Genomic DNA, 72,089 nt, shown 5'->3' on the forward strand with positions numbered 1-72,089 from the left:
ACTGCTAAATATAAAATCCATGAAGAACTTGAGAAGGAGGAACTGTGACCTGAAGCTTTTGTCGGAATCATAGCTGCTGGCTATGATGCAGCACGTATGTCCTCCTTTAACGCTGTGTGGTCCAGTTTTTGCCCAGAGAGTGATAATATGTCCTCTGTTCCCAGCCCGTTCCAGAGATGCACAGCAAGGTCTGGTCACCTCCGTGAAGATACAGGCCTGAACCCCATTAGGCTGAGGCAGGCTGAAAGCTGTCCTCTGCATTTCTGGCAAGCTCTCTACCCCTCGGGCTGTTTTATCAGCCGTGACTAATCCCACGAGGCCACTGGGCTGCGGGAGGCCTGAGCTCCCCTGTGTGCGCTGCGGGGCGGCCCGGGAGAAGGAGAAGGAGAAGGGAAGGGAGCCCGCGCCTCCTCCTGCCGGGGTCACCCGCCCCCCCGCCTCCAGGTCCCCTTCAGGGCCTCCCCCGCCCGTCTGCGCGCCCCTCAGCGGGCGGCAACTGCCTCCGCGCCGCCACGGCGCATGCGCGCTGCCGGCGCGAGGTGCCTCTTTCAGGGACGCGGCCCCCGCCGCCGCAACGTGTTGCACGCTGCAGCTTCGCGTGTGTTGTACCCGTACCGGCTGCCTGCGGCCGCGCCGCTCCCCGCCGCCCTGCTGCGGCTGCTGCTGCCAGCTCAGCACGCTCCAGCTGTTCGCTTTAAAACCTTAAAGGACCTCTGCGTTCCCGCAGTTCATTCCGGTGCTGCTCTCGCCTCCTCCTCCTCCTCCCCACGGCTGCTGCTGCTGCTGCAAGCCCCTTCTTGAATTGCTCTGCACGTTACTGCTGCTTGGTGCAGGCGAGCATTTCCATGCAAGCACCAGCCACCCGCTGCAATAACATCATTCAACACTTCATTCGCCTCCCGCTCCGAATCCGGAGCGATTTTATTATTTGTGGAGGTGCAGGGACCTTTTTCCGGCAGGAAGGTCCAGTGTAAGTTTTATTCGCGTCTTCCGCTGTTATTTACAAGTCATCGGTTTTGCTCACCATCCCCTTGGAACCGAGGGAACCGAAGTCGCCAGGTAAATGCCCTCTTCCTTGCCTGCAGCACTTTTAAGAGAGGCAGCTCCAATCTGTCTTGTTGCATGGCTGCTTCACCGCTATTGTACAGCATGAATTGCAAAGCGGAGGCAGCGTTTAGTTGCATCGCTGTCACCGGGCAGTTCTTTCCGTTGCCCGCCTCTCGTGACATTTCTCTGCACGGCTCCGGGGAGAGGGAGGCTGCCGTGCACGGCACAGCTGCCGCTGCACCGCTGCGGGGCTGGCGGTTGCCCGGCTGCATCGTTATTCCGGCCCGGTTGCAGCGCTCTCCCCGGGGCCGGCGGGGCTGGCCGGGGGGATGCCCCCGCGGGGCTGTCGGCAGGGGAGCTGCGCGCAGGGCCCGGCGGGAGGCCGGGGGTAGCGGCAGGCCCCGCAGGGGCAGCGTCCCGCCGGCCCAAACATGGTGCCGCTGCGGCAGAGGAGGCCGGCCGCGGCCCCGCCGTTACCACTCTCGGTGTTGTCCCCGCAGGCCGGGCGGGCGCCGCCCGCAGCCAGCCCGCCGCAGCGCGCCGCCCGTCCCCGGGGAGGCCCGGCGGCGTGAGGCCGCCTGCCGCCGCCGCTTATGCAACACATCATCGATAACCACCCCGACATGGCCACCGCGCTGCTGGCGGGCGAGAAGCTGAAGGAGCTCATCCTGCCGGGGCAGCAGGATGACAAGGCGGGTGCGCTGGCGGCTCTGCTCCTCCAGCTGAAGCTGGAGCTGCCCTTCGACCGCGTGGTCACCATCGGCACCGTCCTCATCCCCATCCTCCTCGTCACCCTCGTCTTCACCAAGAACTTCGCCGGTAAGGGCGGTGGGATGCCCTCAGCGGGCGGGGCGGGGCGGGCGAGGCCGTCGGCGCTGGGGGGCAGCCGCCACCCCTGGCCCTCGCGCCTTGGCGGGCGGGGGCAGCGGCCTCGCGGCGGCGGCCGCTCCCTAAAGGCCGCCAGCGCTGAGGCGGCAGCTGCTGCCTCTCGCCTTGGCGGGTGGGGCGGGGACCCCCGCTGCCCTCGCGGTGAGCGGCGCCGGGTCGCTGGCCTGCAGGCAGCAACGGCGTGGGGAGGCGTCCGCTGCCCTGCAGCTAGTGTGGGTGACACGGGGTGCGGTTTTATGCTCCCTGAGGTGGATCCCGGGCAGGGCCTGGGCTGGACTCCGGCTGACTTCAAGCATTTGTCCTGACGTTAATTCAGGCATCTACAACGCGAGTGTTTTAACTGGCCTACTAGGGAGAGGCAGATGCTTTCATGGAGACTGATACAATGTGTGGAGAGACATGCACGCTGTGCTTTGCCATATTGTGATAGTGGAAGTCACTGGTATCTGCTTCTGTTAAGGGCCTACATACAGCCGGTAGCAGTTTAAAAAGCCTGGTCTGACTGCCCGTCACCGCCAGCACGGATTCCTTCCAGTCTAGGATGGTCAAGTTTTGAGGAGCCTTGAAAATTACTGACCCAGTAAACTGTTATGACACCTTTCAGGCCATTAGCACAAGTGTACACATGGTTTTACTTTCTGAAGTATAGGCTTGATGAGTGCAGCTGCCAGTGTGCATGACGGCTTTTAAAGTCCCTGGAAGCTCCATACTAAAGATCCACACGAAATTATTAGCGCTTTAATGTACAGGATTGACCTGGCAGTCCATAGCTTGTAAGGTTAGTGAGGATTGGCTATATTCAATCAGTCTAAACATACCAGAATCAGGTTCTTGCTTTGCACACTGCTTTGGGGTTGACTTCCAACACTTAATAGCCTTAATACTTGTTTTCATTATGAGAGAAAGTTAAATTACCTAGAAGAATAACTGCTTGCAAATGGAGTCTTGAGATTTTTCTTAATTATAGTTAAAACTTTTTCAATCTACCTCAGTTTTTAAACATACAGTTATATAGCTCATGATCTTCAGCCACAGTTAATGATAAGAGCCTCATTTTTTTGGATGGTCATCTGGAGGTATCTTAAAGAGACCATATTTTCAGGGCATGCTGAGCTTGCTAAACATCTGGAAACTGTCTCTTCATAGCGACGGAAAGGCAGGATTCAAGGTCACCTTTGGGGATCCTCTGTAGAATGCAAAAGTTTTGGGGTCCTTTCCTCTAATTGGTTTGTAGAGAAGTAAACTAATAAAAAGGCAATCCTACAGAAGCCCACAAGAGCACATAATTACCTATGTGCTTTCATACTGTTTGAGATGTACAGGTTTGAACCTCAGTAGGCCTGAAGACAACCTTGGGTGCAGGAAAGGTCATGCCACTTCATGTGTTTTCCTTTACATAGTGCGAGTATCCTACTAGAAGCCCTTTGATGACTCACTGCTTGTGCAGACGGCAGTAACTTGCTCCATAGGAACAAGTCCTCTGAGACTGCAGGTTGCGGAGGAAGCCTCAAGTCTGAGAGACTCAGATTTATACAGTGGAGGTCCCTCTGCAAGGCTAAACTGTGGTCCACACTAGTACGTGGAAGAGAGGGGGCCTACTGAATTTGCTTGCATCTGCCTGTATTTCTGCAATTGAGTTTATTTTATGGTGTGGAAGACTATTCTCTAGGCTGAGAGTTGTGTTCCAGATTTGTTTTTCAGCAGTACTAAAAGCAGTATCACCTGTGTCTACTTACGGACTGTGTATGCTGGTTTGACCCAGTAAGATATAGAGCAGTAACCTATTGTGTCCTGCCAGGGCAAAGCTTACAAGGCAACACAGAAAACACCCTTATGTCTTTGGAAAAACATGGATAACACTTTTCTCTCATATGACGCCATGTGTTTGTTCAGATGGTCTGCAGTTAGAAAAATAATATAAGAAAAAGGAAAAAAATGAAGATACAAGAGAATCTAATAGAAACACTGTAAGGGTTTGATGAAACTAAATAGATTCTTTTTTGGGATGGGGTCAAAGAGTTCAGGGTTAGTGGATTCAATTCTGCTTCCACAGAATTCAAGAGCAAAACTTATATTAATTTCAATGTGACCTGAATCAGATGTTACTCTGTTAACCAAACAATATTTACTCAGACTTCTTTACTAAGTCAAGCTTGTCCAGAGACATTGATCCTGGTAATAACAACAGTCCAGCTGGATACATGCTTACTACTGATTCTGCAGTTTGTGTTGTTTCACCCATGCACTGCCACTGATCTTGAAAAAAATCTAGCTTCGTTTGCTTGCTTTGGATACTGCTCCCTGTGTGCAATTTAAGTAATAGGTATGAAAGTGCAAACTTCACTGACAAAATTGAGTAAGGTTCTTGCTGCCCCTTGATTGTGAATGGCTTCGCAAACTTTGCTTTGGGCTCTCGCGTGCTTGTCTGATACTTGTCATTATTCCTCATTATGTTAATGATATCTAGTGTAAGCCATGGAAAGCTACCATCATGCCACTAAAATGAGAACAACCCCCTTTTCTGGGGTCTATACCATCTTATTTAATCAGTGTTGGTAAAGCTTTTGGAACAGCGGTGTGTGCATTCGAGACATGTAAGTGTAGTTATCAAAAAGCAGTGGTTTCTCACAAAACTTTTTGCTGAGGATTGGAAGAATCTGCATGAGAAGTGCGTAGAGGAGATAAGAGCCTCTTACCTCTCTGATCTACCTTTGAGTTTGTGTGTGTGGGATCAAGCATAGCGTAAAGCGTAGTCAAGACCAACTGTACAGTCTGTGCAACAAGCATAGCAAAAGCTGCTTGGCCAAGCAGCATGGGCGTCCTGCCCTGGGGGTGTGCAGAAGGCACCCTGTCGTCGTCGCAGGAAGCCGGGGCAGCACTAAGCCTTCTGGGGCCAGAGGCTGTGGTGAAGCATGTATGAAAGCAGAGTTCAGCCCCACAATACAGAACAAAGGAAAAGTGTGTTATTTGTTTAAAAGATGATAATTAACAACCATAAAAATCATGACGTCTGTAGTGTAATATATTGTATACTGTAGTTTGCCTGTGGGTGAACATAAAGTTATTTAGTTATTTAGTTAATTATGTTGTTTTAGTGCCATGGGCAAAGTCGTCTTTTAGGTTAATGCATTTGCTGTTCATGTAAGTGGTTTATTTGTCCTCGTATTGGAGTGTTCTGATCTTTACATCACTTTTGAGAAATTAAATCACAGATTTCTGGTTTAGTAGCATAAAAGGCAAGGCCTAATTGTTTAGCAGATGCTATGCTGATTTTTCTGAATAAATCACAATCCAGCTGAACTTAATGTGTTACAAAAGGCTTTAAATTAGGTATAGGGCTTTTCTCCTATTATGTGTATCATAGAATCATAGAATGGTTTGGGTTGGAAGGGACCTTTGAAGATCAACTAGTCCAACCCCCCTGCTGTGGGCAGGGACACCTTCCACTAGACCAGGTTGCTCAAAGCCCTGTCCAACCTGGCCTTGAACACTTCCAGCGTTGTGGCATCCACAGCTTCTCTGGGCAACCTGTTCCAGTGTCTCACCACCCTCATCAATAAAGAATTTCTTCCTTATGTCCAATCTAAATCTACCTTCTTTCTGTTGAAAACCATTGCCCCTTGTCCTGTCCCTACAGGCCCTGGTAAAAAGTCTGTCCTCATCTTTCTTATAAGCCCCCTTTATATATTGAAAGGCTGCAGTAAGGTCTCCCTGGAACCTTTTCTTCTCCAGGCTGAACAACCCCAACTCTCTCAGCCTTTCTTCATAGGAGAGGTGTTCCAGCCCTCTGATCATTTTCATGGCCCTGCTGTGGGCCCATTCTAACAGGTCCATGTCGGTCTTGTACTGGGAACCCCAGAGCTGGATGCAGTACTCCAGGTGGGGTCTCACGAGAGCAGAATAAAGGGGGAGAATCACCTCCCTCAACCTGTTGGCCATGCTTCTTGTTATGCAGCCCCAGATGCTTACAGTATCCTTACACTCTGACTCAATGTAAAAAAAAATGAGCTGTCATCCTTGGTTCACTTTTGCCCTGTAAACTTCACTACTAGATGGCAGTGCATTTTGGGTGAAATTGAGCTCTCTGCAGAGGGAAGGCGTAGGGCATACACATCACTAGGGTGTGCTTCTGAGAGTTAAATTCAGGCTGCGAAGGAATCAGTAAGAGTTTGACTATTGATTTCAGTGGGGACAGGACTTCACTCTGATGGCTGAAGTAAGATACAATTCTTGCACTGGCCCCTCTGCAAAAAAATGCATACAGCCTTTCTTTGCACTTCCCAAACTTTTTCATAAGAGAAAACAAAGTCACTCAGCTAACCTCTTACATTATCATTTCTGAGTCTCCCAATTCTGCTTTAATGTTTTTCAAGAAAACCAGTGTGATTCCAGAAAGGACACCGCTAGAAAGTTAATTAAAATAAATCCATGTGCCGTATTTATACTGAGCATAAGATCACCATAAAGTCATTTAGGAGCAATAGTCAGCTACCCCACACAAAGAAAGCTCATACAAGTACCCACAAGAAAAGAATTAATATTGTTTCCCTTTCTAAAACTCACCCATGGACAGACTTCACATAAAACCAGGACATCCTCTATTTAGGGGCCAGTGTATGTTGACCTTGAAGATAATAAGGAAGGGTCTGGAGGCGTGTTTCTCTTACCCAGTGGATGGATCTGTATTTAAATGGAATTGGTTTTCTGGAGTCACAGGGCTCTCAGCCCTGGTGAAGGTGCCTACAGAAGGCAGCATAGGCTGAAGGAAACCTCTCCCATAGCAATGTTTTGTTGAGAGTAGCAGTGTGCGCAGTTGGTAGTCCCAAGGGAACTTACTTCAGTTTGATCTGTTTTCATTTAGAAATTACCTTAAAGATAGAAATTAATTTTTTTATTTAAATATGAATACCGATGTGTTTGAATTTCTGTCAAAACAGTGACATGACCCCCATTATACCCTATATATTCTTAGGCATCTGCTGGGTCACTCATGCAAACGTATATGCAGTGCTTTGCAAAGGTCCATGCTTCTATTTGACTCGTTAGTCAAATTTCTCATATCTGAAGGTCCAGAAGCCTGACTTTCATTCCCTAGCAGCTTGAACAGTTAGTTATTCCTGTGCAAACTAGAGGTAAAATACAACCAGTATGAACAGAGAGTTCAGACTTGGTAGTACTGCGCTGTCCCAGTGCAGGAATGGGTGACTATACCAGGTACTGGCTGGTAGAGAGGCAAATTGTAAGCCTGTAAGTATAGGTTGTCACTTTTGTCCTTCCATTGTTAATGTGTTGGAGCCTGCTGGATTGTTCCCTTTCCCACAATAAAGGGCTTGAGGTTCTTGTTATTTATTTATTTATTTACCTAATTATTTTTAAAGAAAGTATTTAAAGTGTTCTCCTGTCAAAGCAGACTAGCATTACATTAATATTTAGTGAAAAAAATGGTAAAACAGCAAACTTTTAATTAAAAGTTAGTAAGTAAGGCTGTAAGATAGGTAGTTCTAGTCCAGCTACAGCCTGTGTCAATGTTTAGCAGTTGTTTTTAGTGGCGATGTTTCAGTATCTCCTATCAAGGCATGGTCAGTCTGGGGAGCTATGGATCTAGATGAAAAGGGATTGGTCCTTTAATACACCGCCTTTCCATTTTCACTTGTTTCTAAAATGCACAGACTGCAGAGTAGTAGTAGACTGCAACATTCATTATCAGTTTGAAGTGGGTCTGTTTGGTGTTCTATGTGTTTTTCATCCTTTCCTCTACCCTCCCTGTTTTTACCATGGAACTCGTACACACAAGCCACAAGTAGGATGCTGTCGGGTGCTTAATACTGGTCTTCACCAGCACGTGCTGTATTCTGTCCTCCGTGAACAGCAGCGATGCTACTGGCAGCGAGTGGCAGCCTTTTGTAGTGAAACATCTCATGGCATTTGCTGAACTTCCAAGACACTGTTCTACAGCCCAGTAGACTGAGAGATACTTGGCTATCATGATGTGTTGCTTAGTTTGTTTGTATTGTTTAATGTTTTTATTAAGTGGTTTCAATATTCCGGTTCAGTGTTGCGCTGTGTTCAGAAGCAACGCTATCAGTAATGTCTTTGGGAGGTTCTCTGTGTAAGGGACCAGAGAGCAGTAGGTCCCAAAGGAGAATACGTTGCTGTTTCTGTTATGTGTTATCATCACAATATTGAAATATTTTGGTTTCCAAACTTTCAAAAGACTTAGAACTGATGTGGTCAATTACAGGGATTGCTAAGTCACATCCCTCTTGTGTAGTGCCTCGTGCTTTATATTCACAGTGAATTACTCTTTCTGTATTGCAGTCATGTTTGCTTTTCCCTCAGAAGCTGTTAAATACCAATACTTTATTAAAATAAAGCAAAACAGTCATTCAGCTGATTTTTATACTTTAGTCAAAAGCCAAGCTTTGGCATTGATTTTCTTGCTGGGTTTGTAAAACAGTGCCTACAAAATACCAAAAAGTTGCTCATAAATACTGTATTTCTATGTCTCTTAGCAGTTACGTAGTTCAGCCCTCTACCACCCTTCTGCTAGAAAATTCTCATGAGGAAGTAATGGAAGGAGACAGTAAGTTAAATGACTGAAGGGTCAGTTCAAGTTTTTATGTTTTATTTTCTGATTTGTAATCATTTTGTGTAAGCAATGCTTACTTCACTGTGTAGTACAGTATATGCGTGAGTTCAATGTCTTTTTCTGCATTTCACCCTACAGTATGTTTGAAATAGTATATGTTGAAGATTTCTCTATTACAAGATGGAGTTTTATTTGTATTTCTGGTCAACTTTTCTAATTTGTATTTCTGTTTCAAGTTGTGGGCAGCATATTTACACATGCTTACTTACGTGACTTATCTGTTAGATGGATTTTCAGCTGCTTTTCCATTTTTTCTCTTTAACTGCACTTAAAGCCACAATACAGTAAGAAAGTGAAGATGACATTTTTCCAAGTGATTGTTGTTAGTGCTAAGAGTACAGGGCCAGAGTGTTTTATGTACATGACGACACTAGTGCAGAAATTGGTTCTGAGGTGGTATTAGCCATGATAAGAGCATTTAAGGAGTGTCTCAGTACTGCTTGTGTTTCAGTGCTTTCTTATCATGTATTTTTAAAAAGAACTGAAATAGTACAAGCAACCACAGGCTGGCTGCAGTTCAGCCACTGGCTGTTTGCGCTGCTGATAGAATTTTTCCCAAAGGGTAAGAGCAATTCACACACACACACAAACACGAGGTGTGCACAAGATGTGTGAGCTGGCTTTCCATGAGTTTTGGTCATTTAAAGATTTGCAGTTACACAGTTGAATGTTAAATAGAAAGGTAATCTTGAGGAAATGCATGAGCCTCATGTGTAATCATTCCACTGCAGTTCCTAGCAGTTACAGATATTTTTCTTTCATCATTTTCATTTCTCAGACTTCATTGACACATATACATCATCTTTTTTTCACATGAAATTTCATGACCCTGTTTGCACTATTAAACCCTTCATCTTCCCAAGTGTCCAGTATATGAAGAGGTCCAAACATGGATGAGATTTAGCTTAGTACATGCTTTCAGATAACTTCAGCAATTTGAACAGATGGTCAAAAATATTTTTGTTTAAGAGCTACTTAATTCATTCATCTTAGTCAAGAGGAAACCTTGTGAATAAATAAGTGCAAGGTCAAGACTGTTTTTCAAAGCTACTCTGAAGTATTTTGAAGCTTTTTTCTCCCTAAACTGGACAGAAATTATGCATCCATGATCTAGAAGAAATCTAAGCTTGTACTGTTTCTTAGAACTGCAAAACTCTTCAGGAAGAATCTGCATCATCACTGAGTTCCTTAGTTTTTGTCAGCATTAAAAATTACTGCAGTGGGCACCTTCAGTAGGTATACATGTTTAATTACAGAAGCTGAATAATCTTGCAGTAGGCTGGCATGATTCTTGTAGAGGTTTCCTTTGTTTCCCATGATACAGGATTTATTCTAAGAAAAACACTGAAATCAGTGCATATATTTCCATCATCAAGGATTTTGTCCCAGGCCTGTATTATACTCCTGCATTTGAACTGGGAAGTACAGCAGTTCATTGTAATAGCAATGTTTGGGGATTTGTTTGCTTTTCTTTACTGGCACCATGCCTGTTGTGCAGATTCCGTTACCAGAGTGGTGATGCAGCCAGGTGCTGAGATGCGTGGTGAGTTTTTTGCAGCTTAGAGTTCAGTGACTATTTCTGGAGCATTTTAGTTATATGCTGAAGTAATTATTTCAGCATTTTGAGGTTGAGGTGCCTTGTCTTCTGTGGGATCCATGAGTTGTTCAGGAGCACAGGAGACCTCCACATTGGAAACGGCAGAGCCCCTGGGAGCCGTGGGAGGCTGATTCTCCTGGCTCTGTTGTGATAGATCAGAACAGTTCTGATACTTTACAAAATCCAATTTCTCTGCACATGGAGGAACCAGTTTTCAAAAATGCAGTAGAGCGGCCATCTCTGCCTCCTAAATACTATGTTATTAAAAAAACATTACCTAATGAGCTAACTATTGGCATTTTTCTTCTTTTTCAACATGAAGTTTTCCGGGTGCTGTGTTTATGCCAGGAAGTACTTAATACAAGCCATCTTTTTCATTTCTAGTCATTAAATAACAATAATGTAATAGAACAAACCTGCTGTTTCCTGTTGCTTCCTGTGTTTGTATTTTGCACTTGACCCTTGACTTAAGGAGCCACCCTTGTCTATGAACCATCAGTTTCACTGGGTTTTCGTAATTCATTTCACTTCAGCATTTACATGTTCATGCAGTTTACTTCAGGTGTTGCTCTAGTCCACATTATCCTAGTGTCTGGGTGCTTTGTGTAGTTGCTTTGGGGTTCCATCTCTAGAGGGGAATTTTTGAATTGCCCAAAAATATTTTTTTGATCTTTGCAAAACATTAAAACACTTATTTTCACACATTACTTCTTCTCCTATGCAGAAGATCTGTACATCACCAAAATTCGACTCACCTCCTCATGTAAGCGCTAAATTTAGAAGTAAATATTATTCAGATATCCTTTGTAGGACTGTCTGCACGGCTGAATTTCATTAATATATTTTGATGACTACATTCTTTTAAATTCAGGTCTAACCTTCCCTCAAATCTTAACACAATGCAAAGCAACATTATAATACAAAAACATACCTCTATGTACAAATACAAGCATTGTAATTTCCTTCCAGGTGTTTTCTGTGTTCTCACAGAGCTCTTTTGAGCACAGGAAGAAATGCTCCTAGTCATGTTCAACAGTACAGTCACTATAAATAAGCTCTCTTTCCAATGGCATTACCACCATACTGCATGGCCATCACATGGTGGATGGTAGCTCGTTATTGAGGAAACATTCCTCTGTAGGAGCAGCCTAAGGGGTTCCATTTAGGTGTTTCTGCACCTTCTGCATAACAGTTGCCATTTCTGGAATAACCTCTCCAACAGACTTCAACATACCAACCAAGTAGGAGTAGGTATCTTTCTCTCCTCAACAACCTGGGCAGGCATTACAAGTCTTTAAGCCTCAGATTGCTGGTAAGTGAACTTCAGCATACCAGCTGATTTTAGAAGAGCCAGTGTTTACTACATACAGGGAATATAGTTCTGTAAGTTTATATATACATTAGGAAAATGCATTATTAATTTATTGAGTCTGCAGATCCACAATATATGCAGTTCAAGCAGCAGTCCTGCAAGGAAAAGACCCAGATTGTAAATAGGGGGACACCTGTAACATTGTAGTTACCCCTGTGGGTAACCCATTACCTATCAGCCTTTGACACAGCTTATGTACATCTTGCCCAATACAACTAATCCTTGTAGAGCATAGAGCAGTAAAACTTACTAGCAGCAGTGGTTTCCTGTCTCATTTCTTTAGGGACTTTCTTTTCAAGATTTTTTTCTTAAACAGGACAAGTGGTTTCAGAAAGTGGGCAAAAAAGGCTATACCTTACCTTGTTGATCATGGAGAAATTTGTACCTTAGGAAGACTTCCTGGGCATGGAACCTATATTCAGATTTGGAAAGAATATTCCCAAAGAAAGGTAAAGGTATTGTCTTTTTGTTTTGATAAAAGTAATAATTCTTAAAAATTAGCTTGCTAAGTTAAGGCTTAGTTTGATGAATGTTTTCTTATTCATATGAGTAAATTCAGTGAGTTAAATAGGACTGTATGACTACAGTTGATACACAAAACTAATTTCAGGAATCCATCCTCATGCTGTACTAATTTCTAACCTTTAAATACCCTTTAAATAAAGTAGTTGAAATAAACCAGTTAAATTAAGGGATTTTTTCCTTTGGCTGTGAATTAATTTGGATGTTAGCCAGCATTTGTTAAAATCATATTCAAAGTAGAGAGTTACATATTCCTTGTGGACTGTGTGACCAAGATGGAAAACCTGTATACTGTTTAGATAATATGATACTTCCGTAGACTACATTTTCAACCTCAGTAACATGAATGTTTTTTGTTCTTTTTTTTCCAGAGAGAAGAGGGTCCAGGACATTTCTTCTTTTCCCTTTAAAAAATACTGAAAAAATACTAAATAAATTATTTCTGTTTCTCAAAATAAACAGTTTGCTACCTGCTTTCTTGTGCATTCCTTTGTACTCAAGGTGAATGAGGCATGTATGTCTGATTGCTTATACGTATGTGACATAATATAGGGAAGAGCAGTACGATAAGGACTACCCTTGTCAAATACTGGCATTTATTGCTGAATTCAGGGAGCTTCTCATTTATCTTGGCTGTCAAAAACTTGTGTTCTGGCATCTGATGGGCAGGGAGATTCAGAGATCCTACCTAAACAATGAATTTCTTCTTAGAGTCAAGTAGAGGGGACCTTACAAGGAGTGCTTCAGAGAACTTGACTGGAATGCCTGCTTTTCTTCATAGGCAGGTTGGGCACCAGCAGGAGGATGATTTAGCAGTCCTCTTCAAGAGGGCAGAAAGCCAATTGCTAGGAAGCATTAGGCCCAGGGTGAGTCTGTAGTATACTTAACTCAGTAAGCATACTTATGAATATACTTACCTGATACTTAACTTGGGTCTCCAGAGTCAGTGTCTCCTCCCTATTGGCATTTCTTCTGTGAGCCTCTCTGACAGACTCGGGGCATGAGGGTTTTAGGCATTTGCCCAGGAGCTGGGTGATCCAGCCTGTTCAGCAGCACCTGAGCACCACTTCTGCTGCCTGTACCCAGTGTCATGGTGGTCAGGCTGAATGTTTACTTCTAGATCCTCGAAGAATTTTTTGCACAAGAGGCGTACTTACCTTTGTCTTGGTGTAGCAAGCACAAGAATTTGCATCTTTTTTCATTTTTGAATTATATTTTCTGAAAACTGGGTTCCTGTTTTTCTTTGGCTGCTGTTAGAAAATTGTGCTATTCCATCTACATTACTGAATTATTGCACTAGAATGCTGAAATCATGCAATTCAGTTGGAAGATAAATGAGGTGTGATTTCTTTTTCCTGAGTAAATTCTAAAAGCTGGAGATCACAGGAGACATACACAATTTATTATTAAGGTTTATATTTTGCTTTGGGTGAATATACTTTATTTCACTGGGAATACGGTAGGTGTGAAAGTCATTTGTCCTTTTATGTAGGGGCATATACTGTTTATTACTAATATTTTCCTTTCTTTTTAATATCTACCAAAAGTATTGTAACTGTGTTGTCCATAATCATTTAAATAACTTTTGCACATAATAGTATTTTTAAAGCTTGAAATTGACCCCCCTACAGTATCTGTTCTTCAAAGAGAGATGCACATGCCAAATTTTATGCACTCTGAGTAATCCCATTGGCTTCAAAGGAACTGCCCAATGCATGGAGTAACTTATGTCATTTTGGGACCAGGTCTAATTTTTTACAGTGTTGATTACTAAGAGACTGGCATTGTTATCTTTATTTTGAAGGGGCATGTGAATGTTTGCATCAGATGCAATTCACTCACTTTCCCTGTGTGTTCCTAGTGCAAGTGGCCATTGCATTCATTTATGGAAATGGCCATTTCTCAAAAGTGAAAAAAATTACTCCTGCATGAATCAGCCATTCTTGCTGGACATGACCTAAAGAAAAAAAAGTTCATCTTAAGGACAGTCAAGCATTGGAGCAGATTGCACAAAGGGTTTGTATAGTCTCTGTCTTCGGAGGTTTTCAGGCTGGACAAAGCCCTAATCAAGCTGGTCTGAACTCAGTCTTGACCCTACTTTGAGCGGGACATGGGACTTGGTAACTTCTGAGGTTCCTTCCAGCGTTTCCATGATTCTGCATTGGGCTATAACTTCAGGGAATGGTCTAGAACAGCAGTTACCAGATTTTTCCATTGGTAACTCCATTTCCAGATCTGGGATTCATTTTTTGCAGTGGGAAGTTTCACAGGGGTTCCAACCCCAAACCTCAGCACCTCAGCCCCTTGCTTGAGGAATTTCAGAACTTAGTGTTGTGTCTCCTGTGTGAAATTAGGCAGGAGATTTATTTATCTAACATTTTCTTGCCTAGTGCTTACAGCCTGACAAATGTTGTTTAATTCAGGGCATCTTGAGGAGGACAGTTGAACATATGCTGAAGTATACGAAGGATGGGGAACCATGGAAAGGAGGTGGCTGACATTGCATTGGGAACAGTAGGAGTGGGAGCCTGTGCCTGCAGGAAGCCCACAAGCATTTCTTGGAGCTTTTACTAACGGGCAGCAGACTCAGCAGCTCCTAGCTTCCATACTTTGCCTTCACTCTTCTTTCCATACTGTCTGTTTCGATTCTTTCTAAAAAGTTCTTTGAGCATAGCTCCTTCTTTCATCCCCCTCCCTACCTCAGCTATCTTCTCGCAACCATGTACTCTCTTTCATTCCCCTAAGTATGCCCTTTGTACCACAATACTTCCTGCAAGTCATTTTTCTCTGTTTAAGTAGTACTTACATTGATAGGATGAGATGGTACAGAATGGAGCACGTGAAAAAACTTAGATGTCAAGGGATTTTAATTCTTGAGTGGCATAGCCCAACTAATTATGTTACACAACTGACTAAGTAATTATGCGTTGATCTGCTTTGCATGTCCAAAAAATAGAGTGAGATGTCTCTCATAACTTATCCATGAGACTAGTTTTGTGGACTTCTAGAAGCTACTTATGTGCACAGTGAGCAGGATAAAATGCATTTATGTACAGCTATTGAAAACATCTGATGTAGTGCTCCTCTGATTGTCTAATAGTATTGAAAAAACGGAAGCTAAGCTTCCTAGTATGCATCTTTATACTCAAGTCAGCATAAGATGAAGTATAATATCCTTTATAATATATTAACATCAAGGACTTTTTTTGCAACGTAGTAATTATTTCTGCACAGCATTAGCACAGGGTTACTTAAGTCTCTTAAAAAATATTCAAAAGGAACATTTCCTGGGAATGTAGGTAAGTATTACTGAAGGCAGGATTTGTTCTTATGTATTCCTAGTGATTTTTTTCTGAAAGTGTGCTGAACTTCATATTCTGGCATGCAGTTGACACATTTGTGTAGATGGACCTAAGGGCAGACCTTCAGACTTCGAACTTACTGAGATTTTACTCCGAGCATCAGAACTAAAAATCTTGCAGTAAGCCCCTCACATTTAATACAGAAAAGTTAAGTTTAGTATTCTAGCCACCAATAAAGATGGCAGGTTAGTTATCTTACTTTTTTTTTTTGCCTTTGATATGGTTGCACACGTGTGCAAATCACAGATACATGTCCACCCTGAGCCACCTTTTCATTATTGTTTGGAACTAGCAAAAGATTATTTTGGAGGTTATGACCTTGCTGTCTGGGTTTTTTTTGGTAGGAGTTTCTATCTCCTGGGCTCATAAGAATGTAGCTATCAAGGAGAGTGGAGGGATAGATTGTATTTATGGGCTTAAGCCTAAACAACATTGAGAAGATGACCAATCTGCTCAGCCGTAATAATGTACCCTAAGGTTTTCAAAGATTTTTTTCTTACAGCATCTTACTCTATTGTCTTTTCCTACACAGCTGAGCAGTTATGCCATATGCAATTAAACTGCAGAGCCTTGGGAAAAAGCTGCATTTCATGGTGGCTGAAGTGGTTGTATGAAAAAGAAACTTCCTAAACTGCTGGAGGATTTTCAGGGTGAAATAAGAGTATCGGCAGACACTTTCTATATTTATGAATATAAAGTTAGAAGCAAATACATTTTTTTTATATTGCATGATCCAATGTCAGCGCTATGATTTTAACACTGTTACAGGCTTTTTTTAATGCTACTTACCTATCAGGAGAACATTGTAAAATAAAGTAATACATCTGCTGTGCCTCCTTGAAACTGTGCATTAAGTAGGGCCCTCGCAGCTAGAGTGAGCTGTATGTGTGAGAACAACTTGTTACTCCCCCTTCCTCATCAGATCTGCATGTTGAGGTCCAGCTATATGTTACTGCCATATTTCATAACAAACAAGATTAGTTATTGACATGGTGCTTTTCTTTTTCATTTATTCCTGATTGACAAAGATTGCAGTAGAAGAGAAACAAGTCCATACTCTACTATAATGGGATCAAACACCTTCATGGTGTTAAATGCCTGGTTAAATGCAAGGTAAAATGCTGGCATCGCCTCAGAAGGAGCATTCACAAAAGCTAACTCAAACCTAGTGGCGATCTTGCTTGGCAGCCTCTTGTGAACGAAGAGAGACTGGTTCCTCCAGGCAATAGCTAACTTAGTCTTTTGCTTAGAGTCTTCCTCTCTTCTCCATTGTCTGGACTGTTTTCTAGATGAATGAGCTGGTGCTATGCTTTGTGAGTCCAGTCCTGTGCTGAGAAGATTAAGCTAAATTCCCCCGTGGAGTAACTTTACCAAAATTAGCGGTATTCACTGATGGCTGAGTATGGCTCAAACATATTAGAAGATACCATCTGAATAAAATCGCATTGTAACCCCCTGCCTCCACTTCAATCAGTTGTAAGAAATCCCACTGGCTTCACTGAGGATAGGGTTTCATCTGAAGGGTCTTGGGATTTACATGGCATATAATGAAAGTCATGTCAATTTAACAAATATGCAAAGAAAATACTAGACAAGCATCAATAAAAACCAAAACATTGAATAAGAATGGGACACCATGCTCAGCTATCCCAATAAATTAGGGATCTCTCACAACTTGTCAGGCAATGGGAGCAGCTTAAAAAATGTTTTAACAGAGAAAAAGCAAACAAATTCCTGTAAAATGATGTTTGCTTTCTTTATTGAGCTGGGCAGCGCCATTTTTTAAGTAGTCTCTAATGAAGCTGTTCAGTCCAAACCAGAGTTGTGAAGCTCTTCAGACTTTTTCCACTGAGGCAGTGGCAATGGACAGAGTGCAGAGTTAGTTTGTAAGTGATCTGTCCAACATAAATGTAAATGTTAAGACATTTTGATTTGTGTCCTTCTTTTATTTATAAAATAAATATATGATTGATTGTTTGTTGTGTATGTACAATTTTGGCCGAAGTCACCTTAGCTTTCAGGTCTCGGAGAAGAGAACTGAGGAGGACTGTTGACAGTTTATTTGGCAGTAGCAACTGATACGCGAATCCAAAAGTAATCCTTATGGATGATTTGTATGTATACTTGTTGCTGTCTTCCCAAGTATTCATGGTGCTGATACCTAGGAGAAATGAACCCATTTATGTCACAGGAAGCTAGGTTTCTTTCATATTGGCAGGTTCTACTGAGCTTAGGGACATCCAATTCAAAATATTTCTGCTTATGAGAAATGCACCATGCTTCTTTGCCTTTTTTGTCCCCAGGGGAACATTTTCACAGAGGAATCTATTTTGTCTCCTGGGAAATCATACAGCAAATCTTTGATAGTAGGAGCTGTAATTTTTTATATGCATCGCTGCATGGGTAGGGTTGGGAGGGCATGTAATTACTGAAAACAAGAGAGTCAGTGAGCATTTTTCATGTAACACATGGCTGTAAATACACAAAAATAGTCTAAATGGGAAGCTGTGTAACATTAGAGTGCGTTAAGCTCTCCTCTGAGGTTGAAGTTAGATCATTTTAAAATAGTCTTCAAAAGTGATTTTAAAGAATTTGCATGGCTTTCTCATGTTACATGCTGTCTTGGGTAGCATCATTTATTCTAGCAACTCTGTTTAAATTGGTTGTATTTTTAGAAAAGAATTCTCACTGAATCACCTTTTAAAACAAAATTATTTTTGTGCAATCGTCAGCATGTAGATCTCTGTAGGTCACAGGAGAGGTTTACACCTCAACATTTTACCAAAGAACTAGTAAATGCTTTTGATTTGCTTGCATATGAGAAGTAGTTGGTCAAGTAAGGAGTCCTCTGTTAAGCCAAAAAGATTAGGGGGTTTTGCCTGCCTATTAATTTTTAATATTTTATTTATTGTTGTCAAACAACATCATATTTTATTATTTCTCTTCATGATTTATGTTATTACGAGAACAGTACCACCACGCTTTTCCAGTGAGCTGTTCTCGATCTGAATTGTAGACTGCGTTCAGAACTGGAGCAAGCTTGGTGTTCTTGGGCGATTCTCAATTCAAGAGAACATGCCTTCTTCCTATGGGTTTTTAGGAAATTTTTTAAAGGAAGTATTTTAGGAAGTTTTTTAAAGGTATACCAGAACACTGTAAAATATATTACCTTTGTTCTATCTGCCAAAACATGAAAGTATGGTCTTCCTCTTTGAAGAGGATGTTTTGATAATGGTCATTGTTCTTTGAGCAATTAATACTATTCTAGCTTTTACAAGTTTTTCTATCTTACTTTAATGTATTGCTAGAAAAATGTAATTGTATAAGAACATAACTTATCTACTGGGTCAAGACAGAAGTCCTTTTAGCCCAATGTCCTGTCTCTGATGATGGCAAAAAGCAAATGCTTAGACAAGCGCATGGTGTTACTCCCTTTGATAAACCATTCAACCCACCAGCAGCCTATTGCTTAACCATGTCCTGAGAGGAAAATTGCATCACTATCTGTGTATTTAATAATCCTTGCTATACTTTTTCTTCCATTGCTTTGTCTGATGGCTTTCTTGATCTACAGTATTTGTTTCTTCCATAATACTGTATGACAGCAAGTTCCACCATTTAATTGCACATTTTATAAAAAACAATGTTACAGTTTCAAATGTAGACTTAAATTTTCATAGTGATAAATACAGTTAACACACCAGATTCTGTCCTGGTCAGTCACACTTTAATTCAAGAGTGTTAGCTGGGACGGATACAGTTGACTAAATGCTTGTATGTCTTTACGTTTCAATTTTTTCTACCATATCCAATGAGTAGACTTTGTTAATAAGGATTAAAAACACTGCCTTCAGCTACATCTAACTTTTTTCTATTTAGAAGAATATTTAGCTGGGATGAATCTTAAATTTCACCTAAATTAGCCTTTCAGCATTTCCACACAACATCCTCAGCTACTGTATAGTGGATATCAGGTCTTTTAGCTTTACAGAGTTTAGGTCACAGTTGCTTAGGAGTTTTTCTCAGAGAGGTCATTAAACCAAAATACATATTTCTTGCTGACATTTCTAGCTCAGGTTCATTCTAAAACTTTCAGGTTTTGCTTGGGGGCTTGTGAAGATGTGTGCAGGTTGATCTGTCTAACAGACATGGAGGGCTTAACAGTCATGTAAAGATACAGTAAAATAAAATTGATATAATTTGAAATGTTTATTTTCCAGAGCTCCTTTTGTAGGTTAAATGCACAGCAGTGACTTTTCTCTCTGTTATACAGAGGAGCCAATATACTGTTATACACCACACAACTTCACCCGCGATCAAGCCTTGTATGCCAGAGGATATTGTTGGACAGAATTAAAAGATGCCTTGCCAGGAGTTGATGCCAGCCACTGGCCCTCCTTGTTTGAGCATAAGTTCCTACCTTATGCACTGCTGGCTTTTGCTGGGATAATGTACATTCCAGCTCTGGGCTGGGAATTTCTGGCCTCCACCCGACTGACTTCAGAGCTTAATTTTTTGCTTCAGGAGATCGATAACTGCTACCACCGTGCAGCTGAAGGGCGGGCACCAAAAATAGAGAAACAGATTCAGTCCAAAGGCCCGGGGATTACCGAGAGAGAGAAGAGAGAAATCATTGAGAATGCAGAGAAGGAAAAAAGCCCTGAACAGAACTTGTTTGAGAAATACCTGGAAAGAAGAGGACGAAGTAACTTTTTAGCTAAGCTTTACCTTGCGAGACATTTGTTCATCATCTTTTTAAGCATCATACCAATTACATACTTATCTACCTACTATGCTACACAGAAGCAAAATGAATTTACATGTGCACTAGGAGAGCCTCCAGACAAAACGAGCAGCTCCAAATTGCACATCAGAGTGAACTGTAAGCTGCCATCTGTCCAGCTCCAGCGGATTATTGCTGGTGTAGATATCGTTCTCCTCTGCTTCATGAACTTGATAATCCTCATCAACTTAATTCACCTCTTCATATTTCGCAAGTCCAACTTCATATTTGATAAACTGAACAAAGTTGGAATAAAGACCAAGAAACAGTGGCAAAAGTCCCAGTTTTGTGATATCAATATTTTGGCCATGTTTTGTAATGAAAATCGGGACCACATAAAATCATTGAACCGTCTGGATTTTATTACAAATGAAAGCGATCTGATGTATGATAATGTGGTACGCCAGCTGCTTGCAGCATTGGCCCAGTCCAATCATGATGCCACTCCAACCATGCGTGATTCAGGGATCCAAACAATAGACCCAAGCGTTGATCCAGCAGACATTGATGCTAATGAGCAGCTCATCATTAAGAGACCAAGGAAAAAGATGAAATGGATCCCAACTACCAATCCCCTTCCTCAGCCATTCAAGGAACAGTTAGCCATTATGAAGGTTGAAAACCATAAACCTGAAAAACCGAAGCCTGTGCGGAGAAAAACAGCAACAGACAGCCTTATAGCTCCTTTGTTAGAGTCCGCCGCAAAAACCTCACAGCAATCGTCCACTCATAAAACTGAGCCAAATGCCATCCCAAGCACAAGCAGTGAAAAAAAACACACACGACACTTTTCCTTGGATGTTCATCCATACATACTTAGTAGCAAAAAACCCAAGCCAGAGATTCAAGCCATCCCCTCGATGTCTACGTCAAAAAGCCAAGAGGGTGGATTTTTAAACCAGGAAGAGAATGTCGTAGTACACGTTACCTCCTCTCTCAAAGGTACAGTATGCCATAATGCCCATACCACCTCCACAGACCATAATTTGCTTAGCAATCTTCAGAAACTCAAAGCTTATCTGAACTGTTTGACCTACCTTGCTGGATTTTGTGATAGCTAATAATCTTAGGACTTGCAGGCCTCAGAAATAGGGGTTCTCTCTCCTTGTCATTTATATGGAGGATAAGCATTATCACAGATAGAGCGGTATGAAACAGCCTGCAGGCTGTTGTTGCAGGTAATTTTTCAAATGTAAGCAGATTTGCACAATTATGAATGTGGTCTTGCCAAGAAAATGAGGAGGGTTTGGCCTCCATGATACCCTTTGTGCTCTACCAGCACTTGGCACTTTTCAAACCTGCCTTATTTTCATGTCATATGGAAACTGGCATGGTAGATGACCAGTACTCTGACCAGTAATAGCCACTTCTTAGGAGTGTGTGAGAAACTGTGCTAATGGCAGTTAAAGTTCCCTGTAGAAAAAATTCTCTTTAACTACCAATTCTTAGGGGTTGGCATGTGTTTGTCACCTAGGAAATCACAACTCAGATCATTGATACTGTTATTCACCCAAGAGACGTTTTAAATTGCCCTTTGTCTCATGTGGACCAGAGGATGGATGGTCTGAAGTGTAGGTGCTGGTCGGGGATTCAGGAATTCTGCCATTCCCTTCCCGTGTGGCCTCACAGGAGATGCTTTTTCTGTGCCTCAGTTCCCAGTGTGTGTCTTGGAAATCCTGTCCCTTTCTTACCTCAAAGGAGTGTTTCAAATATATTAACAATTGTTAGGTGCTAGAGTGATGGGGAAAGCCACGTGAGCACTAAGAAAGGTGATAAATCAGTAGATAAACTGATAGACAGATAGGTATCTTCTTGTTTATTTTTGTAATCTACTGATATAAGAAAGAAGCACTATGCAGTTGAAGTTACAGAAAGATTTGTACGTACTTAAAGCAATGGCTCTCATCTCATTACAAGCTAAGACCTCCCTCTGGGCTTCGACTGACTGACAGCTACCGTCACCCCACTGCCCAGCAAAGAAGTGATTTGAGGTATAAAAGTTTCTGTCACTTCCAAATCCTTATGCTCCTTAGAGCCCTCCAACTCCCCAATGTGCATGTGAGCTATTCTACAGCATTCCTTATCCAGTCACCTGCTCTGATTTCAACTCCTCAAAACTACTGGGGTTTTCTGGTCTCAATTACTTTCATCTAAATTAGTGCTTGAATATTTTAAGGGCAAAAAATAACTACTGTAGTTTTGGGGCTCTGTTACTCCCCATTCCCATTAAAAATTTTCAGCTTTGCTTTTGAGTTAGACCTACATTGCAGTCCATCAGGTAAGGTAGACTTATAATTTCTGGAAAGAGACATCAGTTAATGTCAAATTGCTGAGTTCTTTCTAAAGACAAGTGGCTTACAGTGTGTAACCACTATTTTTTCCCATTGAAAATATCAGTGCTTTTTGTATTCCATCCTGTGGATTTCAACATTCATAACGTTTGTCAAAACATTAAATCATAACATTTATAAAACACCTGCCAGACTATAGAGGAGAATAAAAGGTACTTTTCAGTTGTTTTTTTGTTCATTTTACGAAAATACCATTCATGTAAGGAAGCATGAGCATGCATAAAAAAGAGCGAGAGTTACAAAACCCATTTGTTGTTTGTCCTATTTCCCTGAGCTTACAACCCTGTTGTCCAACAGTCCTGTTGGATTTCTCAAAGGGTCCCAAGAAAATTCATTTTTGGGTCCATTCTGGCTCCCACTGAAATCAGTGGCAGAACTGCCAGTGACTTTTATTGGTTCAGGACACTGCTCTGTGATGGACTGGACGGCTGAAAGACTACCTGTCTTTTAACTGGCTGTTTTGTTTTCTTCTAGACACCCCTGATCCTGCAAAAGAGATCCTATACTCATCTGAGACATGCAGAACTGTGCCTGCTGCCGGGGCTTTTGTCACATGTAACCACAACCATATAGCCGCAACTGCTGCTGCAACGAGTATGACTTTGAACCAAGTCAAGCCAGAGCCAACATCTGCACTGAACTGCAACCCAGCCCACCCTTTGCTGCACATCAACACACTGTACGAGGATCACGAGGAGGAAGTTTCAAACATAATAGACAATGGTATTCACTCACCAACTGACACCGGGGAAATTCTCTCCATCCCTACCCCAAAGCAGATAAGGTTGGCAACATTTGATGAACCAATGGCAATCGTGAGCTCGGTGGAGTACTGAAGACCCCGGGCTGCACAGCTGCACCCTCCTGGCCAGGCCCATGACCACTGCAGTGCGGACCATGGTCCCCCCAACAATGCACTTCACTGCATGAGCATGGAGAGTTTTCACTCAGACTATAGCTTTCGGTAATAACACCAAACGGTTTTTCAGGATCACATCATGAGCACTGTCAGTCATTTGCAAAATAGAGTAAAGAAAATCTGGTGGAATTAGACCTTTAACACCAAGACAACCATTAGCTCTAGCTCTAAACTATAGCTTCCTTATTTAAATGGGGATTAGCACAATTTATGAACATTAAGAGTGTGATGGCATGCCACAGTAATTTTAGTGAGTGTTTAAATCCTTTGCATTCAGAATCAGTGATTAAAGTTAAAACAACATGGAGGTGAGGTATACTTTTTTAATGGCAGCAGTTAAATAAGAGTTTTTTTCTAAGCAGAGAGGATTTTTTTTCAATTCAGGATTATGAAAAAGTGATATGCAAGCAAAATTTTCATTTGTTTCTTTCTTTCTTTAGCTCACTAATGTTGGGCTTGATGGAGACTTAGCTGAAAGGGCCTTACTACCACCAGCATTTAAGTGCAAAAAGATTGATACACTCAATCTCTTGCATTTATAAATGAAAATACCTGAGGTATGCCCCGCCCTTTAACAAGCTTATATGTTTGATGGAAGATGACGAAAAGAAGAGTTTATTTTTTTAAATATATTTTAACATGGGAAAAATTACTTTAATAACTTTTCAAACCAGGTGTTGCTTTTATCAAAATATGTAGAAGAGCATCATTGTAGCTGTTTATTTTTTCATAGTGTATTTATGAACCAGGTTAGAAACTTTCATGGGTGCTTCACTGATACGAAAAATCTTACGAAGGTCATTACAAAATATCTTACAAAATATGAAACCAGCAAAATTGTTTTCAAGTAACACACAGTTAAAGAATTCTATGAATTTAGGTCTGCAGACTTGGCTAGTCCTTGATTCAGCAAACACTTAAGGCCATGAATGGCACTGAAATGACTGATATGTCTAAAGCTAAGCACACACTGAAATGGCTTTGCTGGATCTGGGCTCTAGTGCAGGCAGACAATAATCCTGCAGTATGTGCTATCACTCCGATTCAATATTTGCCTTCCTTGGCTCAAAGCACATCTTCATGCCCATCTTCCTATAACTACGGTGTGTGTGATTTAATAGAAAACTCTAGTAAAAACATCTATTAAAAGTGTATCATGCAATAACCATTCTCAGCAAAATTATAGTGAAACAAAAAGTGACTGTGTTAAAATAATATTCCTAGCTGCATTCAGAATTATGGACTATGTGTGTTTGCTTCAAAATTACGTGTAATGGTAGAAAAATACGCAGCACAAATATGGGACTGAAATCTTGAATTTATTTTTAATTTATTACCTCAGACATGGATATATGATACCAATATTTAATGAAAACAGCACTGAAAATAAATACCTATTATTCTGAATAGTTTAATGTGTACTACTTCCTAGCTTAGTTACACACAAGTGGAATTTTATTATAATCAGTGGGCAGGACATGTAAAACCACCAGTCCCTCCTGCATTACTTCAGTTATGCCCAACCTTCTTGGCCTGAACAGCCAAATACCAAAAAGGCAGCAAGCCACAGGACACGTACCACAGACAGGGGAGGGGGCATTGGGGACAGCTGAAGGTCCTGGCTGTAACGCCCGGAGGTGTCGGTGTGGTGCGGGGCAGCATGGAGCTGATGGTGGACATGGAGCTCGGTCCAGGGCAGCTGGGAGATGATGGTTGCAATGGCTCCTGCTGGCTGGTCTCCTTCCAGCCCTGGGGACGTCAATGTTCCCCTGCAGCCCACATCAGAGCTGTCTGCATGACGCAGCTGTGGGATGAGCAGGGATTTGAGCAGTTTATATGCTGCCTGTGGCTCCAGGGCTATAGGTTGGTCACCCCTCTTCTAACCTGCTCAGACACAAGCTGCAGGGTGTTCAGCATCACTGCCTGCATGACTGATAAACTGGTGTGACTTTTTAAATAACAAATCTGCACCTGCATAGCCAGGGCCTCATTGTACTCCAGGTACAGGAGGAAGCTTTCTGCAGCGAGGCAGCCTAGGAGTGGAGCATCACCCATGACGGGACTGCAAGCAAGGTCTCTGCCCAGCCTGATGGGTCACTGCCATCCACTCAGTCACCTGAAAGCAACGGCACATAGAGACTTTGGAGGTGAGCCAAATGCCCCCCTACGTCCTATTCACTTAGATGAATACTGTAGTTAGAATTAATTTTTCAGGCAAATTAAACCCATTACAGTTCAGTACTTCTTAAACACCAATAAATAATTAGAAAAAATACAGAAAATTCCTTAAGAAAATCAGGAACCTGTTAAGAAAAGCAGAGTGAAAGAATAGGACCCTGAGGCCAGATGTAAAGAGATGTAACTCCCTTATGCCACTGTACTTTCAATTGCCAGAAGGCAGCGTGGTGAATTCCTTCCTGGTTGCAGCAGCTCAGCTGACAATGTTAGAAATGCATGGGGAAATCCTTGGGGTTGCCTGTTTGCTCGCCACTTGGTATCACACATTGAGCAATCTGTCAACTGTACGGGTCTGTAGCTAAAGTGGTATACCAATATACATATATACCAGTGTCAGGTAAAGCAGACTATATCTAAAAACTAAGGATCTGAACTTTGTCTAGTACTTTGAAAATAGCAACATTGAATAACTAGAGGGATTTTCATTATGCAGAAAATGTAGGGCTGGGTTCTCGAGCAGGTACACGTACCGATCTAATGAGGGTGGTGTTTCCTAGGAAGGGTTGCCCACTAAGGTGCACATGTTCCCTATTCATTCAAGAGCAGGACTCAAGTCTGTGCGGACACACTGTCATTCTCTGATACTGCTGGTCTCTATTGATTTAAGATCTGGTGGTGCCCTTGTAGAAATCAGTATCAGACTTGACTGGACCAGCTTAAAGACAGGAAAGCATATAGCTTTGCTCATCCCTGGGACAAGCTAAACTCTGAGAACACTCACTTTACTCATCTTTACCTGTTGTGTTACAGGAGCGTTGCACCATCCTCTTTCACAAGCTGGAGGCTGCAGATGTCAGGCGCCCAGCTCTGAATGTTAACACGCTAACTACTTGCTAAGGGCAGGATGGTCGCCCAGACATGGTATTTCACCAACCAAGCAAGCAGAGACTGAGTGCAGCTTAGTCTTGGCTGATGTGGGGTAGGTAACTGATGCAGGTACATAGCAAACACTGCCTTGCTGACCAGAAAGAAAAATGTTAGTGTCCTACCCACCGAGAGGAACTTAGCTAAACTGAATGACCAAAGGTGAGAAAGATGAGACACAGCCTCATTTTTAAATGTCTCTTTAGCCTGAATCTCATTAGCATCTCCATCTGCCTAGTCTCTGCCTAATGGTTTCAGCTTGACAGATCAGATGACTCACATTCTCCAAGGCTGCTTTCCCATTTACTTCACCGGGAAAAGGACCGCATGTTGAGAGCACAGAAACCCCTTTCTTCAGGGTACTCTTATTCAGAGTACGTTTGACAACCAAACAGGAGAGACAAATGTGTCAGAAGCATCTTTTGAGCTATATTTAGGCTATCCAAACTCAGCAGAACATCAGCCATTTCTGTCTCACAGCCAGCTAGAGAAGTGCTTCTGCTGGGATTTTTTTTAGTGCAATAATGCTTTTTAGTATTGATGTTACTAACATTTAGCTGTACTGAGTAAATGTATACATACACACACACAGAGATTTATATGTATCAACTGTATACCTACGAATTCTATATGCATGTAAATATGTATCTGTTGCATAGAAATGTTCGTCTTCTCTTCTTTGTAAATGAGCTATACTTAGTAATTTCTTTTCTCTTTATTTCCTATTATCATGCATTAGGCCCAACCCAGCAACATGTTATGCATCTTTCTGACTCTGCTGGGAATTTCTGATGCTTGGCATGCTGGTGAGGATGCTCTGTTCCCTGCAGAGCTAGGTGTGCTGGGTAGTTTATATTTTGATATTGACAGTGAGTCAGGCCCTGATCTTAGGAGCCCTTTTCTGCATGGTGCTTCCTACAGCTCCTTGGCACCAAAACACAGGACAGAATTTACCTCAGTGCTGGGGATGTGGTTAGTATAGCTGACAGCTATTTTGCATGTCCTTTGTATCTCCAGAGCTAGCTCCCAAAGCCAGCGTTGGACCCCGAGGCAAACAAAGCAGAGTTGAAGTTCCTCTCACTTGTCCCTGGTCACCAGCCGCCAGGTTATCTGCCAGTTAAAAGTACAGCAGGGACGGTGCTCACAGGCTCTATGTCTGTAAGAGAGAGATGCTGCACTGAGGGTATTTCACCTCTAGCTTTAAGAAAGCTTGTCACTGCCCTTTCAGGCTTGCATCAAAAGGAGCACTAACAAAAAGCTAAGTCTGAGAGCATAAGCCCAGGCTCCTACAGCCACTGACTCAGTGAAAATGGAAGACAGCCTTAAACACACTTGACTTAGCACTGTGTAGGGGAAAATTCTTCCCTTCATATCACAGTCATAGAAGAGTATTAATAGGAATAGTGAAAACCCAGCTTTAACCTTTCAGTCAGAGAGTTCAAGAAGCTCTAGAAGAGCTCGTCATTGTTGTCCCCAGCTTATGGATGCAGACATTGAAGCACAGGAAAGTGAAACAATTTGTCCTGAAGCTACTTAGGTTGTGTCTAAACTATCTAATCTGAAGCTGAGAACATGCCATAGGTAGGGCACTGCCCTACCTGCCAGTGTAAGCAAGTGAGGACGGTTTTGGCTGCTGCAGGAAAGACCTCTGAATTCTTCTCCCAGCAGAAAGTCCTTTTTTTTTATTCTCCCAGAAACCTTGTGGAATATTGATCAAGGAATGTTTTGCTTTAAAGAAACAATGGGTTTTCTCATTAAAATCATTCTGCTAAAATACAAACCACAGAGCACACTGGAAGTTTTCAACAGGACAATTATTTTTCAGATACCTTCCAATATTTTCTGGCTTTTAATGAGGAACATTCCACTCTGTCTGTAAACTGACTGTAACTAAGGGGAAAACATTCTATGTACTTTATTTACAAGCAACAAATTTTCAGCTTTTGCTATTCTCTGAACAGTTTTAAAGCGTTTCTTAGATGTTTTGCAACATTGTACAAACAGAAAAAATTATGAACGCCTCTGCCACACCAATGAGGATCTCAGGGCTCTGCAGGTCAGATTCAAGGAAATGCTGGCCCACCAATCCTGTTGTCCTCAGTGGTCATTGATGCTTCTGACTTAATGCTTTACTGACTTGCTATTTATTCCCAGAATGAATTTGCCCAGAGTCAGAGCCAGCTTAAGCTGAAAGAAGTTGTTGAGCCTCCTGCTGGGCTCGAGAGCAAAGAAGTTTACTGACTCTTTTGGTTAACTAGAAATAATTTTGCTTTATAATCTCAGGGCTCATAGCATTCACCAGTGTAGCTTTCCAAAAACACATCCAGGGAGTGCACAGAATACAATAAATCACGGGAAAAGGAATGTGTGATTCACAAGCAAAGTCTTATGTATGTATGTCTTGCATGAAATGAGACAGAAAACCACCCCTGTTCTCCGCTGCAGATGCCTGCCTGTAAAGAAGAATTACATGCTTAAAAGATTATACCAGTTTTTGCTCTTAGAGCTTTTATACTCTGTCAGTAAAGCCATGGCAGTTTACCACAGTTACTGCTCTGGGACAAGCAGCCTGTGCCCAGACCCTGGGGTGCACAGCAAAGGAGACAGATGGGTACATTTTGTTGCTGAGGAAAAGAGCTTCTGCAAGCAGTTCAGGAACTTCTTTTGCAAAGTGATGGATGTGTTCATCCACGCGAACTTGGAAAAAGGATGTGCCAGAATGGGGGCTAAGAAAACTCTGTACTATTTGTCCTCTATGTACAGTCCTGCGGACTTAATGTTGACAGATTTATCTGGTTATTGGAAAGGCCTAAACAATGTAAAAGGAGTGACTAGAAGTATAGAAGAAATGAATAGCCTGGAGAAGAGAAGGCTCTGGGGAGACCTCATTGCAGCCTTTCAATACTTAAAGAGGGCTTATAAGAAAGATGGAGACAGACTTTTTAGTAGGGCCTGTAGCAATAGGACAAGGGGTAATGGTTTTAAACTAAAAGAGGGTAGATTCAGACTAGATATAAGGAAGAAACAGTCCAAAACAACAGAGCTGAGAGCCTGAGGAACCAAGTATCCCAGCAGAGCAAAGGGATGCTTGAGATGACAAGAAGAGCAGCAGAATAGTCACCATCCCTGGAGGTGTTCAAAAAACATGTAGACATGGCACTGTGGGACATGGTTTAGTGGGCATGGTGGTGTTGGGTTGATGGTTGGACTTGATGATCTTACAGGTCTTTTCCAACCTTAGTGATTCTGTGATTCTGTGAATAGTCAAAGGAGCTTCTGGGGGAAGCTTTAAATATCATGAGAAAGACTCCAAGGCAGTGGCAGGGAATATTGTAATGCCTGGGAAGAAGACATTGCGTGAGGAGACACAAAGGTGGTGGAGGTACTGGAGCATCTCTCCTGTGAGGAAAAGCTGAGAGAGCTGGGACAATGTGTATAACCTTTCCGCTAGGCAGGTGGTGGCTGTAAAAGGGACAGCATTCAACACACCTAAGGTCTCTGCCATCATGCAGACCCCTGACTCCAGGCTCCCTAGCAGCCTGGCTGCTCTCCTGGAAACTGCTCTCAGACCACGTGAAATCAAGGGACTCTCTGTTGTTGAAAGGGACCATCGACCTGGGAAAAGCCAGCAATAAAATATATATGCAGATATGTGTTTTTCCCTCTATATTCCAGGATCTTTGCAAAAGTCTGTTTAACTCTTTTTCCCACAGATTTGCCAGAATGTCCCACAGCAGCAGTCAAAAGTATTTCTCTGCAAGCCTGTCTTTACTTACAAGAGTTGTGGGCTTGGCCTGCCACTACCTAATTTGCTCTAAATCATCAGTTTCTACTCAAGTGCTGGGGAGTCCTGGTCTCCTGCCATAAGTCCTTTTGTTTAAACAAAGTCTCATATTAAAATAACCACAGGATAGGAACCGATGGCAGATCCAAGAGCAGTCTTGGAATAACACTCTTGGACATAAAGCGAGAGGTTTTTTGTTTCCTTGTTTTCCCTTTTACCATCTAAATGCAGGTATATGTTACACTGAATCTCTGGGAAACGCTAGAGGAAATGTGGGCTGGCAAATGACATGTCCTCTGCAGGCGCCCTCCTCTTTTTCCCAGCAGAACAAGTACCTCCTTTGGAGGTTCTGGCCCAGGGCTGTATGCAGTTATAATTAAAACTTTATGGTTTTATATTGTACTGATTTCCTCAGCAAATACATATTAAAATAGAAATGTCATTTTCACTGCAAATGGGAATTTGCTTTTTGATTTTTATCCTAAGCATTGAAACCAAAATTCATAAAATATTATCTAATTTCTGCAACTTTTAAGTTATATAATTTTGTAAGTTGGGCAGTGAATTAGGATGTGTAAATCACTAGGTTTTTTTAAATGTTTCTTGTTTGAGCTAACAATAAGTTGCAAGATACTTGATGACAGGTTTCATGTGCAAAATCAAGGCAGGAGACTTCTGGTGAGATAACTTGCTAATTTATTATATGTTACTACCTAGTGCTTGGGCAGCAGTAACACTTGGGAGCAGCTGTCAGAGACCAGTAATACAATGGCAGCTCTGGCCAAGAAGTCCGCAAGCCTACAGCCGTTGTACTGCTCCTGCGCAGGCAGATTTGCCTGCTTGCCTGGCCTTAGAGCTGCCCCTGCTTGGATGGCTCCTGGGCAAGCACTGAGCAGCCTCAACTTTTTAGTCATTAAAACGCACCCTCTATTCTGGAGGCTGCCCACTTCTTTGTTTCTGGAGGCCAAAACATTACCCACTGAGAAATGAAAGCCCATGGATCTGCTGCCTTGGCTATACAATGCACAGGGGCATGGGAGAGATCGCTTGAACGGCTGGCTTTCGCAAGAGAGCAGGCGATGAGCAGAAAGTGGGTGAGTCAGGGCCCAGAGCTACCAAAGACAACAGGCATCCTCCGGGAAGTCAGTCGCAGCCCAAGGCCATGCAGCCAGTGCTTGTCCTTTACTGGCCAGGTCACTAACCTGTTTCTGCTCCCCTCCCCTTCACCCAAAGTCCACAATCTGCAGCGTCCCTGCCTGCTAAGCCCTCCTCTGAAGTTCTGTCCTCTTTCTCTACCACATACCTCTTTGCACATAAAAACTATTTTTCTAAAGCCAGTCCTTACAGACACTGTGCCTAACTTTCACTGGCAACTTCTTCATTAGCCAGTAATGCAATGCCGTAGGAGCAGGTCAGTAAACTCAAGCGGTCAGTGCTGATCTCCTCACTGCTCCAGTATATGTGGTCTGGGAGTTTAAACTCAGATGACATTTAGCGTGCTACCCTGGATCAAACATTCCTGCCAGGCGTGCATGTGAGACCTGTCATGTGTCTGGACCCTTATTTCTCTATCAGGGGCTGGTTTGTACCGCAAGTGGAGCCTCCAGGGCTGTTTTCTCCTGGAGAAGCTGCATTCACAACAGATCCACTCTGCAAAATAAACCAGTGCGCAGCTGGCAGGTCCATCAGGGAATTTTCTCCAAAACCACACTACTCCTCCAAGCCAAAATGCCAAAGCTGATGCCGTTGTTATACTCTCTTCTCCCTTCTCTCTTGTCCCTCCCCCAGCCATCCTCACGGCACCTTACTCCTAGAGCTACAGATCATTATCGCCTGTGCAGCACCTTGCTCTGCCTCTGCCTCACCTGAGCACCCACCTGGGGCAGCACACCACCGCAGCTGGCACAGAAGAGGCTGCAGAACTGTCTCCTCTACCAGCAATGAAGAAAATGAGGAGGACCAGCAGGGGTTAATACTGTTCACCAGATCTGGAGAGCCAAACTCAATGGAATTTACTGGTTCATGTGCAAGGTGAATTCTGCCCAGAAGGTAAGATTATGGATATGAGCCATCGTGATGTTCAGTTTTGCCTGTTGAACATGGTAACATTCAGCTACTATGAAGTAAAATTAGACTGTGGGTTTATAGTGTATTGACTAGCTTTTTGTGGCAACTATGCGTGTGTGTACTTTTGACCCATGCTATACGTTAAATAAATCCCACATTCTCATGGAAGAGCAAGATTTGCTTTACCATAGTATGTACACATACACAAGACTTGTTACCCCAGAGCACCTCGCACCTCCTAAATCCATGTCCCAGCCTTCCCCACCAGCTTCTTGTATTCTGTGGAGTTGACTCCATTAGGAAACTCCTTAGAGACGAGAACACTAATGTCTCCATTGCAATGTTGACATTTTAAAATGTATTGGCTTTGCTTAGGAAGCCAAAGACCATGTGATAAGTGATACCAAATGTGTCCAAATAAGCTATGATTGTGCTGAGCAATCTATCAATCAGGTTGAGAGTGATAAATGACTACACAAATAGCTAGTTTTAATGATGTTTCCTCTGCAGATTTATTGCAGAAATAAAACCCCAAAGCATTTGACTCCTGAGGAGCACTGACAAGACTTGTTTAACATGGATGGCTGATACATACAGTTTTTATGGCATACAAGTTGCTATACCCGAAAGCAAACTGAGGATTTTATGGTATCATTTTCATTTTCTTCCCCCTGAATGTTAATCAAGCAGCAAATGTGTGAATAAGATAACATTGATTCTGTTAGCAGGCTGGCAATCAGCTAATCGACTTTCTCTGTGCACTAGGTAATGTGCATGTGCTGGTCCAATTATCTCTTACTCCTGGAGAAATAATTCCTAATATTTAGAAGAACCATTATTCCAATGATACATTACTTCCACATGTTTCTGTTAAAATATCTTCCTCTTGATAGCTCCCTTAATTGCCTTCTGAAATGTTAATGTGTATCTGCCCTTGTGTTGATATATTAAATCCTTTTCTTTTAATTAGAGAGTTCAAAGACAAAAGCTTTACAAATGAAATGGAGTCAACTCTCCTCTACATTGGCCTGGACCGTTTATTTTGCAATCACTTGGGTTGGACCAGAAGCTGTTCCCTGGCTGTCTTGCCAAGAGCGAGTCCTGCTGGGCAGTCAGGATGTGCTCTCTCGTCTTCAGCAAGACAAAAAGGCAGCAAATCTCTCGGCCCTGGCCCTCAGAAAGGCTGTGACTGAAAGGCCACCTGCCTGTTGAGTGCCCTGCACCACAGCAAACCTGGTCAGCTGAAGCCTGTACTTCAGTGGCGTGACTGAACCACTAATCCCAGGCCATAGAAATTCAGATGGAATTTCATATAAACTGCTTTCTTCAGACACAACTGCCACAGGTCATTTTTCATAATCTAAATTATTTTCATAATCTATTCATGAAGGTTAGCCAGAGAGACCTGAGAGCTCATTACTTTAGTGCATGTCAGGAGAAAAAGAAAATAAATAAAAACACAGTTGTGAAATATTTGCCCAAGTAGTGCTCTTTCTGTCTCCTGCAAAAATGTTTGGATAAAAACACCTGACACGTATACAGAAAAAGGGATGTACAAGACTGAAAGAGAGAGGACAGCAGGTATATGCATGAAATTACTAAACGAAAACTCAGTGATAACATAACAAAACCAGCTTGCATTTTCCTGTCATAAAAGCAGCCAGTGCAAAATTGTATGTTTACCTGTTCTGTTAGACTGTAGAGGTAAAAGAAAGAAATGCTATATGCTATACCTAAATGACATGTCAAAATCAAACGCCAGGCTGCAACACTCCTCTATGAAATAAGTTTTTATGGACCTTCCTGCATCACCCTTTCCCTGCATCCCTCTTTCCTTTCCTCCTTTCAACACAGTGCCGAACAGTGTGGATAACAGATGCTGCTTTTGGGCAAGGGGTTTGGGCACTGGAGGCCTTGATGGGCTTTGTTGGGATATTAAGATTGCCGCCTGTCTGGTTTTATTATGAACATGTCTGTTGCCAGCTGACTTACCATACACAAAGAGATTCATCTGGGCAAGCTCCTTCTCTGATGGCTTTAACATTTTTTAATTCAAAGGTAGCAACACAGGCTGAGGCATACCTACACTCTACATCCCTGTCCTAGAAGCATCTCGTTCAGCCAATGGCACATGCAAGCCTGCAGAAATCAGGCTCCTGCCAGGCTGCTTTAGGACTCTGAAATGAGGATTAGATACCTGTCTCACCTGCAGGAGCCACTCCAGCAATGTTCTGGCTACTACCTGAGTCTGCATTAAAAAAAAGACAGTTCTCCACCTCTGAGACTTTTAGGGTGGGCTGTATGAGTATAGGCAGACACACTCATTTATTCAGCGGTTGCAATAATTCCACTCCCTTCCCATAGCTGATATGAAGCGAGGAATTCAGCTCAGTTCTTACATTTCCTAGAAAAACATACAATTAAAATGTACTTGGCAATTTTGGATGAGTGGATAAAAGCATTGAAGTAGAGGGGTTTTCTCCGCTTTTCTTAGACTCCAGTGTTTTGAAGTAGGGTGGGGTTCTTTCTCTCAGCACCAGCCCTGCTTTACTGTTAAAACTGTCCTGATCATTACGAATCTTGCAATAAGAAAGATTTTCTAGCCAGTAAGTCTGATGCCTTACTAAACCGGAGAGCAAGTTGAGGATCTGCAGTATGAATTGTATTGAGCTAAAAGGTGCTGTTCAATATTCACTTGCTGCCAGATGGATGCCTGACAGGTCTGCTCAGCCAGAGGCTGACTGACCAGTGTTGTGTGCATGTGGTAAGTATAGGTGACATAGCATTTCTACACACAGTACCTAACAAGCATTTCTAATTAGCCACCGCCAGCTCCTCCCGCTCCCCCCATCTCCCCAGGAGACTTTAATAGTGTCAACAGGAGCTACCTTCAGCATGGAAATGTCCCCATTAACTTCAAAATTGCCATTGGTCACAGTGATGGGCTGAGGTGGAAATGAAAGGTTCAGAAAGGAGCCACTTTCTATTCCCTCTGATAAATGAATCCAAAAGCTGCCATTTCGTATGTGAGAAGAGGAGGCTCTGGGGAGACCTCACAGCAGCCTTCCAGTACCTGAAGGGGGCCTACAAGAAAGCTGGAGAGGGACTTTTTACAAGGGCATGTAGCGATAGGAGAAGGGGTGATGGCTTTAAACTGAAAGAGGGTGGATTTAGATTAGAGATAGGGAAGAAATTCTTCACCATGAGGGTGGTGAGGCACTGGAACAGGTTGCCCAGAGAAGTTGTGGATGCCCCAACCCTGGAAGTGTTCAAGGCCAGGTTGGATGGGGGTTTGAGCAACCTGGTCTAGTGGAAGGTGTCTCTGCCCATGGCAGGGGGGTTGGAACTAGGTGATCTTTAAGGCCCCTTCCAACACAAACTGTTCTATGATTTGATGATTTAACCAGTCCTGAACAGACTCACTAAATGTCCAGTTTTGTTGGTTAATATTCCCACAGAATCCATTACTAATATCATGAGAGGAGATAAAATACTGTAATTTGTTAACTTGATCATGAGTGATTTTAATATTTAGTACAAGTATTTGTAATAATCTCAGCCGTTGTCCTGGTAACTAGTATCAATAACAGGCTTCCTACATGAACTATAAGAACAATTAATCAGACAATACCTTAATTGCATATTGCATTAATTATACATTCACCCAGTGACAGCAATTAAAATTCACGCCTTGCCTGAAGGTAGACTTAAGAATCATCAAATACATTTTTAACAGCTTAAAGCTAAAATCACCTTTTATGTAATTTCTTATTAAGAGATAATCATAACATTGGACTTGCAAGTAACTTGCAGACACAGTCATTTATCTGAATTTTTTTTCATAGATACCTGTTTTTTGTTATTACCCATTTGTTATCATCCAATGTACTTACACATCTTTGCACATGTTGTACAATCTTGTCTATCAAGAAGTTTATAATCAGTCAGGAAGAAATTAAAATTTTTAAATTGCAACATTAAATCCAAAACTATCACAACTGCAGATGACAGAAATAGAGAAAATATGTTTCCACAAAGCTTGTGTAATAGGATCTGAATTAATTCAATGATGGACAGGGAGTAGAAATTCTTCTTTTAATAAGCCTTCTGCAAAGAGACACCCTCCTAGCAGTAAGCAGCAATGTTTATTCTTTTACTATCACAAGTCATATGTAGCGAAAAACATTCATCCCCCACTTGTGAGCCTTCGCTCACATCTTTGATAAATAACATACTAATATTGCCCAGAAAGAACTTGGAACAGTTTTCCATATACCTGTCATGTGTGCTTTGTGTTTATGCTAATTTATTTTATGGATTTAGAGTGCTGCCAGTGGTACTGCAATGAAATCAGTGCAGTTATTGTAATTGGATTTACCTTACCGGAGGAAAGGTCAGCTTTCAAAGACGGAATTCTTTTGCCTTTCCCTTCACCAGCCAGACTCCTCTCCGATGTGTACACATAAAGCTTCAATTTCTACCTCCTTTGTTGACTAACAATTTTTTCAAGCATTCTGCCTGAAAAAAAAAAAAGCCAGAGTAACCCTCAGCTGAAAGCATTTTCAAGCTGCATTTAGAAATCACTTCACTCACTTCTGAAGTGCAGTCACCCTGAATCAAGTGAAATGGCTTTTCTAATAGGAAGCAGTGACGGACAATTTCAAAGCAAAATTTCAGAGGGGATGGAGAGAAGTCAGACTGTAATTACACCTGGTGAAAATTACCCAGGATTGAAGGCTAATAGAGCATTTCTTTTTAAGTCCTACGGGAATGCTTAAGGGACTGAAGGCAGCAGAGAATTCCCATCATGGGACAGGAATGGATGAGGTGGAACAGACAGACAAGAGCAGATCTGCTGAAGGGCCAGAGATGATGTAAAGGATTTGGGCAGACACAACACAGATGCTGATGTTGTAGCTCTGTGTGAGCCACCTCCAAAATGCCAAGCAGGGTAACTGCTCGCTGAGGCACGCGACTGCAGCTGTGGGTTGGGCTGCTTTGGGGCCCGAGCCCATCTCTGTGTGGCCCCACGGGTCCCTGCTTGCCCATATCAGCCCCAGCCAGTGCTTACTGAGGAGTTTCAGCATCTCCGTGCAGTCTGTTGCATTCTTGTCCAGGGACCCCAACAGTTCCCAGGGATGTTAAACAGTTTTTTCTAGGCAGGTTTTGTTGAATCAGTCTAACGTTAAGCTCCTTTTTGGAAAATATTGACTTTGTATAAACCAAATTTCTACCAATGTGCTAGGAGAGCAGTTTCATAACTGGCATACATGGCTCCAGGTAATGTAACTGAGCGCAGCTGGCAGCTCAGCCCATGCACAGGATGCATCCGCCGTCTGCAGCAAACACATTACTGCCGGAGCCAGTCTTTCCCTCAGGTCTCGCTGTCTCTGGCTGCAAGAAGGATTAAATATTTTTTACTTGTGTATTTTCTGATGGGCAAGGTCAGTCTCTGAAATGATGGATAATGGATCATGTCACGCCTGAATACAAGTGTAAGTGACCCATGAAATTAAAGGACATTTTCTGGCATTCGCTCAGGACAGCTCAAGTTTCCTGAAGGTAGATCAGCTTGGAAAGTCCAGGCAACAAAGAAAAGATATTCATCTCTGTAAAAATACACAGACAGGAAGAGCCTAACTTGAGTCCAATGAAACAGAAAAGTGGGTTTTCTTCACATCAGAGAACAAAACACAAAACAGGGAAAGGAAAACAATTCTATAGAAGTGTTATATCTTAAAATCTTTAAGAAACTGATACCGTATAACATCAGTGATTAGGGCAGCTTATAGGGAGCATCGGACAACAGCACTAGGGGTCCACAAGCATCTGGCTGCTGCCTAGGCTTTGGCAAGAATCGCAGTCATCTGAGTCTTTGTGAGGAGGGACCCGCCTGTGAGGAGTCACCTCTTTCCACAGCTGTGGCCACAGAGGAGCTCTTCTGATACATCCCCTGGTTATAGAGTCCAAGACTGTTTACTCTGAGGTCTTGGAGACATACAAGTCTGCTGCCCTCCAAATCTGAAACCATCTAGATTTGGTGATGCACTGAGTGAGGGTCTACATAAAAGACATTTAGGGTCTGCCTCTGTTCTATGGGACTTTGGAGGGGCTTCCCAGAACTCCCAAAGGATACGACATGGTATCCAACCACCTGATCTGCCCTTTGAAAACCAACTTGCTAGCTTGATATCCACTACCTTTTGGATTTCACTGTGTCCATTGCATTGTTAATAACTTGCTGGAGTGCCTACAGCCATATGGGCATCTCTGCCTTTTTAATAACATCAATAAATTCATTTTCAAAAAATCAATATAACAGCATCAAGCTGTAACAGTCCAATCTTGCCCATTAGATAAACACCAAAAGTTGTGCAGTTACTGGGTGACTAAAAATTGCTCAGCCTGATGATCTCTAAAAAGGGAGACAAGAATTACTTTTCAAACACAAAATCTGCAGACAACTGATGTTTGCACCAAGCAAAATATTCATGTCAGCTTTCTAATATCTAATACAATTATGTCAAACGCTGACTTTTTTTTATTGTGTGAAAGGGCCCCTCTATGAAAACGTGCCTATGCACTATATTAATTTGAATGACAAACAGCGTTGCCAGGCATTGCAGTGATTTCTCTGACCTACCACACCTGCTTGGCCTCTGGAGCCTTCAGTTATATTCATGGTATCACCACAGGGCATAAGGTGGAGATTTGCAGTAGAAGGAAAAAACAGCTTAGCATGAAACTGTATAGTACAGCTCTTGTTGCCAGAAATGGCATTAACAGTAGTGACATACCTGCCCTGTCAAAGATTTTCTTACAGTCAACTTTATAAAACACATAAGATAATCTGCCCAGAAATAAGATGCTTGGGAGTAAGGTGAACAAATGACTTCTTGTCTGTTCTTTATATAAGGGGCTTTATGTGCACTACTTATTAAAAAACAATCATATGGATTTTGAAGCTGGTAGTTGCATGTGTTAAATGCAGAATTTTGTTTAAAATACAAGCAATAAACCAGGAAATCATTACATAAGACCATTATGAAAAGGTTTCTGGCATTAATAAGATAAACTTAAGTTACACAATATCGATGTTTTCTCTAGTGTTCTATAATCGTGTTTTCAGAGACATGTTCCACTAACCCATTGAATTACTCTATTTGTTCCAAACTTTAAATAGTGAGCTAAAGTATTTATCTTTTCCTGCTTCTTATTTCCTGCCAAAAAAGTGCTAACTGGATTTCATCATTTAGCTTTACTCACGCCCAGTGAATGCAACAGAGCACTGTCAAACAGTAAAGAAATTAGGTATATGGTGCCTTGTACTTTGAGCTGGTTTCATTTTTGAGCATCCCAGGTTTTCAAGCACTGTGTCAGATGACATGTCAGCAATGAGAATAAGTCTATCAGAACAACTCTGATTTTCAGTAACCTCTTCATCGCTCCCAGGGATAAGATCTGTGGCCCAGAACAGCCAAACCACTCCCTCTTGCATTCTCAGCATCTTCTTTGTAGTCCACAATAGCTGAAGTCTACAAGAGACACGGGCATGTGTCTGGTCTCCTGCTATTTCTGACATAGAAAATGTGTCTTACTGCTCTCCCTGTGTCCTCTAAGTCTCCTTTATGCCTCAGACCTGTGAGTGGGGTAAAAAAAGGTCCATATTACCAATCCTTTTTCCTAATAGGGATTTGAGACATTGCTAGCCAACAACGTCCTGATAACTTAATAGTTACTGTCTTTCCAAATATTTGTCAATTCACAAAGCCCTCTAGATATTAATCTCATTCTATTTGTGTTAGAGATACAGCTCTGCTGCTTGCCTCACTAGACAAACAGCAAGATTAAGAGTATGCAGGCTGCCATTCTCACATTGCACTTTCTCTTGTCAGACAAAAACTGGTTTAGAAATGACTAATCAATTCTGGATATCAGTGAAATATTTTATTTACTTCTGTAAAGTCAGAAATCTTCACTGAGCATTTGACAGCCATCTAAAGTGTCTGGCACTGAACGTGTGAGAAAAGGCGACTGCATCATTGCCTCCTGTTTTGCATGTGTACACAAACGTGTACATGAAAGGTAGGAATCACTTCAGAGCACCGCTTGCCCTCACAGGGCCAAGCTTAATGTCAGTGTTCAACAATAATGTTACTCCTGAATTTGCTGCACAAAGGACTTAACTGAAAGGAAACCTTCCCTCTGTGTCTGTAAAATTCCTATTTCCAAAAAAGCATCGTCCCAACAGGCAGTGTACTTCAGCAGAGCTCATAAGGGTACCTCCTGAGATGATACCTTTGGTCTCCTATTTTCTAAAATATGCACACACGTATAAAAGTACCCGACTATAACCTCAAGGCATACTGTTTAGTAAGTACAGTACCGTGAAACAAGTGTCCAACCATTCTACTGAAGATTATTGTAAACAAAATGTAGCTGAAATGTGCCAAAAAGCATTGTAGCATATTTTCAAGATCAAGTTTCTCATATCAGGTTAGAATTTATAACACATTTGTAACTGGTGTTTATACTGTCCTCTTCAGAGTGTGTAACACATTCCCATGATACAGAAAATAAAATTGCAGGGCTGTGTTTAGCCATATTCTACTCCAAAAGCTGCTGCATGCCAAGGCAAGGCCTCAAGAACACTGGACTGGTCTAGTCACATCTGTTACTACTCAGTAACTATTGTTGAACATCTGGTTATATTTTTCAAGAGGTTTCATTCAGTCCTTCTGTGAACCAGCAGTTTGACTCATGTATACAATGAGTACAGACTCATCCAAGCTGGTGACCACAGTGAGTAAACCCCAAAAGTGGCATGCAGAGATGCTTCAGTTAGCTCTGTGGGAGCCATCATTGCAACCAGAAGCAGGGTTAGCTACAACAGCATGTGCTCTGGCCCAGCTGGACAGACCTGCCAGAAGGCTTCACAACCCAGGCCGGCAGATTTACATGTGCTCCGCTAAGCCATAGGGACTCACCAGCTGGGATGTCTTTCCTGGGTCCCTCTTGGTTTCTGCTCCTGGCTATGCCATGGTTCTTCAGTCTCTTCTAAGTGTAAAACTTCCTCAGGAACGGGTGAGGGAAGGACAACTGCACAATAGGAACTCGTACCACTTCATCCCAAGTGCTTCCACTCAGCACAGTTTCAAATCAGTCAGCCCAGCTTGAGAATGGGAATAGGAGGTGATGAATGATGTACAAAAATCTCTGGACATAAATATTAACTGAATTGTCCTGAAATGACTGGATAAGGTAGTGAAACAGTCACTGCTTCTTGTCCCTGACATAGTGGGGCTAAAATTAAGCATTCATCTTCCTCGCAAGTAAAGATAGATTGCCAGGATCTACCTGGAGGTGCAATGCAGTCACTGCCCAGTGGCAATATCCTACACAGTGTTTGATCATGTAATAGTTGTTCTTTCCCCCTCAGTTTTGCCTCAAACCTAAAGTGTGACTATCGTGTCTCAGTTCCTACAAGCGACCACTGTGTGATCAAATATGGGAGTGCAGCTTCTGCAAACATAGACAGCTCTGATATCCAGACAACTGCATGTTAGGCATCCTAAAGTCAGGCCACGAGACGAGTGAAGACAGCAATTTGATGCCCCACCAAGCCTTTCCTTCTCCAGGCTGAACAAGCCCAGGTCCCTCAGCCTCTCCTCATATATCATGCTCTCCAGCTTCCAAACAGGCTTGGTGGCCCTTGGCTGGATGAGTTCCAGCTGGTCAACTCGTTCTTGTCCAAAACTGGACACAGCACTTCAGACACAACCTCATGAGTGCCAGAGAGAGAACATTAATGGTCCTGCTGGTCCTGCTGGCTACAGTTTTGTTAATACAGCCCAGAACATGGTTGACCACCTTTGCCACAAGAGCACCCTACTGACCCTTGTTCAACTCATTCTCCACAGCTGCCAGGTCCTTTACTGCAAAACTGGAAAGGGATCAAAATTCTAAAGCAATGGACTTCAAAAGAAATCCCAAAGAGAATGATTCCATGTTTTCTTCTCTTCTCTGGTGTCTATGCCTTGATTTGGTAGCCTCAGTTAACATTCCCATTTCCCATTAGCTCCTTATTTCTGAACATATGCTCACCCATGTCAGCAAACAGCCCCTACATCAGCTATGATCGCTCACAGTGCCCGCACGGCACAGCAAACATTGCATTGACCCATTCCATATGGAATTATCTGTTTATATAGACTATAAAAATATGCCACCAGAAGCTGTAAAATCACCGGGAGGACACTGCTCCCACAAGCCCTTCATAAATTGGCATGGATTTGGGCAGCTGTGGTGGGATGGACAGTGAGGTCTGCTTTCCCCTTGCTGTCCAGCAAATGGGCGTGCATTCTTCACAGAAGGTGTCTGTCCGAGGCATTTGCTCCACAGCAAGACAAATGCAAACATCTCATTTTTCCCTGTTGCCACCTATGTACAGCTCAGTAGCACTGCACTGTATTCATTGAATTCAGGAAGAAAGACTGAAGAAGAGCACTTTGCTTTGACCAGCACTGGCAATGATAGAATAAGGAGAGGTTGTTTCTCCCTTTCCTTCTTTTTCTTCTTCTCCTGCTACTACATTGTGTCACAGCTGGCTGCTTTTAGAGATGCCAGCTGTATTGTCAGAGCAGCTTTATTGAATGAGAAGGTGTCAAGAAGCATGTAGGAAAACTCCCTCCACTTTTAACTGTAGAAAATTTGCCCTGAGAAGAAAAAACTCCAGTTTAGTCCAGTCAATCAGATTGACATCTGCTCTCAGAAGTGGCTTGCTTGGAGTCAGTGTCGCAGGAAATACCATGTGTCACAAGCAGAAAGTCCTACAGTTGAACAGCTTTTTGAAAAGTATAGGGGCACTCCTTGTAATATCGTAAAAACTGCTGGATGATAAGCATTAATACAACAATATTGAGGTCCTAAAGAAATTAAGGCTTTGGCCTCAGTTAATGTGTGTTTAACAAAAAAGGCATTTTTAATAAGAGTACAGCCTTAGCAGAAAATTGATAGTGCAATTTCCACAAGGCAAATACTCTTGGGAATAGAGTATCCTTTAGATCTACAAAGGGATGATTTACAAACCAGGTGCATAAAACAGAAAATTTGATGGTCATGGTTATGTTTTCTGTAATGACTGACAAAACAAAGAAACCTAGAACTATATTTTATATAGATTGTCCAATCTTAAACAAAACTGAAAAAAAATTCAAACTTGTCTTATCTCAGATGGGAGGTGTACTATAGCTAAGGATGAAACTTGCAAGGCATCTCATTAACTGCAGGAATTAGTGCTATTAACAGATTGGATATAAATATTTGAAATTCTGTATTGAACATTAAGGATTTTTTTTCCTTTTGGGTCAGAACACAGCAAGAATTTGTTTCAGCTGTTTATGTTGCACAGGGTTTGTGCTAAGCTATGTGGATTATTGGGAACTCAGCACTGAATGAAACCAGCCTCTGATAAACACAGAATCACACAGAATCACTAAGGTTGGAAAAGACCTGTAAGATCATCAACAGCTTGGCTGTAATCACAGTATCATAGAATCATAGAATCATTTATGTTGGAAAAGACCTTTAAGATCATCAAGTCCAAATGTTAACCTCACACTGCCAAGTCCCACTAAACCATGTCCCTAAGCACCACATCCACACGTCTTTTAAATACCTCCAAGCATGGTGACTCCACCACTTCCCTGGGCAGCCTGTGCCAATGCTCAACAACCCTTTCAGTGAAGAAATTTTTCCTGATATCCAGCCTAAACATCCCATGGCGCAACTTGAGGCCATTTCCCCTCGTCCTATCACTTGTCACTTGGGAAAAGAGACCCAACACCCACCTCGCTACAACCTCCTTTCAGTCACAGTCTATGCCCCAATCAGAAGCAGTCACCTGAATGGAGCCAGGCACCAAATGCCACAGAAAGACTCTGCTTGCCATAATAAGGCTTCTGTCTGAGCAAGGAGAGCACAGAGCTCGCAGACAGATTTCCCCAGCACACTATGTAGGCACACGTATCACCAGCAATGACATCTTCTCCATTCCCATACACAAGTTTGCAGATTCACATGGGCTTTAGGCTTCATGGTTTCATTAAGCAGTGTCTGACCTTTCCGCCATCAGCAGTGCACAAGCCACTGATAACAGGGCACACCGCAAACTTTCTGTGGGCTGATATCTGACGGGTTAGTGCCAGCTGCCCGGACCATGCACCCTTCACTGCATTGGGCTGGTCCACATGGCCCTTCCAGGCTCTGGGAGGATGAGCGCCCTCAAAGAAAACGCAGAGCAACAGCAGCTGATTCCTTGTGGTTTACTCTGAATTAGCAACGTCCTTGGTGAAATTGTTCCGTTTCTAGTGGTTGTCCTGGCCTTACTGTGGAAAAAGGGCAGACCTGGTTGAAACCCTGGAAGGCGATGTCTCTGTTTCTGCCAGCCCAGTCATAATGTCTAATGGCTGGGCCTGGGCCAGGTGATATATGGATATGTATGTGCGCACACTACTGTATAGGTTGCACAATCATGCTTTCTATGCTCTTGTATATAGGTGTTCATCAATAATGCTATAAACCAAAAGAATCTAAGGATCCTACTTTTGCAGAATGGAGTTTTATTTTAAGTTCCCAATGGCTTCCAGCTTGGTGCCAGTCAGCTCTGCAAAAGAGTCCCAAGACTCAGTACTGTAATAATTTGGATCAAATTAAATACGAAATAACTGATCTGACATTTAGGGTGTCAAATGCTTATTAAACCTTATTTGAAGCAGAACAGTATGTCCTGGAAATGTGTCAATACCAGATAGAAATAATCAATATGATAAAAGCCAGGGTGAAGAACAAAGGAAATGCAGTTCCCAAAAATGTAGCAACTAAGGAGCTGACCAGCAGTCTGCTAATTGTACTACAATGTCATAATTAAAAGCTGGAGAGGAAGCAGCATCAGGGGAATTACATTAATAAAGCTTAGATGGTACCATTGAGCAAACTCAGAAAAATAAATGGCTTAAAGGCAAGCAATGCTTTTTATATGGTAGAACCTCCGTGGGCAAGAAGATTAATCTGTGTTTCATATTATAAATTAGAAGCAAACAAGATATTGCACAGTGTAAACTCAGTGAAAAATAGTAGTGTCTTTTTTTTTGAAGGGTGATATATGTAGGAAGCACCGGAGAAACCTTACTGGATCCACTTGCAGCGACAGAATGGTGTTTCAACACTGCTGCTAAGCCTCCTACAAAAGGAAAAGAACATGATGAAAAGCGTCTTGAGCCAAAAATTGAGTAATAAATAAATGTGAATGTTACAAGCGCACAAGGAACATCATACAGAATGGAAATAAAGGATGACACCCCTAACACATTGGAAGCATGATATATGCAACACATGCTAGAAAGCTGGCTTCAAAACAGCACTCACATCTCCATTTCTACTTGTTAGGAAGAGCTGTATTAACCAGGTATATGTCGCAATGCCCTCTACCAGGAGACTTAAAATTAATCTCTATTCAAATCAATCTCTATTTCAAACCGCGAAGCTCATTTTCTGGGAGTCTATCTGGAAGAGAGACCTGAATTCTACCTCTGCTTTCTCCAGGAAGTATGTGATGACACATTTATTTTCTGTTGAGTTTGCTCAATGGTACATTCTAAACTTCATTAATTGAATTATTAACATAATCACTAGAGCTGGTCCAAAACCAATTATTTTCCTTGTAAAATAATTAGTTTAGCTTCTACCTAAGTCTCGCAGAGTATTATCATTCTAACAAAACAACAGCAACAACAAACAATAGCATCAGGCCAACAAAGAAGATATATGGGAGGTGGATGGTGGTGGTGTTTGCTTTGGTAAGCAACAAATATTATCTAATAGGAAAATAGCTATCTGAAATTATTGTTTAGTTACAACTTTCTGACAAATTTTTTATATAATTAAAAAACATAAAGGTGACTACTAGAGCTAGAAAGCTTCTGTTACTAAAGCCAGGCAGATCAAGAGGCTTCTTTTCAAAAACCTGTCAATCCAGGAGCTCAGACCTGGAAGGGCTGCCTGACTCCTGGGGTGGGAAGCTAGAAAAGAAGGAGGAGTTAGTTCAAGGGACCCAGAAGGCAGTAGAAAACTAACAACCAACATGAGCATTACAGATAATAGCACTCTCTGAATAAGAAGTGGAGTTACAGAGACAGGTCTTGGAAGGGCAAAATGGACAAGAAAGTGTGAACATGCTACACTGGTAGAAAATTTTGCAATATTAGTGAATTTCCAATTCTGCTTATTACCTAGCCATCCTGGTGTTTTCACAGAATCACAGAATCACAGAATCAGTACGGTTGGAAAAGACCTGTAAGATCATCGAGTCCAACCTGGAAAAAAAAAAAACAAAAACCCACGCCACACAACAACAACAAGCCACAACCCACCCAACACCACACAGCACCATGTCCATCAAGCTACATCCCACAATGCCACATCCACACGCTCCTTGAATACCTCCAGGGAGGGTGACTCTACCACCTCCCTGGGCAGCCTATTCCAATGTTTCAGTGAACAGATCTATTCCAAATAATGAGATAGGTATATTTAGCTGTTGGATTTGTGCTTTTCTTTCATGACTATTTTGGCTGAACTCTGCACCGAAACTCAAGGTGCTATTGCAGGTGGCAAGCCTCCACCGCTATCTCTTCTGAGACTTCCTAGGCAAGAATGACTGTCGCGGTTTAACCCCAGCCGGCAACCAAGCACCACACAGCCACTCGCTCACTCCCCCACAGTGGGATGGGGGAGAGAATCAGAAGAGTAAAAGTGAGAAAACTCATGGGTTGAGATAAAGACAGTTTAATAGGTAGAGCAAAGGCCGCACATGCAAGCAAAGCAAAACAAGGAATTCATTCACCACTTCCCATCGGCAGGCAGGTGTTCAGCCACCTCCAGGAGAGCAGGGCTCCATCACGTGTAATGGTTACTTGGGAAGACAAACATCATCACTCTGAATGTCCCCCCTTCCTCCTTCTTCCCCCAACTTTATATGCTGAGCATGACATCATACGGTATGGAATATCCCTTTGGTCAGTTGGGGTCAGCTGTCCCGGCTGTGTCCCCTCCCAACTCCTTGTGCACCCCCAGCCCACTCACTGGTGGGGCGGTGTGAGAAGAAGAAAAGGCCTTGACTCTGTGTGAGCCCTGCTCAGCAGTAACTAAAACATCCCTGCCTTATCAACACTGTTTCCAGCACAAATCCAAAACACAGCCCCATACTAGCTGCTATGGAGAAAATTAGTTCTACCCCAACCAAAACCAGCACAATGACAATACCTGGGATTACTGGGAGACAAGTACACTATGTCAAGGAACATGACATAATACTCCAGCACAACTACTGAGAAAAGCATCTTGTCAAAAAGGTGCTTTCAGGAAACTGAAGTGCTGATGAACTCCAAAGTCTACTCAAGGCAGTCCCCTCTCAACAGTGAGCTGCTATGCAAGAAGAGATTCCTGCTGCAAACTTCAGCCCAGCAGAGGCTGACATGGGCAGAAGGGACACCATCACTCCAGTCCTCCAGGGGAAGCTTTATCATGTGGAAAAGCTTACATGGAAAAAGACTGGTTTATTACCCTTTCAATAAACAACAACAAATTTCAGAAACAATGTAAAACAAATCCACTGCCCAGAGAGGTTTCCTTTTTATCGTGGCAGGGAGTTGAAGGCTCAGAAAGTACAGCACTATATTGCACAGGTCATTTTCCCAATACTACCACTTTAGTTACTTGGCCTGTAAATTCCAACCTACATAGTGCTGTCTGCAAGGTCAGGAAACCAAACAGCAGAGAAACAGTCCTGGAAGGTGCACTCAAAACAGTAATAAAGCAGTAGGACTACTCTAATTGATGCTGACATTTTAACCAAGATATTATCAATCCCAACTCTCCAGTCACTCTTAGAACTGATCAGGGATACTCCCAGTACCCCATCTTTGTGACCTGGAAGAAGTGGAGCTATCAGAAATAATTAACACTAAGCATGAAATATCCCTTTCATTAGGTTTTATTAAAAGACCACATCACTGCTTTAAAGTGCTGATACCTTAAGATGCATGCATCTCATGTAGATGGAGTAGAGCTGTAGAACTCTTATTTTGGGCAATCTAATAACGTGAATCGCCAAGCAGTATTTGACCTATTTGTTGCCATGTTAGGATGCAATATGATACTCTTCCAACAATCTCCAGTTCCAAAGAGTTGCCTTTCTTGGTCAATATGAGCATTGCACTTCCCTTTATTTTGCTGTGGTCTTGCCTAAGACTCAAGATATTGTTCAAAACCAACAAATACAAATGTTACATTCAGAATGTATTAGTCTGAGTACCCTAAAGTGATAAAACAGGAGTAATATTTACAAAATGTGAATAGTCTAAGATTCAAGCTTCAAACACTACTTAACTCAAAACTTTGCTGCTGTGAAGCCAGCCTAAGAGTGACTCTAGACATTAGCAGAATGGGAGAACAGGCGAAGCAAGGCCTCACAGAAATCGCTTGAAGCAGATTAGAGAAATCTTTATAGAATTAGAGCATTTGAAATAATGTTTAATTTGATAATTTTAATCCTGTAGCCCAGATAAGATTCGCTACTAAATTCTATTGCATGGATTAAAATCATTAACAAAAGATTTCCTCTCTACAATAGACAGTACTGAGTGTTCATTGCAAATGAAAGCTAATGTCAAGGACAGAACGATATGTTCCTTAGATAGCTCCTTTTTTTTCTGTCACTGTCTCATCCACAAGCAAATTCACATGTCTCACTAATAAATACAGAGCTTCTGAAAAATGTGTGTGTGTGTTTGTGTTCTCTTTGATAACATGGAAAGGCTATATCCTTTGGTATTTTAATTTTACTGGCCCAGAAAGTAGATCAGCACAGTAGAGGGAACAAGAAAACAAGGTTAAATTGCGATACTTTAATCAGTTTCTCCGCAAACTACAATGGCATATTGAACAGATTGAAATTTATGGTTTTAAATCAAATTGATTTGGCTAGAAGCATGTGTTTTTACCACTTTGAAGCATAATGGGTGAATGACCAATGAGGTATAAACCATAGTAAAATTACACAGGTAGATACGTATGGCCAATTAACATACCGGTGTCAAAAATCTTAGCTTATAAACATGGTCAGCCTCTGAAAGAGAAGGAAACAGAGAAGAACCACAGGAGATACTATCACTAGGTTGTTTTGCACTCTAGTTTGCTTTGTATGTCTTTCCATAATATCATCCTGAAAAGCTTAAAATTCAAGGATATGGTGTGACTCCCATTAACTTTTCAAGTTGCACAAAGTAAACAGTGGCATTAAAAAGTAAACATTACACATATCAGAAGGCTAATGGCAAAAGGGATTCACCCCTAGCTAAATCCTTTTTGCAGTTCATGCTTAAATTCTGCTCAGAAAACAGCTTCTTTATGGCAGTGCAGAACTTACCACTGTTTTGTCCTCCTTTGCAGTCTCACTGGCACCACATCTGCCTTCATCTTTGGGCATCCTTTGGGGTTTTTTTCCTCCCTCAGGTCTCTAGTCAGATATAAATTATTTTAGCCATACTTCTGTCTGGAGCTATTCCTTCATGCCCTGGCACTGGACCAAATAGCCCAAGAAACAATATGGGTGCAAAATAAACCAATGTGAATTGTCTGCTTTCCTAGTGAAAAAAATCTCTTCCCACAAATAAATACTTTCTTTAACTGTTTGAGACAGAATTTGGGATGTTATGGGGAAGTGACTGTGGCTTTAAGATCCCTGAGGTAGAGATGTGTGGCTACATGAAGGGGAAGGACTAGAAGTGTAACATCTTTACAGATGTTCCCCTGATCCTTACAGATACCTTTAGAAAGGATAGAGATCTTTTTAAGTTAGGAGTACCTTCTGACTTGCTCTGTTCAATGCTGATGCCAGCACAGCTCAAATGAATATAATACCAAAACCAGTGCTACCTTCCTGATGGTATCTGCTATCCTTCCGGGCTGAAGAGATTTCAGATGAAAAGAAAGTCTCAGACTCTGTTAGTTGTGTGATTTTGTTTAAGTTTCTGACCAATATTTTGTGGTGCTTTAGAACAAGACTGTGGAAAGACTTCTTAACTTGACCACCCAAACTTTCCATGAACATGCCTTTTTTATTGGAACCCAAAATATTTGATTGGGAAAACACTGAATTTCCAGCTCTCTTCCCATGCTATCTGATTTATCAAAATCTCCTGTAGGTTGCTGGACCTATGAAAAAGGGCATCTTTACTGTAATTTATCTGGGGAAATGGAAGGATGAGTACTCTTCTTGTCAAGGGTTTTATACAGTATCATCTGCTATAAGCAGAAGTCACAGAGGTCATAAGTGATTGTATTTTCTCCAGAAGAAACAAGATAATGTTATGGTAAGATAAATACATAGATAATAATGAAAATTACTTTTTAAGAAAATAAATCTTTTTTCTTTTCTGATTTATCCAATCTTACTTCTTACTTATTAAGTTTTCTGACCCCAGGAAAGCCATCTCCTCTCTAAAAATTCATGATCCATTATAAAGGCCATTTTTAGTTCTGGTTATCTGTAATGTCAAGTTCAGCTACACACAAATCCACTGAATAATTGGTGTTGGACAAAATGTCAAAACACTGTTGAAGTTTGAAAGAGTCCTATTCTTGGTATTCTAGACCAATGTTATAAAACAGTCCCTGTTTCATAAGAATGGTCTAATCTTACCAGCCTGTTAATCCTAAATCTCAGTTTGTCCAAACAACAGAGCTATTGTTTCTACAACTGCAACACAGCTTACTCCTATACTTAATTTGGTATGGTTTTTAATTGATTAAATAACCAGTGGTGTTAAAATTGAGATTAGCTTTTTGTGAAAGATGGGATCAGCTTTTATTGAAGTATACCATTTTGATGAGTGACTTTATGCTGAAGAGGATGACAGAAAACAAACACATATTCCAGCAAGGGGTAGATGGTGCTGTCTGGTGTAATATTTTCCAGTTACAGCCATTCTAACCATCCAGAACAAAATTAACATTGAATGTAGATGATTTTAAAAATTAAATTAAAATTTGGTCACTGAGCACAAAGAATTCAAGACCACTGAAACAGCTACTGTGAATCTGCTAGTCTGGGAATTAGAGAAGAATGACATTTCTTCCATACATCTACAAAAGTTAATGTTGTTAATTATTATTCTAGGAACTAGCAATAAACATTCAACTAAAGCTTACAGCCAGTCCATGAAATCTTCAGTGATATAAGTATACTTAATATTGACGTCATTGCCAAGGTTTATCCTATTTCAGTGAGTGTAGGCCAAGAGTGCAGAGTGATGGTTAACGTTTTGAATTATTCATTACATTAAGTTGATGTCCTGAGATTCAGGCCTGGCCACCATACAAACATGCACTGGTATGCTTAAAACTTGGTCTTATCATTCCAATTTTGATATTCCTAGCAACTTAAAACCAGAACAAATCAGTTGAAGAGAATATCTACACAAGGCTTTTGGTTGAACGTGTTTTAACAGCATCCTTCATTCTGACTGACTGCTATGTGTCATATAACGTAATCAGGGTCAGGATCAGAAATAATTTTAGTACGCAGTGGAGCAAAAAAAAGAGCAATGCCATATTCTTGTAAATTTTCAGAGCTTGTTAATTCAGATAAAGAAGACCATTGTGATAAACACAGTGCAACTCCATGTCCCTTACCCACACTGTTTTATTGCTTCTTTAATGGATCTTCTGAATAAAAAAAACACAAGATGCTTCTGTCTTTACATTTCCGTGTACAACTCATTTCACTTGCACTTAGTTGAACCATGCAGAGACATACAGAAATACAAATATTGAATTGGACTCGAAACAGTGACCTGTTTTGCTCATAGCACTTGCTAAACTTTATTTCTGAAGTACCATTTCCCATACAACCTATACTTTTTGCCCATTGTTAAAACTGTACAATATGACATTGATTTCTGGAAAATAACAGGAGTTCCACTAGTGCATAACTCAAAAAAATTGGTGTTAATACAGGGACATTTACAAACAAAAATAAAAAATTGTATTATATAAAACAATAAACAATAAACATCAGTGCTAAAAAATGAAGCATTATTTTCTCTATAAAGACAGGTTCCAAACACTTTTTCAGAGTTCATCTATTCAGATGAATAGTCAAATGACTGAGAAGCGTGTTTACATTGCACTCTTCACCTGGAACACGATTATCATAGTTACATAGCCACCTAATACCTAAGCAAAGGGACAGTTAAGATAAAGCCACAGCTAGCACCCAAGCACAACATAACTGTTAACTCAGAATCCTAAGATCCATCCACATGGACTAGAATCGCTCTCCAAAAAGGAAAACACAGTTTCTCTTTTTCTACTTTTGATCTTGTGAGCTTTGGTTGAGAGAACTGACCCCGAGGGAATTATTTCCATGAGCAAAGATCATTTTTATACATTTAGTAAAATCAGTTTGCGTGCCTGGACTCCAGTGAGTGCTGGATACTCCCTGCTGGTCCTTGTAGATTTTTGCTTGTAAATACCATTCTGGATTCAGCAGTCCTCAGCTGAAACATCATTTAAACTTGAGACTATTTTGCATATCTAGAGAGTAAAACATCACTTTTCCATGGAAACACCTATTTACATTGTTTTGGTTTGGGTTTTTTTTACCTTCTCAACTACCATCAAGCTTGTGCAATTTTTAAAACAAGTTGGGGAAGTTCCCTTTATGTTTCCTGGACAAGCCTGCTTCGCTCTGCAGGAATACTGCACCTTTATGAGGGCGATCCAAGAAGTCAGGGGCTGTTATTAGCAGGCCAGATTGCAGCACTATCCCCAGGTCAGAAATAGTTACAATCCTGCAAGTGGAACAAATTCATCATAGAATTGAGCAATCCCTCTCTCAAAAAAGAAGACTGGTGGGAGAAAAAAAAAAGGGGGGGGGTGGACCTTCATTATCACAAAAGACAGGGGAGTGGTAGCATTTCCAGGTATTTTTAAATGGCATAAGCCATTAAAAGTAGTAAAGATACCTGAAATCAGAATCTTTCCAAGTGAATACACATTTTGCCCTGGCTTCACCCCCAGGAGCGTTGTCAAACAAAATCCTAGAAGCTTATTTTCAGCAGGGGAAAAGCACAGAAATACCAAGGCAGGGTTCTTTTAGGTATAGAAACTGTGAGGATTTAGACAGTGGGATGAGAGTTAGCTCTACATTTGCTCTGGGTTTCCCCGTGGAGAAGCAGCGATGGGTTTGCTCTCCCGTTGCCTGCCTCACCAGGGTGAGCAGGGGTGGCTGCCCCTGCGGGCAGGGACAGCTCCATCTCCCAAAGTGTGCGGGAGGAGAGGCTCTTGCCTCCCGCACCCGTGGGACAGAGGCTCTGCCTGGCTCGTCCTTGCTTTTCGTCCTTCCTCACCCCTAACCCCATGCATTCATTGCCCGGGCACCAGAGTTTCACTGCTAATCCCCTTTCCCCCGGGGGTACTCCACTCCTCCCAGGAAGCTATCAGTCATTTTCTTTGTTCAAGATTTACTGTCCTGCTCATATTTGTTGGCATTTGACCATTCTCCACAGCTTTGCTAGTCACATTTCTAAAAGATGCCACATCCTGGAGTTCCTCTTAGTTCTCTTCCAAAATCGTCCCTCCCCAGTTTGCTGGGTAAGGGGGTTATTCAACATGTCTTTGTGCTGTGAGGCAGAGAAACATGTAAAAGTCCAGTTCACAGGGTTTAAGGAAGCGGGAAGAAGCAGGGGTGAAGCTCTGAAAATTCAGGACCCTCTAAAGTGCAGGGCTTGCTTTTGCTAAAGCTCCAAATGCAAACCCAGAACTGTTGGGAAAAACAAAATCCTGTAGATTTATGCTGCTCTGTCCAGCACACACCCAGGGCTACACAGCAAGTCTTGGGGTCCTCTATTTACTCAAGAGGCTTCTGAAAACTAGGTGGGGGCACATTTCAGGGACAGATACTTTGAAAAAGGAAAAATGTCAAAGAGTCTGAGGGCTAGTTTTTAGAAACACTCCATAAAACAAAGAGTCTGTTCCGCTCACCCTTAAGTTAACAGCAAAAGTCCAAAAGAAACTTCTGAAGGGCAACGTGCCCTTCCCTCCTCTTGCCACCCCTAGTCAGGTCTGATCCTACAGCTTTTGCCATCCTCTTGTATGACAGGAACCCAAGTTTAAGGTCTCCTCAGCCCTGCAAAGACAACCAGCGAAGCACTGGCTAAGAGGACAGGCACATCCTGAAGGAGGGAGTAGCACTTAGAGCTGCAGCTCCACCTTTAGATGGAGATCAGCATCAGGAACGCCACAACAGGAAAAGCACCCATGGCAGCCAGACAGCTTGAATGTGCACACAGCGAAGGTAGGAAATCTTTGCGGCAGTGGGGTGCACGCTGCTGGCCAGTCCTTCAAGCAGATCCCGAGGGCAGATGTTGGCATGGCTACCTGTGTGTCCCCGGACCAGACCTTCCCCTTGTGCACTCCAGCAGTTTTCCGATAACATAATTTTCCAGTAACATCATTTTCCAGTCTCAGAACACTCACACAGTGTAATGCTGAGAGACACCTCTCTTGCTCTCCCAGACCCTCTCCTCTTCCCTGGCCTCCATTTCAGTGCCTCGGGGTGTTTACATCACCCAGAAAACTGGTCAGCCTTGACCCCGCTTTCCTCACTTGCCCCAGACGGCGATGTCTGTCCATGCTGCCATCACTCTCTGGAAGCAGTCCAGGGGCTCCAGGGGGACAGTGGGGACCTGCTGCCCTGCAGCAGGCATGGCCAGGACAGGCAGCACCTACCCAGCTCTGAGGGGCTGTGGAGATGCCTGTGGCATTGACATACCTGACACGGGCTCCAGAGGAGGAATGGAGTCTGGAGGAGGAAGCTCAGGTGGAAGTGGGGAATATGAAGGGAGGATTGTCCCAGTGGGGTGTACCCAGGTCTGGGGGAAAGAAGGGCGCTGGGGGGGATAAAGGGCAGGATCGGGGGATCTCAATGAGGGGTGGCAATGCCCAGCAGGTGGGCAGGGATGCGGGCAGCCAGCAGGCAAGCCAGGACAATGCCAATGAGCTGCAGCAACGCCAATCCCAGGGCAGCCGTGGCAACATAAAACATGTTGCTGCTGACGAAGGCTGACACCTTGCTGAAGCAACCGTCATGGTGCAGCCCGTGTCCATTGGGTGGGCTGTGCTGGCAACCCCGGCGGGCCCGGCAGCAGCTGAGGGGCACGGAGCCGTTTTGCTCCAGCCCCCAGGGCGAGGTGAGCCAGTCGCGGTAGCTCTCCACCCCACAGCAGGACAAGGCGCGCTGCAAAGCATCCAGGGCATCTGCCATCCCCTCATCCTCTCCATAGGCGAGCAGGGCCTGGCGCAGCCCTTCCTGGAAACCCTGCGCAATGTTCTGGCGGTAGACGAGCGCCGAGAGCCCCGCCGTCAGCCCGGCCGCCAGCACAGCGGTCAGGAAGGTGCTGTAGGCGCGCAGGAGGCCCCGGTGCTCCGTGGCGGCGCCGAAGCAGCCCAGGAAGCCCCAGATGATGACGGCAGCGCCGGTGGCCAAGAGGATGGCAGGGGCGCTGGGGTAGTCGTTGGCCGACAGCACCAGGTAGCTCCCCAGAGACACCTTGGCCCAGAGGCCGATGATGAGCATGGTCAGCCCCGCTGCCCAGAAGACGAAGCTGAAGGCCATGAGGGACAACTTGAGCATGGTCATGGTGCCCTCAGGCCCTGACGCTGGCGGCCGGTGGGTGGGCTGTGGCAGTCGCGGTGAGGTGCTCCCGCGGCCGTCGGTGCCGCCGAGCGTCGAGGGGGGATCCCGCGGCCGTCGGTGCCGCCGCTCCCTGAGGGTGCCGGGCCGCGGAGCTCGGCGGGGAGGAGAGGGCGCCTTGGCGGTGTTCGGGGTGCGGTGGGGTCCCGCCGGGTCTCCTGGGCAGCCCTCGGTGGGAGGCACGGCAGCAGCCTGGCCCCCGCCGCAGCCGGTGTGAGTCGTGCCGCCCTGCCGCGCCGTCCCGTCCCGTCCCGTCCCGTCCCGTCCCCTTTTTCAGCGCCCGGCGCGGGGGCGCGGCCAGCGGCGGCGCTTGTCCGCGCTGCGGGGCTCGGCGGGATGGGACGAGCCGGCTCCCGGCGGGCGGGCGGGCGGCCTGCTGGGCTGGGCTGGGCTGGGCTGGGCTGGGCTGGGCTGGGCTGGGCCAGGCCGGGCCGGGGGTCCCCTCCCCTCCCCTCTCCCCGTGCCGTCCTCTTTTAAACGAGCAGCCGCCTCGCGTTAGTGCGTATCCAGAACGCGGCGATAACCGGAGGGAGAAGCACGTACACACACTCCTTAGCGGTCTTTTCGAGGTTTGCGGTGTCGTAAATGGGGGAGCGTATGTGAGCGGACCCTCAGATGAAAAGGTTCTGCAAGCTGAAAGCTCGAAATTAGCATTTGCTGGAATATGCTGCAGCCCAGGCTTACCCTGGGCAGGGGACTAAATTTTTTCTTGTAAACGTTAGGAGTAGCACCAAAAAATCCCACAAATAATCCACAGTAAGCATAAGAAATCTATTAAATGAGAGGTTTTATTTTTATTTCTTATACTGCATCAAGCTGTGCTATTAGGACACTTTGTAGAAACAAGCATAAATCTGTACCTGAATATTAACCAACTACACAGTCAGTCAGTCAGTCAGTCAGTCTTGATTTTCCCAGCTGGAAACTATTTTCCAGGTGGCCTGACTCTGTTAAATATTCACTTGATTTAGCCCATGATAACACTGAGCCACAGATAAGGCATTAAATGGCCCTGCAGGAATGTCCACGGATAGATTACTGTTACATAGCAAGTGGCCCAGGAAGGTCCAATATGAGATTCCACCATCAGTACAGTCTCATTGCAAAAGATAAGGTACTCCTACAAGCCAGATAAGAAAAAGATTAAAAGGAAACCATAAATGAAGCAGGATCTCAAGCAGAGGTAGAATTAGCATCCCCAGTGGTAATTCATTGCGTAGTGAGTCTTTGACCATACTAAGCAACCAATTTCTCTTTAGCATTTCTTGACACCACAAGAGGTATGTAGTACTCTTCAGTTCAAGATTTTGTACCATCTTCATTACTATGGGTTTTTGCACTGAATACAGAAACTACTCAAAGGCATTGCGAGACACAGAGTCGACTTTCGTATGTCTTCTGGTGCTCAAGAAATTAATTCTGTTACATACTAACATACTATCAGACTTCTAGAAAATGTTTATGTTTCTTTTTTAAAAATGTTTTAATAAAATGTTTATTATTACAGTTTCATTCGTTGGTGAAAGATCTTTAATCTGTGCACTTTTCTGGACCACTGTGCACTTTAAACTGTCAGTCTTTTTTTTTCTTTTCTGTAATTCCTTATCCTGGGACAATACTACTCTCATTTGAATTTCCACTGATACAACTTTGAAATTGGCTTTTTTAGTTTGTATATGCAATAGTCACAGCAAAAAATGGGGTCAGAGTACCCTGTTGTTCGCATCTTTATCAAACTGCTTTGGGCCTGAATTCTGAGGTTTAATAGTGTTCCAATAGTAATTTTCGCATGGAAGTTTGAGAAAAACATTTTGTTGGTTTCTTTCTGTTACAGAATCGTGGAAGGAAAGGAGGTGCTTAATGTATCACATTTTAACACATCCGTTTAATATACAACTAGAAACTTATAGTTGTCAAAGCATTAATATACCATAATCACCATTGAAACATCATCTGTTCTTTATTAGAGGCCTTAATAATTTCATTAGCAGGAGACACTTATCATTCCTGCATTTTACAGATTCTCTTCTTTTGCCTTTTTACAAGATTAAGCTATTCATCAGTTTCTTGACAGGTAAGTCTGAGATAGTTCCTTTGATTCTCAGATCTTCTCCGAAGATTCCCAGATCTCCACGTCAAGATGATTTAGAAATGATGATTTCCATGCTCTAGAAGTACTCCCCAGTACATCGCATTATATTACCCATTTTAGCACTAAACCATATGACTAATATCCACAGTGAAGAATAAAAGCTCATGGCAAAGACAAGCTAGAGGTCTGCAGGTAGGGAATTTCATAACCAAAGGCCAAAAGGTGATGGTTTTCATGGTTTCACACCTAAGTGAACACACAGTGTCATGAGGCTCTGAAGGTGACATTCATGAAGCTATGTTTCTTCTGAAGCAGCAAGTCTTTGCTGGCCAGGCAGTTGTCAGCCATGCAGGGAAAAGTCCTTGCTGTCCTTGGAATGGGCTGATCATTGCTGCGTTGCCATCTTCCAACCACCTGTTTTTTCTCTTAGGATTTTCCACCTTCTCATAGCAGTGTTTTTTCCTTTTGAAACCTGGAACTGCTAACTATCCACATCTCAAAACTACCCACTGCCATTTTGCCTTTCTTATCTCGAATGACTCTGTGTACTTTCTCACAATGGAGCAATTTTTTCAGAAGTTTCTTGGAGCTAGTGCTATCAGAACTAGGTCTTGGATCACAGACAGATGAAACAGGAGAAGGTCTAGACTAGCTACATTGGGCAGTGCTTATGAGGGGCTGCAGCCCCTTTTCACAGGACAAACCTGTGAATGCTCTCTCTGGATACTGTCTCAGATTTGAAGCCCCATTTGCCTTCAACGCCAACAAAGAACAGCAAAAAGAACACCAGTAAGTGGTGTTTTCTGTTACCCTTGCCCATCCTTACAGTGAAAGCAGCTAGGCAAAATAGCTTTAGAGCAGGCTTGTACAGGTATCTTGGGATGCATTATGCCAGGTAGGAGAGGTCAAAATACAGGGCATATAGGCACATCTGTTGTCACCCAGGTTTCTCTAGCATGTGTCAGAGATGAAGGATGGTGCTAAGGGTACAGAAATCTAAAATTATCTCCGTAAAGATATTTTATGATTTATTGGTGCTGTTCTGAAGTATTTGGCACATAATAACTATTAGTTTCACTGGCAGTTAAAGTGCTGAACTTCCTCCAAAAATCATGTTAAGCATTCAGTGTTAGAAGATGCCAGATGATATCAACACTAGTGCTTTGTTTAACCAGGGTGAAATGGGTATACAGGGCCAAATTCTGCCCATTCTCATAAGCTGTGCCACTGGAACTGTTTGGGTAAGTAAAGGAGGTAGGATTGAGCTCCATGAGTGTACGTGAAGACATAAATGATGAAACAGCATCAGTGTCTGAAAAACAATCTTACTAGAATAGCTTCATTTTTCAGAAATTGGCAGAATCATAAAATATGTTTACATCTTAGTAAGAAAACTGTTACAGAATCTCATGAAATCATACTAGTGAATAAATGTTCATGATACTGCATGTGATATGTGGACTGACAATTTGATGAAAGAGAAATTATATTCCTTTACATGCCATTTTGGAAAGCAGTGTCATGGAAATACCGTAAGAAGGGAGGATTCAGAACTGCCTAACCCACTAGTGAGAGCAGTAACACCAATTATCAAAGAGTGGTTACAAACATGGGCGGCAAGTACAGTGACATTGACCTTAGAAAATGCAAACTAATATATCTTAGAGAAAACTGGTTCTTAGTGGCAAGAAGAAACCTGCCAAACAGTGCATCTGAAGGATATGTGGGTGACAGCAGATAGCTAATTAGGCAGTGCTTTGCAATGCTGTATCACAAGGAAAAGCAGTGTGCTTGAAGCATGAATTTTCCTCTTTCCTTATGGTTTTGGTTTGGGCATGCCTTAAGTGTTACATCTCTTCCCTGGCAGAGGCATGATGATTTTAATACAGTTTTTCATCCCCTCTTTCTGTGATTTTTTTGTCTGAGTTTATACTTGCAATTCTGAAATTACTATTTCCAACCAGACTGTAACAGAGAGAAAAACGATGCAGGGATTCTTCATGGCTTCTCAAGGAAACTGAGTCCTTTTGTGGTTCCCAGTTCATGGCTATTTAAGGTAGCTCTGGCTACAACATCAAGCGGCAGCACTGGCACTGAGAGCAAGACCAGATAGTTAGCTTTACCATAAAAATATGGGTAGCAAGAGTAGCTTCAAAAAAGCAATTAGTTTAGTGTTCACAAGCGTGCTTTCCTTGGACACCTGAATGAGATTTTCATGTCATGACTCACGGAGACATACTATAGCTGCCAAAGTACCTGCATTTATTTACCTTGGGGAAAACTAGAACTCCTGTAATGCCACCATAGTGTCCTGCTGATGTTATACCAGGGTACTTGTGATGTTGTAACTATTATTGGTATTTTCTTGTCTGGTGATATGCTCAAGAGCTCCTCCCATGGACAAGATACCTACTGGGTGGGATCCTTGTAAATACAAAACAAAAAGATTTCTTATGTTAAAGTCTGATTTTCTGATGCTTTGTCATGTTGAGTGATCTCTTACATCATAAATTCAATTCCAATGAATTCAATAGAACTGTTAATAGGAAAAGCAGTTATTCAATGTGAGGAAAGTTATCAAAATCCAATTGCAATTCTTTTAATGTAAAACTGAATGATATCTTTATTCTAAATTGAATCAAATGTGACAGAAGTCATAGTTTTACACTCTCCCAGTGCTGTGCAGCATGCATGTGGTGCAAGTCCAGGCTGGATGGGAAAAGAAGGTGGACTTCGAGGAAGAAAGAATTTCCCCTTGATCTTCCCATTATCTTTGGGAGGGAATGTGTTAACGTTTCACAACAGAACTCACCTCCAGCTGCAAGTCCCTTAAGGGAAAATTAATATATTATGAGATACCACCTACTCTTGGCCCCTTCGCAAAACCTTGATCCAAGAGGAAATGCTGGGTAAACTGCTGCTGCTCTATCAGCGAGACAGGGACGCAGCCTGAGCAGACCGGAGCAGCATTCGGGTAGGATTCCCACCAGCTTGCATAGCTGAGCAGGAGACGTCTTTGCCTGCAGCAAGTATGATCCTAGGGCAGAACTCAGCCTGCTGTTTCTTGGAATGTACTTCACCAACAGTAATAGCACAAGTGCTATTTTTTTCACACTGAGTTTATTTTAGGAACTCAGGTGTACAATCTCTATTATAGATCAGCTACTTTACTATTAATAGCCATGATCAGAGCTCCTTTGGATTAATGATTTACTTCTAATGTGTTTTTTAACCTTAAAATAAAGCACAAAATTTAATTTTAGCTGTAGCTTCCCCATAGCTACAGAAGATAGTATGATCCATGCCTTAAGCAAGTGCCTCAAGGAAAATTCAATGCACTTTCCAGTTACACCCCAGAAAATTATTATGTGCTATCCAGTTACCCCACAGAATATGATTATGTGCTAAACATCAGATATGTTTCAACACTAGTATGTCCAAATAGCATGCAGGCTAGATAGGTAGGAAAGACTGCCAAAATACCATGTCAGAGGAATTAAAAAAGAAATAAGTCTTTAGGCTCTTCATTTCAGGGAGCAATGGGAAGACAAGTCAAGGTTAAACATTGCCAAATTTTACTCTTCATCTTAAAAAGATTTGAATATATTACTACTAATTCTCAATTTCCACTTGTTATATTAGGAGCTGAGGGTATTAAGTATTTCACTTATTGGGATCTATGTAATGTGCATTATTGACAGCAGTTAAGCGTACTTAGCAAGTCATCATTCATATAATACTTACCTACACTTATCAACACAGATTTCCATATATAAGGGAGATTTCCAAGATCTGCAGTAGCAAAAATCTATTCTGCTTTTCACTTGGTTGGTATAATTTTGTATCACCTTTGTTGGTTTTGAAAATTAAAGACCTTGCTTCTTTAAAAACACTTTTCTTTTCCTATCGTAACTTAAACAAATGCTATTATACTAATTGTGGACTAGCCAATGCAAAACAACATAAATTAGGTAAATTAGGGAGTCATGTAGCATAGCACAACCACCTCTCTGTCTAATTTTATCACAACACTGGAGGCTTCTAGTTCACGAATGCTGATGCTGGATTGTGGTGTAAGGGAGAAGACTACTCCTCTGTGGATGCATATGATAGACCACAATACACCATGTAATATTTTAATATGCTAATCAATGGGCAGTAGACTTTTTCGTAAAATTGTAAGTGTAGATTTATAGAATGAACATAGAATCATACAATCATAGAATCATTTTAGGTTGGAAAAGACCTTTAAGATCATCAAGTCCAACCATTAACCTAACACTGCTAAGTCAACCACTAAACCATGTCCCTATGTGCCTCATTCACACATCTTTCAAAAACCTCCAGGGATGGTGACTCAACCACCTCCCTGGGCAGCCTGCTCCAATGTCGGACAATCCTTTCAGTGAAGAAGTTTTTCCTAATATCCAGTCTAAACCTCCCCTGGCACAACTTGAGGCCATTTCCTCTTGTCCTGTCTCTCATCACTTGGGAGAAGAGACCAGCACCCACCTCTCTACAACCCTCTTTCAGAGGTTGACAGAGGTTGACTATGACATCTGTCATTGCTGATTATATTAAAATTATTATGTACACAGCCTGATATATAGAGTTGATCAATATGTTGCCTGCAACGTATAGGTATCAACAAATACCCACCAGTAGTCCCTTGCTTCCTACTGGTGCTTGGCACAAGGTTAGTGGGGAGAAGGAATATTTGGCTACAAGTGAGCTTCATGCTTTCTGGGTCCCTGGGTTAGGATTTGAGAAATCCAATGGATAATTGCCACAGCTGAAGCATCTAGCAGAAAATTAAGGTTTAGTAAAAAGGTAGGTATTCCACATGCACCAGCTGATTCACACCCGCACATGTATCTTTTTTCTCTCTGCTGTGTTTCCAGGTTTTGACAGATAATGCCATCACAGGTAGAGGACAAGGTGACCACACACTCTCTGTGGACTGGTTAAAAAATGCCATGGGGCACAGACTGTTATCCTGGGGTCACTGAAACCTGTGTCCTTGCAGAGGTGAATGGTTAGGGCATTTCTATAATACAACAACATTACAGCACCAGAGGATTTTCCAAGCCTTGGGGTCCGGATCCATGGACTTTTACAGCTTCCTTGAATTGCTCACATGGAGTGTGCTGTCCTCAAGCAAGCATCACTCTTACCTGCTGTAAAGGTCAGGAAAGACTTATTTAAAGGAAACAATCTGCATGCAAACAACACACCACACTGGCATCATTGCCTTAATCAGGGCAATAACTTGTCAGCCTGCCTGTCTTCTCTGATACTCTCAAATACAAAGAATCTTGTTTAGCTCTCCTGGGATGGTAAAATCTTAAACAATCTTACTATGATTTTCTTTGAAAAATGCCTGTTGTGCTACTCATTAAATTATATAGCTTGTCTGTATGCAATAAAGCATTAATCAGCATGATAGTGAACATGAGAATTACAGGCAGTTTTCCTGGAGTTTCTTATAGGAAGGACTGCTGAATACTTTCCCTTTTTTTTTGGTTTTTTTTTTTTTTGAGATAGCTTTCATGTACTTTTAAAATTACTGGTCTTGACAGGTTCATGAGGGGAAAGTCCTGCTTATCTAAGTTAATTTCCTTTTATGACAAGGTCACCCATCTAGTTGACCAAGGGAAGCCAGTAGATGTGTTTTTTATGGATTTTAGCAAAGCTTTTGATACTGTCTCTCACAGTATCCTTCTGGACAAAATGTCCAGCACACAGCTAGACAAGTCCATAATACATTGGGCAAACAATTGGCTGACAGGTTGGGCTCAAAGAGTTATAGTAAATAGGGTTACATCAGGCTGGTGGACAGTCACCAGTGGGGTTCCCCAGGGCTCAATTTTAGGGCCAGTGCTCTTTAATGTTTTTATAAATTATCTGGATGCAGGAATCACTTGGTTTGTTCAGCTTGGAGAAGAGAAGGCTGAGGCGTGACATTAGGAAAAGGTTCTTCACTGGGAGGGTGGTCGGTCACTGGAACAGGCTCCCCAGGGAAGTGGTCATGGCACCAAGCCTGTCAGAGTTCAAGGAGTGTCTGGACGATGTTCTTAGTCATATGGTTTAGTTTTAGGTAGTCCTGAAAGGAGCGGGGAGTTGGACTCTATGATCCTTATGGTTCCCTTCCAACTCAAGATATTCTATCACTCTATGATTCTATATTCTTAACTACCTGAGCTGAAATTTTCCAGGACAGATATTTATCCAAGTTTAAAATACAATTTCTTTTAAGTTCCAGCAACAATGGTTCCACAAAAACTGTTCTGAAAAAGTTTAGGGTAAAAGACACTATTTTTCTCCTTTAAAAATACGATTTTAACCACCTCCTTATAGCACTTCCAGGCTTTGGATTACAGACTTGAAAGCTGGCAAAGTACTAGGAAGATTTTTCTTCTGTTATTTTCATACAAAACTGATTACATTTGGCAAACTATAAATCTCTGCAGCCTTATTTCACACCTCCTCAGTCAAGATTTTGTTTGGAACTGCTGGAGGTATCGTCTGAGCATGATTCAGGCCAGGGGTTCAGTTTTTTCCCTGAAATCCGTGCTCTTAACTGCTTTCATCCCCTTTGGCCAAGTACTGGAATTCTAATTTTCCTGTGCTCTCTGTGTTCCTGCTGATGGTACCCAAGCAGGCAGGAAGAAGAAAGGGGCGCAAATGCAATGACAGAAGTTTGTCCAAAGGACAAAGTTTGGCTTGGTAAAAGAGGTGACGTGGCAGTAAGTTGGGAGAAAGACCTGGAAAATGGAATTACAGGCCATTTGAACATACTAATCAAAATAAATTGAATGGGAGCAGGAAATCAAAGGGGATTTGGAAATCAGAAGGACAGGAAGAGGAATGAGATGTGGAGACAGCCACAGTCTTCCCATTCAGACTACCCTGTCTTCTCCAGGAGACAGTGAGTAGAAACTGAGTTGTGAACAAGTTTATTTTTAATTTATAGTATTAATTTTAAATACTCTGACAAAAAAAAATTAAACCTTCAATACCTCAGATGGATTACCTCAAATTAGTGCACAGTTCCTCATTCTAAAATTTCACATCCTCTCCTTCAACAGGGTATAGTGCAGATAGATTTATCCAGGTTTGTAAAACAAACCAAAACTAATAAAAGGAATAAGAAAATTATAATATCCAACACTGGAGAAAAAGAGAGTTCTTATTTTACATAAGTAATGAATTAAAAATTTGCAGTGAATCTTAACTATACACAATTCTTCCTTTACCCTTGATGAGGAACAAGGACTGTTGCAGTCAACTCAGGGATGCCTAATTTCTCCCTAAAATAAAAAATACGGTAATCCACCCTTACAGAATCTTACAGATTCAAAAGACACCCTTCTGTCTTTGAGTAAAGGAGGGTTTCTGCTATAGAACAATATTTTATTTCTTCCTAAGCAAGTAGATACCCCTAGGCATATACCACTTGATTCTTCACTGGGTGAAAAGGTCACTCATTAAAAGCAAGCCCAAATTTGAGTACAGAAATATTGGGCTGATGCAAAGGCAGAGTAAACACAGGAATCAAGACCTGTAAACTTTGATGGGAACTTTATCTTACCTTTCATCATCCTTCAAAATATCTAGATGCTATCATCACCTGCCACATCTCTAATTTTCCCCCTTCACCTGCTCTCTGACAGCTTTGTAGAAAACTATCTCATTAGAAGAAAAAGACAGCTGGGGAACCCACACCCCTCATCTTCTTGCTTAGTTACTTGAAATACTAAGGAAAAAATCCAGATTTAGCTAGCAGATCACAGCTCTCTAACACAATTCTGGTCATTATTACTATCCCCAAGATAAGTTTGCTTGTGAAGAACTTTGCTTTTGATGTGGAATCTCAACGTGTTAAAATAAGTTTCCAATTTATATTGGGTTAAGTCACATTTACAATTGTTTATAAATATTGTACCAGAAATGCTTCTGCTTCATAACGGCAGCTCTGAGATATGTCAACAGGACATTCATCATGCCAAGTAAAGCTCTTGGCACTGATATTAACCATCTGTGAGTTTGCAAAGTTCTCTTCCTTCATGTGTCTCATCTACTTCTTTCACAGCTAAGTAGTATTATTTCACAGTCTTCTGCTGATAGCAAGGTTAACTACACAAGAAAAGGGGCTCGAGGCCGGTATGTTTATTAGAACACTTGGAAGACATGGTTGTTAACTCTGGTCTGCTATCTGTGAACCCTGCTTCAAAATAATTTCTTTTGTGTGACACCCAGGCTATAGGTATCGTACACATTTATACTGTTGTAGTTTTGTTTTGTTTTCCCAAGAAAAGCAGCAAATTTAGGCAGTAACCTGGCTGGGCACTATTCAGTTTTTCAGATGGAGGAGTTCTGTAGCCCTTAAGCAAGTGGTTTAGGAAGTTATTGCTGTTAGTTCCTAGATTCTCATCGGAGATTGAGGGACAGATTACAAGAGTGCTTCTAGGCCACTGTCATACCAGGTAGGATGGATTTGCATAAATCCTCACAAGTTTATTAGGGGCACTAACCTCTAAGTGAAGGGTGCTAATTCTTTAAACCACTCTATCAGAACCACAAGCCCTAGTGCAGGTGGAAGGAAGCTGTCCATTGTGGCAATAGGGTAGTTTTCACCTCTTTTTTTCTCTAACAGCAACCTTTTCAAATTTGTTGCCCTCGTTTCCCCAGTAAATTCTCCAACTTCTCAGAAAACATTTGGCTTAAGGTGAAATTGCTGTGTCCACATCACAAGCATGTTCAAGACCCCCTGTTCCACACCTTCAGCTCAACAAAATAAATAAGGAGCATTTATCTTTCTTGATGATGTCTCCTTCCTTCTTTTCATTCTTACTCTTAGGTGTATGCCTCAGGATTTTCTGCAGAAAATTTCAACAAGCTTTATTTCTGGGAGCTTACACCTGATTTCAAGGTCTGTTAGAGGACACAGGCACAGGAACTGACATTTTGACTCAAATCCATGGGAGGTAATCAAATATCCTGATATGCAATAGGTACAACTTTGGATTTTAAGTTCTGATTCTGCATTGTACAGCTACTCCCTGCTATTGAAACACATCCACAAACATAAGGTAACATTAAGGCAGGCTAATGATTTTATTAGTGACTTAATTTTTTTCAGGAAAAAGGCACTATGAAGGGACCTTTCAGGAGTCAAGCACTTTTCCCGTCTAATCTATGAAGGCAAAAGCAGCTGGGATTTGCGAATCAGAATATTTCTAGGTATTAATAATAAAGGGATTGTGATCATGTGTCAAGCTTGGTTTTTTTTAATCAAATGATACAACTAAAGGAAGTACGATGTTAACAATATTGACGCTCTCCAGCCTTAACCCACTTGCAGCAAGCTTCTGGAGACAGGTCCTGTAACCACTGAAGTGTGACAAAACTTTGCCACAGACTTCAGTTGTGCAAGCCTTGTCCTTAAATGAATGCATGTACACATAAGGAGTCTCACAGAAACATAAGGAGTTTCACAGAAACATGGTGGGACAACTCACATGGCTGGAGTGCTGCGATGGAGGGCTATAAGCTCTTCAGGAGGGATAGGCAAGGAAGGAGTGGCGGTGGGGTGGCTCTGTACGTCAAGGAGTGCTTTGATTGTATAGAGCTGGATGATTGTCACGACGGGGTTGAATGCTTATGGGCAAGGATGAGGGGGAAGGCCAACAAGCCGGATATCCTGCTGGGGGTCTGTTATAGACCACCCGACCAGGGCGTAGAAGCTGATGAAGCGTTCTACAAGCGACTGGCAGAAGTGTCTCAGTCGCAAGCCCTTGCTCTTGTGGGGGACTTCAACTTACCGGATGTCTGCTGGAAGTACAATACAGCTAAGAGGAAACAGTCCCGGAGGTTCCTCGAGTGTGTGGAAGATAACTTCCTGACGCAGCTGGTAAGCGAGCCTACAAGGGAAGGTGCCCTGCTTGACCTGCTGTTTACGAACAGAGAGGGTCTGGTGGGAGAAGTGAAGGTCGGAGGCCGTCTTGGGCTTAGCGACCATGAAATGATAGAGTTTTCAATTTTTAGCCAAGTAAGGAGGCGGGTGAGCAATACCGCTACCACGGACTTCCGGAGGGCAGACTTTGCCCTGTTCAGGACACTGGTCGGGAGGGTCCCTTGGGAGACGGTCCTGAAGGGCAAAGGGGCCCAGGAAGGCTGGACCTTCTTCAAGAAGGAAATCTTGAAGGCGCAGGAACAGGCAGTGCCCCTGTGCCGTAAGAAGAGCCGGCGGGGAAGACGGCCGGCCTGGCTGAACAAGGAGCTTATGCTGAGGCTCGGGGAAAAAAAGAGAACTTACCACCTCTGGAAAAAGGGGCAGGCAAGTGAAGAAGAATACAAGGACCTCGTTAGGTCATGCAGGGAGGGAATTAGGAAGGCGAAAGCCCAGCTAGAGCTCAACCTGGCCACGGTCGTGAGGGACAACAAAAAAAGCTTCTATAAATACATTAACAACAAAAAGGGGGCCAAGGAGGATCTCCATCCTCTACTGGATGCGGCGGGGAACATTGTCACGAAGGATGAGGAAAAGGCTGAGGTACTTAATGCCTTCTTTGCCTCAGTCTTTAACAGCCACACCAGGTATCCTCAGGGTATCCGTCTCCCTGAGATGGAAGACAAGGATGGAGAGCAAAATAGGCTCCCCATGATCCAGGAGGAAGCAGTTAACAACCTGCTATGCCACCTGGACACTCACAAGTCTATGGCGCCTGATGGCATCCACCCAAGGGTGCTGAGGGAGCTGGCGGAGGAGCTTGCCAAGCCGCTCTCCATCATTTATCAACAGTCCTGGTTAACAGGGGAAGTCCTGGACGACTGGAGGCTTGCCAACGTGACGCCCATCTACAAGAAGGGTCGGAAGGAGGATCCGGGGAACTACAGGCCTGTCAGCCTGACCTCGGTGCCGGGGAAGGTTATGGAGAGGCTCATCTTGAGGGCGCTCACGGGACACGTGCAGGATAACCAAGGGATCAGGCCCAGCCAGCACGGGTTCATGAAAGGCAGGTCCTGCTTGACCAACCTGATCTCCTTCTATGACCAGGTGACCCGCCTAGTGGATGAGGGGAAGGCTGTTGATGTTGTCTACCTGGACTTCAGCAAAGGCTTTGACACTGTTCCCCACAGTATTCTCCTGGAGAAGCTGGCGGCCCGTGGTTTAGACAGGTACACTCTTCGCTGGGTAAAAAACTGGCTGGATGGCCGAGCCCGGAGAGTTGTAGTGAATGGGGTGAAATCCAGCTGGCGGCCGGTCACAAGCAGAGTCCCCCAGGGCTCAGTTTTGGGACCGGTCTTGTTTAATGTCTTTATTGATGATCTGGATGAGGGGATAGAGTGCTCCCTCAGCAAGTTTGCAGACGACACCAAGTTGGGAGGGAGTGTTGATCTGCTTGAGGGTCGGAAGGCTCTGCAGAGGGATCTGGACAGGCTGGATCGATGGGCTGAGGCCAACCGGATGAAGTTCAATAAGGCCAAGTGCCAGGTTCTACACTTCGGCCACAACAACCCCATCCAACACTACAGGCTTGGGGACGAGTGGCTGGAAAGCTCCCCCGCAGAAAAGGACCTGGGGGTGTTGATCGACAGACGGCTGAATATGAGCCAGCAGTGTGCCCAGGTGGCCAAGAAGGCCAACGGCATCCTGGCTTGTATCAGAAATGGTGTGGCCAGCAGGAGCAGGGAGGTGATCATGCCCCTGTACTCGGCACTGGTGAGGCCGCACCTTGGATACTGTGTTCAGTTTTGGACCCCTCACTACAAGAAGGACATTGAGGTGCTGGAGCGTGTCCAGAGAAGGGCGACGAAGCTGGTGAGGGGTCTGGAGCACAAGTCTTATGAGGAGCGGCTGAGGGAGCTGGGGTTGTTCAGTCTGGAGAAGAGGAGGCTGAGGGGAGACCTTATCGCTCTCTACAACTACCTGAAAGGAGGTTGCAGAGAGGTGGGTGTTGGTCTCTTCTCCCAAGTGACTAGCGACAGGACTAGAGGAAATGGCCTCAAGTTGCGCCAGGGGAGGTTCAGGCTAGATATTAGGAAAAAGTTCTTTACTGAGAGAGTAGTGAAACATTGGAATAGGCTGCCCAGGGAGGTGGTAGAGTCACCCTCCCTGGAGATATTCAAGGAGCGTGTGGATGTGGCATTGTGGGATGTAGCTTGATGAACATGGTGCTGTGTGGTGTTGGGTGGGTTGTGGCTTGTTGTTGTTGTGTGGTGGGTTTTTGGTTTTGTTTTGGTTTTTTTTTTGTTTTGGTTTTTTTTTTTCCAGGTTGGACTTGATGATCTTACAGGTCTTTTCCAACCGTAGTGATTCTGTGATTCTGTGATTCTTAGAGCTCATGCAAATAGGAGAGTTGATGAGCAGGCAAGTTGATGACAGCACTTTGACTTATTCCCCATATGGACATTGTGTGTGGGGAAGCCACTGCACCATCTACTCCAAATTAACTGTTTGCTTTGAACAATCCCCCAGGGAGTCGGTGGAGAGCAGGCAGCACCCTGCTCTTTCAAGTCCCCAGCTCAATTTTTTTGTAGGACAAGCTGTTAGTCTTTATGTATGCCCCAAGGCTTGTGAGAAGGAAGGAATTTAACAGAAAAGTCCCATTGCTAAACCAGGGCTTTCAATACAATTTTAAACCAAGGTTCTGGACCCATTCTTTTATTCCTTGCGTCCACATCTCGCAATGACATCAGCAGTGATTTTCAGTATTTCATGATCCGCCTTCATCTTCAACTCATTTATTTATTTATTTACAGGGATTACACCCCAAGTCTCCCATAGTGCCATACAGCTTTCAAATCTGAGGCAGACTAGTGTGTGTTAAGGATTGCAAACTGGCTTCAGCCCAGACTTTTCTGCTCTAATCCAGCCTGTTATTAGTTGAAGACAGCACTGTGTGATTTAATTGTTCCTGTGTAGGAACAAGACCATATATAATAGCTCCATTGTCTCTCCCTGTCTTTCAAAGCCTACAGGCATTAGGCTTTGTTTTGGGACTTCTGGTTACCTGCGGTGAACAGAAAGATTAACTTGTGCAATCCTAGGCTCCCTCACAGGGCCACGTCTCTGGTTTGCCTTCTTTTCCAGTCTTTCTTGTAGAGAAGCACAAGCTCTGATTTGGCTCCTTCTCCCTGGATGAGGAAAGCCCAGAACGTGTCTTTCACATCCATCTTGCTGCCACAGAAATGCCACGTTGCTCGCTCCACATGCCTCCGACACAAACGATTCCAAAAACAGCCCTGTGCTGACACAGCTTCTGCTACCCAAGCTGCGTTACTCACAGCTACTTGGAGCACCTCTACACCACGTAGCGTTGTGCCGTGCAGGTTGGCTGCAAATTTAATGGGAGGGGGGAGAGGAAGAGGAAGATGCAGAGGAAGAACAAGGGAGCTGTAGCCCTTCCTCCCCCTCTGCCATCAGCACCATCCTCTTCCACATGCACACTGCAGGCTGCACGCCTGCCTGCACCCACACCACCATCTCCAGTACAGCAGCTGGGGCTGGACCTGGGCTACCAAAACACAGTCAACAGCTTCCCATGGAGTTTCCCTTCGCAGCAACCACTCATGATGGACTGACCCCAAGCGTCACGCAAATTTTAAGAGTAAATTGTGAAGTCCAGAGGCGGTTGAGTTAGTCCAATGTGTGGTTTGGTTCTTCTGATTTACCAAATCAGCTTTGTTGGAGCCAATTCTACCCACGTACAGCAGCTCAGTCGTCGAAGCAGTGT

General features: G+C 42.8%; 2 protein-coding genes across 2 annotated transcripts; one reads left to right on the plus strand and one right to left on the minus strand.

The window, feature by feature from the left end:
- The first annotated feature begins 1,640 nt into the window (after positions 1–1,640).
- On the plus strand, positions 1,641–23,407 carry PANX2 (pannexin 2). Its single transcript, XM_059817153.1, has 3 exons — positions 1,641–1,866; positions 19,711–21,162; positions 23,046–23,407. The coding sequence occupies exons 1-3, from the start codon at positions 1,641–1,643 to the stop codon at positions 23,405–23,407; spliced, it is 2,040 nt and encodes a 679-aa protein (XP_059673136.1).
- Positions 23,408–55,487: 32,080 nt separating this feature from the next.
- On the minus strand, positions 55,488–56,204 carry LOC132316882 (tetraspanin-7-like). The gene has a single exon (XM_059816047.1). The coding sequence runs from the start codon at positions 56,202–56,204 to the stop codon at positions 55,488–55,490; it is 717 nt and encodes a 238-aa protein (XP_059672030.1).
- Positions 56,205–72,089: the final 15,885 nt, after the last annotated feature.

This window comes from Gavia stellata, chromosome 4, assembly GCF_030936135.1.
Source record: "Gavia stellata isolate bGavSte3 chromosome 4, bGavSte3.hap2, whole genome shotgun sequence".
Taxonomy (NCBI): Eukaryota; Metazoa; Chordata; class Aves; order Gaviiformes; family Gaviidae; genus Gavia; species Gavia stellata.

Bases quoted from the DNA above. Each gene is read 5' to 3' on its own strand.
- PANX2 (XM_059817153.1), top strand. From the start codon at position 1,641: ATGCAACACATCATCGATAACCACCCCGACATGGCCACCGCGCTGCTG. The intron at 1,867-19,710 runs GTAAGGGCGGTG...TCTGTTATACAG, and splicing joins CTTCACCAAGAACTTCGCCG to AGGAGCCAATATACTGTTAT. The intron at 21,163-23,045 runs GTACAGTATGCC...GTTTTCTTCTAG, and splicing joins CGTTACCTCCTCTCTCAAAG to ACACCCCTGATCCTGCAAAA.
- LOC132316882 (XM_059816047.1), bottom strand. From the start codon at position 56,204: ATGACCATGCTCAAGTTGTCCCTCATGGCCTTCAGCTTCGTCTTCTGG.